The sequence below is a fragment of the Ochlerotatus camptorhynchus genome, unplaced genomic scaffold, assembly GCF_037179485.1.
Source record: "Ochlerotatus camptorhynchus isolate MF236.1 unplaced genomic scaffold, CSIRO-AGI_Acam_v1.1 ptg000689l, whole genome shotgun sequence".
NCBI classification, from domain to species: domain Eukaryota; kingdom Metazoa; phylum Arthropoda; class Insecta; order Diptera; family Culicidae; genus Ochlerotatus; species Ochlerotatus camptorhynchus.
The window spans coordinates 382,399-443,239 of record NW_027041166.1 but is presented as its reverse complement, the minus strand read 5'-3'; the positions used below and the strand labels follow the sequence as shown (position 1 = coordinate 443,239).

General features: G+C 41.2%; 3 protein-coding genes across 5 annotated transcripts; 2 read left to right on the top strand and 1 right to left on the bottom strand.

The window, feature by feature from the left end:
- The first annotated feature begins 16,977 nt into the window (after window positions 1-16,977).
- On the top strand, window positions 16,978-34,811 carry LOC135714675 (carboxypeptidase B1-like). Its single transcript, XM_065238059.1, has 3 exons — window positions 16,978-17,355; window positions 17,421-17,680; window positions 34,483-34,811. Exons 1-3 carry the CDS (start codon window positions 16,987-16,989, stop codon window positions 34,808-34,810), a joined length of 957 nt encoding a protein of 318 aa, XP_065094131.1. The 5' UTR covers window positions 16,978-16,986; the 3' UTR covers window position 34,811.
- A 1-nt stretch (window position 34,812) lies between these two features.
- On the bottom strand, window positions 34,813-40,057 carry smid (nuclear valosin-containing protein-like smid). Of its 2 annotated transcripts, XM_065238054.1 has the most exons (8): window positions 39,515-40,057; window positions 38,885-39,119; window positions 38,663-38,818; window positions 38,071-38,600; window positions 37,507-38,009; window positions 36,169-37,441; window positions 35,528-36,103; window positions 34,813-35,458 (listed from the first exon to the last, which is right to left on the bottom strand). In XM_065238054.1, exons 1-8 carry the CDS (start codon window positions 39,575-39,577, stop codon window positions 35,399-35,401), a joined length of 3,396 nt encoding a protein of 1,131 aa, XP_065094126.1. In that variant the 5' UTR covers window positions 39,578-40,057; the 3' UTR covers window positions 34,813-35,398. The 2 variants fall into 2 exon arrangements, with proteins under 2 accessions (XP_065094126.1, XP_065094124.1); XM_065238052.1 differs by having other exon boundaries at window positions 38,663-39,119.
- A 10,510-nt stretch (window positions 40,058-50,567) lies between these two features.
- LOC135714674 (protein lifeguard 1-like) lies at window positions 50,568-52,650 on the top strand. 2 transcript variants are annotated; one of them, XM_065238057.1, is made up of 4 exons: window positions 50,568-50,662; window positions 51,673-51,889; window positions 51,953-52,201; window positions 52,271-52,650. In XM_065238057.1, the coding sequence occupies exons 2-4, from the start codon at window positions 51,734-51,736 to the stop codon at window positions 52,616-52,618; spliced, it is 753 nt and encodes a 250-aa protein (XP_065094129.1). In that variant the 5' UTR covers window positions 50,568-50,662; window positions 51,673-51,733; the 3' UTR covers window positions 52,619-52,650. The 2 variants fall into 2 exon arrangements, with proteins under 2 accessions (XP_065094129.1, XP_065094130.1); XM_065238058.1 differs by lacking the exon at window positions 50,568-50,662 and adding an exon at window positions 51,275-51,528.
- The last annotated feature ends 8,191 nt before the right edge of the window (window positions 52,651-60,841 follow it).

Genomic DNA, 60,841 nt, shown 5'->3' with positions numbered 1-60,841 from the left:
CTATTCCGATCCCATGTGGAAAAGACATCCACCAAGTGTATCTTGATCAGGTCGCTCTACCCTCTGATAAATAAAAAAAACCACTCTGTCCCTCAAAAACAAGCTTGCTGTCCACAAGCAGATCATTCTGCTGGCTATTGAGTATGGTATGCCAATCTGGGAGAGTTGTGCCACCACCTAAAGCTTCAGAGGATCCAAAACAAGATCCTCAGAATGATCCTTAACAGCCCACCGCGAACTCGTAACTCTGAGATTCACCACCTGGCCGGTCTTCAAACACTCGAGGAGCGAAAGACCTCCACGCTGGAAAGGTTTAGAGTCGCCTGTCTGCGATCAAACCACCAGATAATTCGTGATTTGGCAACCTAGTTTAAGTCGTTAGGTGCTCAAGTAGATAGGTTATCAAATTTTTAAATTCAAACCAAAACAATCCCATAAAGGGTATCCTGTAAATTAGCGCTAAACTTAATCATCACATTAGAATAAGCAATTAACTAGAACAAAGATGAATATCCAAAGGCTAACCAATTGAAATGTTAAAGTAAATGTTGAAACATTTAAAAAAAACCAGAAAATAGACGTAAATTTTACTACTACGATAATACACTCGATATCTTCACACAGCACTGTGCACTATCCATCGTAGCCTTGATCAGTATGATCAGTTTCCCGGGAAAACCGTTCTCGCCCTTAATCTTCCATAGCTCTTCAAGATCAATAGTATCGTTTTTAATTTCCAAACACTTCCCCTCAAACTCAACCCAATCTCACAGGAAACCCGAACCAATTAAAACAATATACTTGCTAAAGAATCAAATCTGTTCTAATGCTAAAAAGGACGGAAAATTAGTGCCAATTGGCAGATTAAAGAAAACTTTGTCTTACGTGTTACAAATTTGCATATTCAAATCAAATTGAATGAAAATTGCTAGAGAATAGCTTAACGTTACAAGATAAAAAAGAATCATAATTATTGAAACTTAATTGTTAGTTTTCTGAAGTTATAAACATGGGACGAAGAAGATCATGAAAAACGTAGTAAAATCGTATGTTTACTTTGTTCTATAAAATTAATGTATTATTTCGTAGGTGTGTATCATCATTAAGAATTTAAAAAAACTATTTAGCTTGACGCAAACTAAAAATTCATCCAGATGTTCCAGCTGCATCGATATGAGTACAAAAAATTTAGTTAATTGCATTATAGAGCAAACTTAATATAAAATTGTGCTACTTCAAATGTGTTGTTCATAAATTTTGCAATGCTAAGTAGACAAACAAAAAAGTTGTGACCTAAGGTGTGTGTCCGTTTTATAAAGTGAACAGTCCTTAGTCTAGCTTGACGACACAGCAGATTCGAGGGATAAATTTTCGCCCTGGAATCGAAATGCGGTGATAACGATTCAGCTCGCTCTGCTTTGTATGTGACTCTACTGTAGAAACCCTAATTTCTTCCATATAATTGCTTTGCAGCATGCCTACCTGAAAAATATTCTGAGCTCGGGCAAAATCGATTAACCATCCACCAGAAACCTAAATAATATCCCAACTGATAACCCAAACAAGGCACAAATTCCACGCCATGCAATATAAAACTTTTCCAAGAAATTATTGCAGCAAAGTTTATCTCTGTCAGCCATCAACTTTTATGGAAACGATTATAACTTTACACGGTGGATAAGCCAAGCGTACGGCCAGCAATGTAGCTGACGTACATTTTTGTTGAATCAATTTTTAAAAAGCTCATAACGGTCTTCCTGGCTCTACCCAGCTTTCTGTGGCTTCTGACAGCTACACCACATAGGCAAAGTCAACCTCATTCTAACCGCGAAGTTCATGCCTCGAAGAACGATTCATCAGCCATGGCAGAGAAGGAAGCGTCGAATAACTAGCCAGCCAGTTAAAATATTAAATTATGATGGAAGAATTACAGTGCTTTACGGCATTAGCATATCCATCGATCTTTCCACCGCAACCCGCTCATTCTTCCGCGTGACGCTCCATGGTTGGCATCGTGCAGCCAGGATTCATAATTTCATTCATTCATCCATTCAACCATGATGCATTTGCGAGGTCCCGCCCGAGTCATCCTTGTTTTCTCCTTCCTATATGCTTATCACTCGACTATCATGTTGAACATTTATTTTCCTCGATTTTTTTTTTTTGGGGCTCTATACCGCAAGTAATATGAAAAACATAGCCAATGAAGCGAAAGGGGCTTTATTCTGTTGCCTCACCTACCCTTGTTGGTGGTGTAATTCCGGCAAATCCTCGTGTGGTGGCCTCATGTCGGGCGGTGATTCGCGTCTGTCCTGAATTGGTAATGATTGCGTCGGGAAGGGGGCAGCGGTTTTGTAGTTAACCCTTTTCCAAATTTGCCTATTTCGCTTCATAAATCTTCTTCGCGTTTTCGACAATTGACGGTGGACTGGAATAGGTGGTTATGGCAAGATATTTGGTAGGATATGCTAGAATAATAATTCCTTCAACATTTCAACATTTATTGTTTCCCACATGCCATACACCCCCACTGATCTGAAGAACTATGATCATCTGAAAAGCGTACATAAGTACCGTGCGCTAACCAATTGCGCCACTGGAGCTGATGAAAAGCGTACATCTAGTAGGGAAAATTTCGGCAAAATTGATGGTGGTGGTTTAACAGCTGCTAGTTGATATGGTGCTGAAAAATTGCCACCGTACGTTGAACTTTAAAAGTTTGTAATGATTTGATCCCTGCTGGTTTAATTTGAAAGGAGGACGGTTGTTGGAATTCCTGGGATCACCTCTTCCTGGTTGATATTCCGTAACTGCATTGGTGGATTTCTCATTTCCGAATACTTTAGCATACAGTGAAAAGTTTGACGCATCAATTACGTGCCCTGCTTCTAGAAGATCTGGAAGACTAAAGATTGGCTTCCAAAGAAGCGTTTTCTTATAGTCCGATCTCATATTCCTTTTGAGGATGTCCAGCTGTTCCACATCGCTCATGGGTACGATCATGGACCTAAACATTCTCTCCATATTGTAATAATACTCCTGGAATGTTTCATTACGTTGCTGACGCCTTTGGTAAACCCTTGTCCGTACCAATGAATCTAATTCCGGATGAGCGAATGTTCTTCGAAGCTCATGGACTAGATGTGTCCAGCTGGCCAGTCGTCCTGAGGAACGCATTGTCATATACCAGTTGAGTGCTGGCCCACAAAACAGATGAAACGCTGAATCAAATAGCTCAGCCTCAGAAGTCCGTTCTGATAAGGCTAGTTGCGAAACTAGACCCAAAAATTCATTCAGTTTGAGTCCCTGATCAGTACCCGCGTATTTCTCCAGTTTCCACTTCGAACCCGGTAACGATTTATGACTATAGTTACCTCGCGGAACGTCAACTGGAAAAGGGTACCAAGATGGTGGAGGTACCTGACTTTGTCCTGCTACAGGATAAGAAGAACCGACCTGAGATTGCTGAACATTCTCTCGGCTTATAACAGGCTGTGTAACAGGAGGCTGTATTGAGTAGGGAAATTGATTCCATATTGGCGCAATATACTGTCCAGTAGTGGTAGCAGGAGCTGTGTATCCCTGTCCGATTGGTACCCCTGGATAATATCCCGGCCACGGTCCAGCTGTTGTCACCAAAGGATACCCTGCTGAAGTAACTGTCACGGACTGCGAAACATCCGGAACTGGTACTGGTCCAAAGTATGGGTTCGAATTGACCGAGGATACGACGCGAGGTATCGAGCTACTTGATGTTGAATTTGTGGAAAAACTGATCCTAGGAACCGAAGAAGACACCGGAGGAATTGTCCTCAAAGGATACCACCCTGTACTGACAACAGTCGGAACCGAATGTTTCGGAATAGTACCCGTATAGGTGGTGGTACAACTCGGTATTGTGTGGTTTGAACTAGTCGTGACCTGTGAAGTCTGATAATGATTCTCCCGGAAAGCAGATTGAACTTCCCTAAAACTCCGGAGTGAATAAAGTTCCTGCTCTAGTGTTATAAGTGCTTTTTTCACATCACCGGCCTGTATTGCTTCCGGATTATCAGGGTCCAACAAGCCTAACCTGAGTAAAGAATCCATAATCTCATTTTCTTCTCCGGTGAGGGGTTTTTTTTTTAAATTCCCTACTGGTGACAAAACAGTAGTCTCCACCGATTCATCAAAAAGGTTGCCCAAATCATTGTCCTCCAACTCGTTTGTTAGAACTGTCCGCTTTCCATAGAAATATCTATTTAACCGAGACAGAACCGCTTCTTGCATTCTACCGATTTCGATTCCATCCTCTGGGCTAATATAATCTTCTAAAAGAATCAACCGACTACCTATATGCAACAATCTAGACTGACATCTAGGTGGCACACCCTTGGATGAAATCCGAATCGTCTCATCGATCTCATTAAACTTTGCCACACAAACACGAAAGTCCATAACCGGATTTTGCTTGAGCGATTTTTTTGGATTTTCCTCTGATTTTTCATTCTTTAACGTCTCTCTTAGCGCTCTTCTTTTCCTTGAGATTGACTCGTTATTATTGAAAACAATATCCCTGACTTCAAGCTCAAAATCTAACTCATCTTCATTTAAATGATCTACCCGAATGTCACAATATAGTTGCTTTAACTTTTCAACGACTAAATCAAGTTCATTTGCCATTTCTACTGTTTATCAATAAGAAGAAAAGCTATATGCAGAAAAAAATCAATTCAATTCAAATCACTTAATTACTAATAACTTCCGCTTAATTAACTAAATAGTTTTAATGCAATTTTCAGTTCAATTTAATTCCACTTAATCCTAAATTTCAATTCACTTATTCCTTGTTTTTCAATTCACTTATTTCTAATTTTAAAATTCACTTATTTCTGAAATAAACCGTTAGCAATCAATGGAAAAATAGTAATATAAATTAGAGATCTTATGCGTCGTATTTACAATGGAAATGTTGACTCAAAGTGGATCAAACAGAGTTTAATGCTTTCTCGTTGAACCAATACGCTAACGTAACACCACGATACAATCACGATGAATAGGAGGGAGAATCGTGAGTCTCCCGGAGCAAGTAGAAAAATGTTCTTGCAGCAAGAATATTTTTTTTTTGTTTGGTTGGATCGCCAATTGTTATTTACGGCTAGCTCAGTATAATGGGTTTCTTTTCAGGGTCGGCTACATTCACTTGCTTCGGGAGGACATCACACATACAACCAATCAACATGAGAATAATAGGCGGAACAATACAGGACACCAAGACAGTCTCTCAAGAAAAAAAAGGCACAAACACAGAAAATAAGCTTATTCATTATATAATTTTCAATTTAAAAGATACATCATAAGGGGTGGGGGGGTCGTTGCGGCCGATCAGGAAACGGTGGGGCCCATGCGTAGAGGGAGAGAGAGAAAGGGATTTTGTAGTTTGGTTACCTCTGATGATAGGGTGGTCAGCTACTCCAATCAGCACCCATGATCCTGGTCTCCATGGGGGGAACTCCGCCGATAAAGGGTGTCCACGATGAAATTGCCACACACAAAATTGATTCGCAAAATTCGAGTTTTCATCCGATTGCCATCAAATTTTCAGGGATTGAGAAATAACTATTAAACTTCATTTTACCATTTTACTCGTATTTTATTTACAGTCCATACGCAAGTGCCCGCACCTTGGCCTTAACCCCGGCCATAAGATTCTGCACAACCTGTGAATCAACCGTTTTTTGCATGTAAACCCATACTTTCTTCAGTTCCTCGACTGTCTTCACTACCTTAGGTCGTTTAAGAAGGTGCTGCTTCATAATCGCCCAGTACTTCTCGATGGGGCGGAGCTCCGGAGTGTTGGGAGGGTTGAACATTTTCGGCACGAAATTGACCTTATTGTCCGCATACCACTTCAGCACGTCCTTGGAGTAGTGGCATGAGGCCAAATCCGGCCAGAAGATTGTTGGGACGTTGTGGGCCTTCAGGAGAGGAAGCAGCCGCTTCTGGAGGCACTCTTTTATGTACACCTGTCCGTTCATCGTGTCCTGGGTCACGAAAGGTGCACTCCGCTTCCCGCACGTGCAGATGGCTTGCCAAACCAGGAATTTCTTCGCAAATTTGGACATCTTCTGAGTGCGGACATGCTCCGGAATGCTGAACTTATCCTTGGCCGTGAAAAACAGGTTGCCGGGGATCTGTTTGAAGTCGGCCTTCACATATGTTTCGTCGTCCATGATGCAGCATTCAACTTTCGTCAGCATGTTGAGGTACAACTTCCTGGCACGGGTTTTGGCGGACTTGTTCTGCTTCTCGTCGCGATTAGGGGCCTTTTGTACCTTGAACGTTCGAAGCCCAGCCTTAGTTTTGGCCTTCTGGACAAAACTTCGGCTTAGGTGCAGCTTCTTAGCCACATCCCTAACGGAGGCGTTCGGATTTCGGTTGAAGGCCCCAACTACGCGGTTGTGATTTTTGGTGTTGTACGGAATACTTTTTCCTTCACTTCTGGGCTTCCGATCGGTGGTCAACCGTTCCTCGAACCGCTTAATCACTCGCGACACCGTGGAATTCGCGATTCCCATCGTTTTAGCGATGGAACGATGCGAGAGATCCTTGTTCTCGTGATGAATGCGCAAGATTTTATCACGCACGAGCTGTTCTTTCGACTCCATTTCCGCGAGTTTTGATCACAGGACTTTAAAACTTGCAGGATGTAAATAATGCACTATGAACTAAATCCACCCAAATTTTCATTAAATTCTACCCAACGGTTAAAAAGTTAGAGCAATTTCATAGTGTGGCAATTTCATCGTGGACACCCTTTATGTTACCGAGGTCGTTGCGTAGATCCGTAGCTCGGCGTACCTTCTCGATGCTCCGACAGAGTAAGGTTTGAATAACCGACGTTCCACGCGCTCGCAGACGGGGCAGTAGCACATTGGATTTTGGGCACTGGCAAGCGGGGGCGGACCCGCCAGACCTTACCAGACCCTCACCGCCACAGCTTTGGCTACTGCTCGCCCGTTGCGTGTGTCGTAGCAATGGCGGATACTCGCTAGACACCAGCGCGGGACTCGCCGATCCCCAACTCACTTTTTCCTGGATCGTGGTTAGAGCGCACGTGGGAACTATTGTCACCGTCTCCGTTTGCGGGTATTTATATGTGGGGGGGTCTCCTTGGTACCACTTTCCACACGGTTTCTCCAAGGCCAACACTCGTCGGAGGTCTCTGCTGGAGGAATTGAACCCAGGCTTCGGTCTTCCAATACTTTCCTTTCGGCCTCAGGTGGACAAGCACTCTCTCCAAACCACTCTTCTACTTCGTTCTTCGTTTTTCTTTCTATACTCTCGATCCAAACTCTTGGACGGTCTACTACTTTTTGCCGGCTTTAGCAAAACTCCTTCATCATCTCCCCTCTATCTCCCTTTTCTTCCTTTCTCTCTCTCTCTTTCTTACTCTCCTCTTCTAATTTTCCGGTGATCCGTGATGCCAACATTGGAGATGCATAAATTACATGTAATCGAACGGATAAGATGTGAGCCGTTTTCGAGGGGTTAGTAGATTTTAAACTAGGTAATATTAATGCGGACTTTGCCGTCTTTTGTTTTTTTATTTACATTTTTTATTGTTTTTATTTATTTATTTATTTATTTATTCACAGTTATCTGCATGCAAAGATTTACAAACATTAATATAGTGGGCTGGGTAACTAATTGAACGGTTTATATTTATGTTAGGTATAATTTATTTACAAATGAAAATGTGCCAAGGGAAAATATTGAATACAAATAATAATTTCTATTTATATACATACTAACAAATCTAAACTAATGAAAAAAAGGACCTAACCCTAACCTTAACTAATCTCCTTGTGTGCCTTGCCTTGAACCAGACTATTGTTCCCAAGTTGTTGGTAACACAACTCATGAACCGGGTACCAAAGGTTTTAATTCCATAATTCCATAATTCCAGATATCAGGCCCCTTGGAGTGATATGCAGTCACGCTTACCACTACACCACCGGCGCCGTTGATTTTAGGGATTCTAATAAAATTGCAAGAAGTTCCAAGAGCTTCAGGAGTGATCAGAGAACTTCAAGGAAGTTCGATTAGCGTAAGGGAAACTATCAAAAAATTAGAGTAGTTTTGAGAACTTTAGGTAAGTTGATATAACTTCAGGAAATTACCTTGAAACAACTTCAAGGCAGTTCCATTAAAGACAAGATTCACGGAATCCCTCCACTTCAGAAGTTATACAGATCTGAACATGAAACGCGATCCCAAGTAACCAACAAGCCCGTGAATCGCCCTTTTTGCTGTATAAGGCTGCTATACTACTGATATAAAGATGAAAACCCTATATTTACCTTACATTGCAAAAGGACGAAGATAGTTAGCTGGCTTGGTGGTTACTTGAGATGCTTGAATTTTTGCAGTAAATGTGTAGATTTATTATCAGATCTGTATGACTAGGTTTATTCATATGATTGACAATAGTTATTTTCAACTCTTACAGTGATAGACGTATTTTTGAATAACTTTATTATTGAGAACGCCCGAACTTACTTCGAGTTTAGATGTTGCGCAGTAAATTTCAATCTATTGTCTTTAACTTAAATCAGCATTTAACAACTTCTGATAACTTCAAAGCACTCCACTCAAATGATTCGATAGACGCGGAGTAGCTTTGGGTTGTGCCTAAAAACTTCTGCGTAATTTCTTCCTATTGACAGATTCGAGAGAATAAACGAAATGTTAAGCATAATAGCCTAAATTTAAAATTTTAAAAATGGTATCTTTACTGACGTGTCAAAAACTAGGTGGCGTCTACATAAGGTGGATGATGTCTAAGATAGCATACAAACTGACAGCATGCTCTGAAAATTCATGAAACTTATCTTTACTTGTAAGGGTAGTACCAACGAACGGGTGAACATTAATAGAAAAATAATAGGGTTCAAAACAACGTTACAAGGTCGTGAGGTCCATCAGGTATGTCCGATCGCGACATGAGTAAAACGTATGATGCCGCCCGTAGTACAGTGCAAAGAATTCGCTACCACGAAGGCTTACAGCACAGACTTACAGGCATATCACGCCACTAGGCAACCAAATCGATCACTCAAGCAGAATACCGTAGCTAGAACCCATGTTCGAAAGTTGTATGGTCAGCAGATTGACCAAGTCCAATGATGAAACGTACCGTTCCGATTCAAATTTCGGACGATTCAAATTTTGGACACTTTCATTTTTAATTAAATATTACATCCAGTTAGAAACAAAGTAATAATGTTAGATGATCGTGGAGGGCACTAGTCAAAAAAATTTAAAATTTACAAGACATGTGGATCATATTCGACCGAGATAATCAACTTTTAAAAGTGTCCGAAATTCGAGTTTAAGTATCCGAAATTTGAATCGGCACGGTATGTAAAGGGCGACTCCCGACAGCTTCCAGGACCAGAGTTTTATAAGACGAAGGCTCCACGAAGTTTCCCTGGCAGATTCAAATTTATTTTTGTGGATAAATTCGCACTCAAATATACGATCTGGTAGGGAATTTGCAGCGGCGGCCAGAAGACAAAGGTTTTCGTCACTGACACAAATGATTAATTCGGAGGTTTACAAAACCGAATGTCTCCAGAAGCAAATTCTGCCCTTCATCCAGTCACATGATGGTCCGGTGCCATTTTGGCCGGATCTTGCGAGTTGTCACTACAGCCGGGAAGTACAACAATGGTACAATGTCAACGGAGTCCAGTTTGTTCTGAAAACTTCAATCCGCCCTATTGTCCCCAGCACAGGCCCATTGAAAAGTACACACTTAGGAATAACTAATTTTACACGTGACGGAATCCGTCTTTGACATAAAAGGTGAGACGTAAACAAGCATGTCAAGTAATATTAAGTGCTCTGAGACTGAAAAGCTCGTTGCTCGACGAAAAGTACGTTTGATTGAGCTATATTTCGCGTCTGTTATGACTCAAATTTATGTCATAATAGACGCTCGTATATGTCACTCTCAGAGCACCTAAATTTACATGATTTTTTCTGGGCAATTATGAAGAGGAAGCTGCAATTTTAGTAAATGGAAGAGTAAATTTAGTTCCTATTACAGAATTTATAAAAAGAGACATTGTTGTGGTCCGGCGTGTTTTTCATACTGCAAGGAACAAAATAAGGCATTTATAATTGGCTGTGATGCAAATGATCATCACACGATATGGACTAGCACGGATATCAGTACCAGAGGTGAGTACCTTTTAGATTATATTTCTAACAATGATATAGACATATGTAACAGAGGAGATGCTCCAACTTTTATAAATGCAATTAGACAAGAAGTTCGTGATTTGACTTTGTGTAATCTCGGACAAAATCAAAAATTGGCATGTATCAGACGAAATATCTTTGTCTGATCACAAGCAAATATTGTTTGAATATGAGGCTGGTCAAGAGCTCACACAAACTTTTTGAGATCCTAGGAAAACAGACTAAGGAGTAATATAATTCAGAGCTAGTGGCAGAAAGATACACGATAGTACTTAGCTCAAGCACTTGTGATGAATTTGAGAATAGTTCTAAACAACTTTCAACATTGATCCAACATGCCTTTTATGAGAGTTGCATCGAAAAGGAAAGCTCTACAAACAGGGATTTACCTTGGTGGAACAACAAGCTACAGAAACTTCGTAAAAAGACCCGGAAGCTTTTCAACAGGGCTAAACTAACACAACAGTGGGAAAAATATAAGCAATCCCTCATCGCTTATAATCAGGAAATCCGGAGATCAAAGAGGATACACTGGAGGCATACATGTGAGAACATTGAAAATACTCCAGTAACTGCTAGGTTGCAGAAAATACTCGCTAGAGATCATTCCAATGGGCTGGGCACTTTGAAAAAAAAGGATAGTGCTTTTACTACTTTTACAAATGAAACGTTAGAGTTGATGATGAGAACGCATTTTCCATGTTCTATTATCAATTCAAACGAAGACCAAAACTCAACGACAACAGCAATTGGTATCGATGAAACCAGGACGAATATTCATGAAATATTAAATGAAACGACTGAGTTAAACAGAACAAGAGCTGATGCTTGCACTTTGGCCAACAAAATCTTTACTGAAAGAAAAGTTGAATGGGCGATTGACTCCTTTGAACCATTCAAGTCACCAGGGATGGAATTTTTGCTGTACTACTACAGAAGGGAAAAGCGGTTTTAACACCTATTCTAACAAAGCTATTTCAAGCAAGCTTAATATTAAGATATATACCGGCAGCGTGACGACAAGTGCGGATTATTTTTACCTCCAAGGCTAATAAAAAGGATAAAACTTCACCAAGATCCTTCAGGCCAATAGGCTTATCGTCTTTTATGCTAAAAATAATGGAAAACAAGCAATAGATGAACACATAAAGTCATCATATTTAGTTAGAAATCCTCTGAGCAAATATCAGTTTGCATACCAGGAAGATTAGTCATCAGTAACAGCACTCCAGTTACAGTTCCATTACAAAACTAGAAAGATCTTTTGAAGCCAAAGAAATTTCACTTACTGCATTCCTTGACATTGAAGGTGCATTCGATAATTCATCTCGCGATTCAATGACTACAGCTATGATGGAACGTGGTTTCGATCAAAGCATTGTAAATTGGATCAATGAGATGTTATCAAAAAGAGAAATATCAGCAAATCTTGGAAGCTCACTCATCATTGTAAGAGCAACCAAAGGATGCCCGCAATCAGGGGTGTTATCACCTCTATTGTGGTCTTTAATAATTGATGATCTCAAAAGTTTAATAGCCCAAGGCTTCGAAATAGTTGGCTTCGCAGATGATATAGTATTATCGCTAACAGAATGCAAATTGCCTTAGATTTTGTCTCATCATGGTGTGATAGGGAAGAATTGAACATAAATCCTTCTAAAACTACTATTGTGCCATTTACGCGAAGGAAGAAATTTTCATTTTCACTTTTAGAAAAATTTTCCCAGATAGAATGGTCACGGACATAAACACAATTGAATGCATCTAGGACTTAAAATCTCGATCATGACAAATTGGAGATTTAGGAATACATTTTAAAATCTTTTAAAAAAATCTAAGACCTGGACTTGGAATTTTTGTTTTTGTATTACCGGAATATTAGTATGGAAAAAATACAATACAATTTAATGGACTTAAAAAAGAACTCAAAGATCTGTGACATGATTTTTTCTCGAAGTTTGGACGGATACTAAAGCTACCGAGGGTCAAAGATTTTTTAAATTTCTGGCCTTTGAACAAATGTTGAGAGCTTGAAAATTTTCCTAGATCATTTTTTGACATTATACATTGAACCTCTTCAAACTAGAACTTCAATGCCATGGTAATGAATTCCACTGGATTCACTGGTCCAGTCCACATGTCATGCTGGTGAAGGTTAAGTGAAATTCTCCTAAGTTTTTCGTGATTTCATGGTATGAAAATTTTCTCGTCGTATTCGTAATTCGAAAATGGCGATGGAAGAAAGTGCGCATTCGTCGTTGTTGGACGAGTTGGAATTCCCAGACATCTTCTGTTTTCAAGTGTAAGTCTTATAATTTTTATAAATTACCACTCATATATAAATTAAAAATTAAAATTGCAGAATATGAGAAAAATTCAATTTTTCTAGAATGCAATCATTTAATGACACAAATAAATCGAAATATATATGTATAGTCCATCACCAATGTTCGCTTTATCATTACTGCAAAATCCAGTAACATCTACTTGCTAATTCCCGTAACTTTTAAGTGATGCCAATTTGAAGATTATCGGAAAGTCCGATGAAGTTTTCGTGAAAATCAATTGATTTCTATGTGAATCACTCAAATGTTAGATTTCTTGAACAGTAAACGTTTCCATATTTTCGCAACTCTTCTTGTCAGACTTTATTCTGAGTTTTCAAAGTCAAATTATTTACTCTCAACATTGGTCGTAAAAAAGTGACTTTAGTGACTAAATTTTAAGGAATAGTGACTTTATACCCCGTTCACATTACAGCGTATATCACGTGATATACGCTGTCTTGCAATGAGCACTCATACATCTAGTTTTCACTGGAAATGCTATGTATGAGTGCTCATTGAAAGACAGCTTATATTACGTGATATAGGCTGTAATATGAACAAGGTATTAGTGACTTTTTGATGAAAAAAGTGACTTTTTAGTGACTGACTTGAAAATAGTGACCAAGTCACTAAAAAGTGACCTACTACCAGCCCTGCACGCAAACCAAAAATCTGTTACAATGAATGTTAGTTCCGTTTCCTATCATCCTCTGTTCATGAACATCGCAGCGAATGTTAGAAGTTGACCTTACAGGCGATGTAATGGTTTTTTGTCTTTTTCATTTCGTGTTCTATCTACGCTTTCGACTATACCAGTAAGCTTGTAGAACGACGCACATTGTAGAACATTGTAGAACGACGCACACACTTGCCTCGAATCTCTCCAGCAGAAAAAGCATACGAAGCCGAGTATGCGAGAAAATGAGCGCTTCATGTGTGCTTTTAGGCTATCCATTTTCAGGAGCATGGAGAGAGCAGTGGAGAAAGCACAGGTCTGATAATCGAAGCGTTCTTGGTTCGAGTCCAGTGGGCAATCGGATTCCTATTTTTTCGACACAACTAATTCACCTCACTAATACACTCTAGATTTTTCGGTCTTCAATTTTCTTGCATTGGACCGCAGCTAGGTATATCGCATCCTCGGTTCATGCGGTCTCCACTAACATCCTCTGATGATGAATCCCACATAATTGTAAGCGAATCTTACATCCCTCGGTTGGGTGTAGTCATAATCAAGTCAACTTATATTGGGTTCCTGCACCCAAACGGGGGATGCAAGATTCGCTTACAATTATGTGGGGTTCATCATCAGAGGATGTTAGTGGAGACCGCATGAACCGAGGATGCGATATACCTAGCTGCAGTCCATGCAAGAAAATTGGAGACCGAAAAATGTAGAGTGTATTAGTGAGGTAAATTAATTATGTCGAAAAAAAAATAGGAAAAAGGTTGCCGACTGGACTCGAACAACGAACGTTGCGATTATCAGACCTGTGCTTTCTCCACTGCTCTCTCCATGCTTCTGAATAAGGATAGCCTAAAAGCAAACAATAAGCGCTCATTTCCTCTCACACTCGACTTCGTATGCTTTTTCTGCTGGAGAGATTCGCGGCAAGGGTGTGCGTCGTTCTACCATGTTATACATAAAAATCAAGGCAAATGCTTGCTTGTGTAGGTGAAAGCACTGACAGAACACGAAATAAAAAAGGCAAAAAACCATTACATCCCCTGTAAGGTCAACTTCTAACATTCGCTGCGATGTTCATGAACAGAGGATGATAGGAAATAGAACTAACATTCATTGTAATAGATTTTTGGTTTGCGTGTGGTCATTACGGGATTGACGGAAATGAAAGAGCTGATGCATTAGCAAGACTCGGATCTTCTTATAAGTTCATAGGGCCAGCGCCCTTTTGTGGCTTATCGGCTGCATCTCTTAGAGTGGAGCTAAAAGCGTGGGTATCTTCAAAAAGTGGAGGAAAACTAGAAGAACACTTCATTGCTAGGCAGTCGAAGCGATTCATTAATCCAAACATTTCTGTGACCCATTAAATCCTGGAAATTTTTCAGAAAGATCTTAGCATATATACAGGTCATTGTCCGAGCCGTTATCACTTGAAGCTGATTGGAAAACTTCAAGATGATGTGTGTCGCTTCTGTGGCATAGAAAAGTATAAAATCGTCAAAACAGTGAACGAGACCGTTGTGCGCCGCTTGATGGGTCGTATTAAGGGAAAAATTCGAGAATTCCTTCGAAATCGCGACGAATAATTCGTTTCGTATTTTTTTCTTAAAATATAAGGAATAGTACACGCAAACCAAAAATCTAATACAACGAATGTTAGTTCCGTTTCCTATCATCTTCTGTTCATGAACATCGCAACGAATGTTAGAAATTGACCATGCAGGCGATGTAATGGTTTTTTGTCTTTTTTTATTTCGTGTTCCATCTACGCTTTCGACTATACCAGTAAGCTTGTAGAACGACGCACATTGTACAACATTGTAGAACGACGCACACACTTGTCTCGAATCTCTCCAGCAGAAAAAGCATACGAAGTCGAGCATGCGAGAAAATGAGCGCTTCATCTTTGCTTTTAGGCTGTCCATATTCTGAAGCAAGGAGAGAGCAGTGGAGAAAGCACAGGTCTGTTAGTCGCAACGTCCGTGGTTCTACGGGTCCAGTCGGCAACCTTTTTTCTATTTTTTTCGACATAATTAATTTCACTCACTAATACACTCCACATTTTTCGGTCTCCAATTTTCTTACATCGGACCGCAGCTAGGTATATCGCATCCTCGGTTCATGCGGTCTCCACTTACATCCTCTGATGATGAATCCCACATAATTGTAAGCGAATCTTACATCCACCGGTTGGGTGTATCTATGCACTTGAAAGAAAACCGTTTCCAAATCCTTTAATTCGAATCCGAAATAGACCCACATCATGTTATTCCTTTACTAGGTGGGCCAGGCTTTATATAAAGACTGGAACGCGCAAAAATTGGTCGACAAAAAAATCGTTTCTTTCAGTCAAAATTCATATCACAAAAATCTTCTTATATTTCTTTTGGTAGTTCAATTCATATATTTAAAGGGAAAAAATGTTAGTTTATTCTTTTGGTTTGCCGAATCCGAACTGCCGTGCCTTCCGCTTAACCCCTTCCATATAATTTTGCACAGTGGTCTCATCGACCTTATTCACCGTCGAACAGATTTAAACTGCAGCTCGTTTTCCATGGATTTATTAGTTTTTTTTTAGATTCCGTTTGACCAAGGCCCAATACCGTTCGATAGGGCGGAGTTCTGGGCCGGTGGGGAGAGTTGTGGTCTTTGAGTACCACAACCACGTTGTTCGCATCGTACCACTCGATTGCCTTTTTCCCATAGTGACAGCTCGCCAAGTCCGACCAGAACAGCACAGGTCTATTATGTTGCTTCAGAAATGGTAACAGCCGCTTTTCCAGGCACTCCTGGACGTAGATCTCTTGATTGATGGTTCCCGTTGTAATGAAAATGCCGCTTTTTAGACAACACGTATTATGGCCTGGGAAATTCAATAGTTTCATGGTTTCGAAAATTTCAGCCACCTTCCCTCTTCCTGATGCGGTATAAACCTCCTGTCCCGGAAGCTGCTTGAAACCCGCCTTCACATAAGTTTCGTGTGAAAACGTCGGATTCTCCTGCTGCGCGAGCAAAATTTGACACGCTGCTCCTCTTGTTTGGATGTCATTTTGAAAACTGGAGAGCAAACGGTGAAAACTCATTATAGCTACCATTGTATATACACTCAACTTCCAAATGCAGCATTTCAGGGTTTTTTATGCATTTTTAAAAGAAATACACCAATTTGAAGTTGACCAATTTTTGCGCGTTCCAGACTTTATGACGCGTTCCAGACTTTATATCCAAAAAACTATCTAAGTAGCAGCCTTCATGTGAATAAATTTTATTCCGTAAAAACAGCTTTTCCAGAATGGCGCGCCACCCGTACTCCCATTATGTGAACTTGTCCCCAAAATAAAACATAAGTTTCTTGTTATGTTGTCTCCACCTGCTATTATGTTGGATTACGGCCCACAGGAAATCGTTCAATTTCATCCCTTACCGCAACGCATCGGCTCGCCTCGCCCTCTCTGGTGGTGGTTAGTATACCAATAGACTGCCACGTGACAACACATTTTTCGAATTCCTCTGCACGGCGCTCTGCTGTGCTCGTCGTTGCTAATGCAAGGACTCACTGCCACAAAATGTAGATTTTAAGTACCGATCATATAAAAATCAAACATTCGGATCGACACTCAATAAGTAGGCAATCGTTTTACAATCAATTTTGATATATTTACAATCGAAGGCAATCGTGTGAAATTTTGCGTGCAACGACGATGGGGTGTAAAATCCTACAGTAAAATGAACTACGACCGGACCGCAATCTTCAAGCAGTATTTAAGCCACGACGAAGTGAACCAATACTTGACGGATTTAGTGCAAAATTATGCAAATAAGGTCGAAATTTTCACCCGTGCCAGCTCGTACGAGGGACGTGAAATACAAACCGTTCGCATCAGTTCGGACGTCCAGCGGAAAAAGACCGGCCGATTCTGTGTACTGATAGATGCCGGAATTCACGCCCGGGAATGGATTACAATATCGGTGGCTCTGTACGTGGTCCATCAGCTGGTCGAGCGGGATGCAATCAACTCACGGGTGTTGCGGAATTTCGACTGGATCGTTCTGCCCCTGTTGAATCCCGATGGCTACGAGTACAGCCGACAACATGTAAAGCTCCACCGTCTATTTCTCCGTTCTGTTTCAGCCAAAGGTAAAATTATTACATTTTCCAGAACAAAATGTGGCGCAAGACGAGACGGCCCCTGGGAGTGAGCCGATGCGTTGGAGTGGATTGCAACAGAAATTTCAACGTTTCGTGGGGAATTGGAACACCACGGTCCTGTTCACTGCTGTATCGGGGCGAACGGCCATTTTCCGAGCAGGAAACCTGCAATTTACGGGACATTCTTCGGAGGCTTCGACCCAACTGTCAATTTTACCTGTCGCTGCATTCGTACGCGCGAGCGATCCTATATCCACGGGCGTACTCAAGGTATTGTACGAAATAAATCATTATTCTGGTAAGGTAGGTTTAACTGTCGGGTTAAGATACTATTTTAAATTATTTTTAATTCAATTTTTCAAAAGTTGAATCACAAAACCAGGAAGAACAGTTAGCTCGAAACTATTCTTTTAAAAAATACCTAAATTGACCAACCTACACCCAACCGGGAAATGTCAGATTCAATTACAGATTTACATAAAAAGCATGTTTTACCGCATGAACAGATCCGGTAATGTAGTAGTAGTAAAATTAAATTTATTTCTGTTGATTATGATAGTACATTGATTGAACATTTTATTTGATTAGCCTACCTGGCTCTTCATTTTTGTTTCGTTTGATAATTTAATATTTGCGTTTTTCAACTAGTTTACAGAATACCCCTATTGAAAACCTATCTAACTACGAGTATAACTTAACCTAACGTGCTAGATCACGCATGATCTGATGATTTGATCTCAGACAGGTGTCTCTGAAACTTTCCAGGATGAATACTCTCCGTTCTTCTAATGTCTGAATTCCAGCCAGGAGGTGGATCACAGACTTTCTATTCCGCGGGGGACTGTTTAGGATCATCCTAAGGATCTTGTTCTGGAACCTTTGGAGTTTAAGGTGATGGCATTTGGCACAACTCTCCCAGATTGGCATCCCGTATTCTATTGCGGGAAGGATGATTTGTTTCGAGTTTTTTTATTTATTCAAACCGGGGATGTTTCTCAGAGTCTTAAACTATGTTAATCATCGATCGAGTTTCCACTTGCTGCAATTACGGCCTCCACACGCTTCCGGAATGCACGGCAGGTTCTAATAATGTAGTCTGGATCCATTTCTCTCCAGGTACGGGTCAATGTTTTTCTGAAGCTTGCTGTACTCGGGTGGCGATTAGAACAGGCCTTGGCCTTCATGACGCACCATATTGAGTAATCCAGCGGATTATGATCGGGGCTGGATGGCGACCACATATCCTTCGCCTGCAACCACTTCTTAGTGCGGTTCGAGGTGTGGCACGGAGCCCCATCTTGTTGAAATACAACATTTGGCTTCGGACCGTACTGTTTTTTGATCCACGGAAGAACATACTTACTTAAAATCCCGATGTAGACCTCAGTGTTGACCTTGTCGCCTTCTGGAATGAACACCGGGTCCATTTTTTTTTTGCCATCGGAAGCCACCAATCCAAACACCATAACGCTAGCAGGATGCTTGATCAGATACACGTTCTTGTGCTCGACGGACACGTCTTTTACCGGAAGAGAACTAATATACCGGTCGGTTCTGGAATTTGATACGGGATCGACGGTAAACATGCTCTCGTCGGTGAACAGGATTCCGGATTTTTTTCGCTTAAGGAAGTTCAAGATTTTCTTTCATCGTTCGACTCGTAGCTCCCGGATGCGGTTGGTAATCTTTCTTTGCGATCTTCGGTGCCGTAAAGTCACTGATCCCGTGTTCCTTTGCCATTTTCCTTATTGAACGCACTGGATTCACCCGAATCTTCCTTTTGATAGCAGCGATAACCCTCGGAACCCGAGCTGACCGCGGACGACCTGTGAATTCGCGGATAGTTGTCCTTTCTTTTCTCGGTCTAAACCCCTTTTGACGGTCCACCGGGACACTCCCACGGCGATTGAAATGTCTTTTTGCGACATTTGCGCGTTGCACAAATCACGAATACTTCGTCATGGTGCAACTGTCAAACTAAGTCAATCATTTTATTTTATACACAGCCTACTACGGTATGAGCTATAGGTTACGTGCATGCAAAGAAAACCAAGGCATTGTATGCACAGGTGAAACGGGAACCTTATTTGTACGATGGTGCAAACATTACCACGCATACGGTAGACCTCCTGTTGATGAGTGGATACAGTGATCTTATCAAGACGTTACACTTGGTTTTGGTTTTGTCAACGTGCTCCTTGAAACTCAGCTTGCTGTCTAGTGTTAAGCCGAGGTAGGCTACCTCTTTCGACCATTCCATCACTGTGCGTTGAGGCAGACCTTATTATTCAAGTCTGGGAGATTTAGAGTGTGGAAAGATGATGACCAGGGTCTTTGCCGCGTTGATACGGATCTTCCAGCTGTTGAAATATTCGCCCAGGCCAGAGCTCCGATGACCCTACCCTACGATGAATATGTCATCTGCAAACAGAGACAACGATCCACCATCAGGGAGAGCCGGAATATCGGAGGTGAATAAGGGGGCCAAGGATGCTCGGAACGTCCTGTTCGATAGATAGTTGTTAATTGTCTTCACTAGGAAGATTGGAAGACCGTAGTGCTGTAATTTGAACACCAGGCCATCAGGCCAGACATTGTCAAACGCTTTTTCAACGTCCAACAACGCCAAGGCAGATGTTTTCGAAACAGACTTGTTCCGTCTGAGAATGTTTGTTACTCGAATCAGCTGGTGGACGGTCGAACCATAGAGGTAACTCTAAGACTAGAAGGTCCCGAAATAACGTGCTGATTTTTTTGGCTCAGCTCTGATACTCTCTTCGGTCCCAAGCTAATCGATTCACCCCTCGAAACATAGGAAAAACCAATAACCCCTCATTTTATCTGTCAAACTTTCAAAGCGAATCAAAACAACAAATGCGTAATACTAGAACTTCGACTAGAATGGGGTACGTTAATCGTTTGCTTGGGACCAATAGGCTTGTAAAGTAGTGAGCCAATTTAAAATCGTTAGTTTAGTATTGATTGTTGGTCGAGCGACCTATCCGAAAACCAAACTATTCCTCGAGTAACAAGTTGTTTTCTTCGGCAGATGTTAGGAGCCGGTGGTAGACTGCTCTTTCGAACAGTTTTGATAACTCTGAGAGAAGGCTGATTGGTCGATAAGTTGAAGGAGAGGACGGATCCGTCCCAGGTGTCCGGATGGGTATGACTTTAGCTGACTTCCAGCACGAGGGGAAGTAGCCAAGTCGGAGGCAAAGATTAAAAATCAATGCCAGATGGTTGTAGCAACTGGAACTCAAGTGTTTGAGTTACAGATTCAGGATGTTGTCGAAACCTGGGGCCTTCATGTTTTTAGATGATTTGATATTGGCCAACAGTTCGTCAGCCGTAATCACGGATTCCTCTGGAAAAATGTTAGGAGTCTGAAGAAGATTGGTTGCATTTTCAGCAACCTCAGCTTCGTGAGGGCTGACGATGTTTTGTCCGAGATTATGGGAGCTGCCGAAGTGTTGACCTATCGCGGCAGCCTTCTCTTCAGGAGTTATCAGATGAACCACTGGGTTGCCGTAGCAATCCAGTGGGGTCAGTGGTGGAATGGGTCTTGGCTTATTTTTTTTAAGAATTTTGGTTAGTTTCCAAAAGGGCGTAGCACAATCTGGGCGAGAGCGGATCCTGTTAGCAAAGTCCTGGTTTCTGAGGCTTAGATGATTTTTTAATGAGCAGTAGAGTAAAAGTAAAACGCGTGTGTTATCTTGAACGGTTAAATTGCTTCGATATATTTCATCACTCCTCCTCAACCCATTGGTGTTTGAATTCCCATCGCTTCACGGAATGCAATCAATTTAGCAGCTGGTAACGGCTTCGTAAGGCCATCAGCAGTCTGCTCCAGCGTACTAACATACGCCACGTTGATATCTCCTCTTTCCAAAGCATCGTGAATGAAATGGTGACGTATGTCAATATGTTTTGTCCTATGGCACTTTGGTTGTCGCAGTGGATCAAGATCTGCTTTTCGTCCTCGAACAAGCCTTGCAATCGTTTCCACCAGAGTGCCTCCTGTACTGCAGCCGATAGCGCCATGTACTCGGCTTCGCAAGTTGAAAGAGCAACGGTTTGTTGCCGCTTGCAGCTCCATGATATAGCTCCTCCTTGAGCGGTGAACACGTACCCAGTGGTTGATTTTTTGTCCTCGTGGTCAGATGCCCAATCAGCATCGGAAAAGTCTTCACTCGTCGAATTTTCATTTTTGCGGTACGCCAAACGGCATTCCGATGTGCCCCTCAAATAACGCAATAAGTGTTTCATCGCGTTCCAGTGCCTTTCACCAGGGTTGGAATTGAAACGGCTCAAAACGTTCACTGCGTAACATATGTCGGGGCGTGTACTTTGGGCCAAGTACATGAGGCATCCGACAGCTTCTCGGTACGGTACATTCTTCATTGCTTCAGTCTCCTCCGCAGTTGACGGACACATGTTCTTCGTCAACTTATCGCTCACGTTCATCGGTGCGCTCACCGATTTGCAGTTCGTCATGTTGAATCTGCTTAATACCGCCTCCACGTACGACTCGTGGTCCCCCCGACTCGGTCTTTGTGATTCGGATTCCCAAAGCGGGTTTGGCCGGACCCATGTCCTTCATCTTGAACTCCTGGCTAGATTTTGTTTTCATCTCTTTCTTCCAGCGCTTGCAGTTTGTGAAGATGAGAACGTCATCCACGTACACCGCCATGAAGAGCACTTTATCTCCGACGATCTTGTAGTATACGCACGGTGCACTCGAGTCCAAATTTTCGAAGTGCGGCATCCAGCTTCATATTCCAGACCCGGCTAGATTGTTTCAGGCCATATAGGGCCTTATTGAGACGGCATACCTTGGCTTGATTCTGCCCATCCACGAAGCAAGGGGGTTGCTCCATGTATATATCCTCCGAAAGCTCACCTTGGGGGAAATCTGTGATAGCATCCATGTGGTCTATCTGCAAACAGATGCCGCAAGGAACTATGACGGACAACCGGGGCGTGGGTGTAGAGCTGGTCCCGTAGTAGGCGCTGACCAATTCGTCTCCTGGAGCAACTTGGTTTTGATGATGTCACCCGTGATTTCGATTCCCGAATTTTCAAGGCAAGCCAGCCAGCAGCAGCATTCCGATCCATTTGTCATCCAACGGGAATCCGATTCCAATTAGCTGAAACGCTTTTGAAACCATCCGATTCACGTACGCTTCCATTGTACCGCAATTGTTCAAATTCGTCGTGATGAGCTTGTGTAGAAGTGCCCACTGACGTGTCAGTCCCGTGTCTTCGAAGGTATTGGTCAGCTTTTTCCACACTTCCGCTGCCGTCTTCACCTCCTCGACGTGAATATAATTCACCGGAACGATCAGCAAAATAATTTTACCTCGTGCAATCCTGTCCTTTCACGCATCCACCGCAGGGAAAATTCCGTCGTCATTCGGGGTAGGCTGCACCACGTACCAAAGGTCTTCCACTTCCAGAAAAGTCTTCACTGCAAACTTCCAACTTCTCCAGTTTTCACGACCAACCAACCGCTCAATCGCCGGATGGTTCTGTGTGGAATAATTCTGTGTGGCTGCACGCGCTTGAGTTTCCGCCGGGTCTCCGGATCCGTTTCGTCCAGGGTTCGCTTGAGGATTCTGCATTTTTCTGGCTTCACAAAACTATCTGGGCCCATAACCTAATGGGCAGCAGAGTAAAAGCAAAACGCGTGTCTTATCTTGAACGGTTGAATCACAAGTGAAAGAATTTATTTTCCCTTCGTAGTAACAGACAGTCATGGGTTGCTTCGATTTATTTCATCATTTTTGTTAGGCGATTACAGGCGGGTCTTAAGGACGGGCAGACCAGAGCGTTGGTACTGCCTTCGGATGGTGTTACGGAGTCTTATAAGGTCTTTGGTAGTTCTGGCAAGGTTCAGAGTATTGCTCACCTGTCTGGATACTGGCACGTGTTGGTCCCTGGCCCGGGATATCGCCTCCTCAATGGAATGCAGACACCGGTCAACGTCTTCGGGCGTCTCCGGAAGGACACCGTGAAGACAGTGGAGTCGACACAGTGTTGGAACTGATCCCAGCTGACACGATGATAGTTGCGTGGGGAAGTTTGCAATCGGTTGACGGATGAGCCCACTTCGGTCACCACCGGATAGTGATCCGAACTCAGCTCCTGGTGGGTCACAGGTTGCGGACGAAGATGTCGATGATGGAGTGCACGCCGGACCGACTCAACCGGGTGGGAGTGTCCGGCGCCAGGATGGTGTAGTCGTGTTGCAGGTTTGATTCCGCCTTTGGTTGCCCCAAGCTTGATGTTTGGCGTTCAGGTCGCGAGCGATGATGAATTTTGTACGGCGTCGTGTTATCTTGACATCTTGCCGCGGATCCATCCCTGGCGTTTGCTTGTTTCGGGCAGCAGGCCGCAATGATGGTGACGGGGCCAACGGGTGTGAAGACTTCCACTCCCAATGCTTCAACCATTTTCAGCTGGAAACTGGGTAGCAGCCGGCAGCAGATGTTGTTCCTGGTAGCGATGGCCACTCCACCACCTCCAGAGCTAGTCCGATCCAGCCTCACGAGCCGGAATCCAGGAATAAATACGTTCATCTCCGGTTTCATGTGAGTTTCGGTGATGATAGCGATGTTGTAGAGGAAGTCAATGAACTCGATAATTTTGCTCTTGAGCGAGCAAGCGTTCTAGTTTACGATTTTGATGAGCTCACGGTCCATAACTGAGCATGAAGGTAGCCACAGCTTGGAGCTGGTCGGTTTTGTTTTTGATGGTGTTGGCAATGTCGTGCATCTTGAGGGAGATGATTATTAGTTCCGCTGCGGTGAACCAAGAACCATTGTTGATTTTGGGCTGCAGTAGAGACGGTCCATCCTGACACCAGTTTAGGATGGACCGTCGGGGGGTGTGGGGAGATCCTGCGGCTGTGGAGCAGCAGTCGTCAGTTTGAGCTTGCGTAGCAGTAGCAGCGGTATGAGCAGCAGCCAATCGTTGATTGAGTGGCAGCGGTGGCAGCACTGGAATCGGTCGTCGTGGAACCGGTGGGAAGTTCTGATCATTCATTTCCGGCACCTTCTTGCGGCCGGGCTGGTTTCTCGACGATGCTTTCTTCCGGATCTCGATGTACTCGGCGCACTTCGGGCAGGCCTTGCTTGTAGCTTTGTGAGCAGCACCGCAGTTGGCGCAAATGGGATCGGCTTCATCGAGTTTGCCACACTTGATGCAGCGGCTGACCATATGGCAATTCTTCGTTCCATGCCCGAACAGCAGGCAGCTCGAGCATTGGGTGACTCGACGGCTGACCGGCTTGTACCGCTCGCACTTCACCACTATGTTGAACAGGACGCGGATGGTCTGGAGGTCCAGCAAAGTTGACTTCTTCTCTAGGTGAACCAGGTATAACTGGTCGCGGTACTTGAACGCCTTGTTGTGGCGGGCCATCTTGTGAATTTGGACCGGCTTCAGTCCATTAGCCACCAGCTCTTTCAACAGGACACCTGTGTCCATGTCGGCTTAACAGCCTCGATATCGTGGGAGAAGTACCAACAATCAATACGAAACTAACGATTTTAAATTGGCTCACTGCTTGACTAGCCTATTGGTCCCAAGCAAACGATTAACGTACCTCATTCTAGTCGAAATTCTACTACTACACAATGTTTGTTTTGATTAGCTATGAATGTTTGACAGATAAAATGATGGTTTATCGGTTTTTCCTATGTTTCGAGGGGTGAATCGATTAGCTTGGTACCGAAGAGAGTACCAAAGCTGAGCCAAAAAGTTGAGCACGTTATTTTGGGACCTTCTAGACTTAGAGTTACCTCTATGGAAGTACTCCACCTGTGATTGGTCCAGTATGGTCTGTACCGCCTTGTAATATTTCAATACCGGATCCATCAGTTTGTATCCTTCCACAGCTGGATGGTGCACCAGACGCCCTGCGTGATGAAGAAGTTTATTTTTTCTTGCAGTCGGGAAGGGAAGCCCTTCGCGTAGAGGGGCAGCATTCTATCCTTCTTTGGCGGTCCTATTGTTTCCGTCACCGGTTCTGCACCATCCTACAGAACGGAGAATCGATTGTTGTCGAGAAGTTTCTTCGGGGCTGTCGCACTGTCACTGTTGTCTTCAGGCCTAGACCGTTTCCCTTGAGAAATGTTCATAGACGCCAGTTTCAGAGAACTGGAGATCTGGACAAAAAATGTTTCCTTTCCAGGCGGACCAGATACAGCTGGTTGCGGTACTTACGTGAAGCGTCATGCTGATTCATCATGAAGATTTGGAGCAGCTTGAGTCCGTGTTGCTTCAGGTTAGTGAAGAGGACAATCGTAGTTGGGGAAAAATACGGGAGGAATTCGGAACTATTATCGGAGAACCATAAAGAACGCACGCGGTCTCGATTACAAGTTTATTAATGTTCAGAAAAAGGTAAACTTTGTCTGTGGGTGTAGTCACGTGACTCGCAGAATAGGGGAGAATGTGTTTTTCTCTAATAGAGGCGCGCATGTTAGAGGGGCGCGCCAGTGCTCCATTCTATCACACAGAACCTCCTTGAGCGGCTTGGTCGCCACAATATCATGGGAGAAGCCTTGCGGGAACACTTTTACGGTGGAACATGTCGTGATAGTAGAGAGTTATGGAAAGACGACTACTTCTGTCGAAGGATAATTAGAAGAATGATTTATTTAACTTGGCTACTACGATCTAACATATCTTAATAGAGCTACTACGATCGGTTTGCTCGTTCTTGACACCCCTCCTCAAACTGATCGTGGAAAAACTCCGATACTCGAACAGTGCTTCCGGGACGGCATCGTCGACAAACCTTTCATCAACAAGTCAGCTTACTGCTCACCCGTTGGAATGTAGCGAACTTCAAATTTCTTCGAAGCTACACACTCCCGCACAAAATGTATCTTGACGTCGGTGTGCTTCAAACGCTTCGAAGGTCCAGCTGATGCCATGATAGCAATGGTTGATTGATTATCTTCATATAAAAGTGGCGGCTGCGGTTCGAGCACCCCCAAATCCTCCTAGACCTTGCCGATCCAAATGGCCTCGCACGCTGCGTCTGCTAGAGCGGAACATTCCGCTTCGGTCGACGACAAGGATACGGTGCTCTGGTACTCCAACAAACTGTGACTCCGTACAGCTTGAACAGGATTCCCGAAACCGCCTGTCGTTGATATCCGTAGCCCAGTTCGCGTCCGCATAGCCAGTCACTTGCCGGATGGGACCGGTCAACCGCTCGTACACCAGTCCGTGGTCAGCTGTCCCCTGCAGATACCGCAAAATCCCGCTTGGCGTGCACCCAGTGATCTTCGGATGGATTGCTCTGGAACAGACTGAAGTAATTCTCCGCTGCGCTGAGAGCTGGTCTGGTATGGCTTCTCCAGCTTCTCGTCCGTGTCGTTCTTCACAAGTTGCAGACCCGCTTCCATGGGAGTTGATACGGGCTTGCACTTCTCCATTTCGAATCGCTTCAGGATCGATTTCGTGTAGTGTTCCTGACTTAGTTGCATTCGTCCCGACAACACGTCCCGGTTAATCTTCAATACCAGGAACATCTTCGCTTCGCCCATGTCCTGCATCGAGAACTCCGACTTCAGCAGCTTCTTGATGGTACCGATGACACCCAAGGAACGAGAGACGACGAGGATATCATCGACATACAGCAGCAGGGACACCCTCGCACCATCACGCTCACATACGTACAGGCAGCTGTCACTCTCGGACCTGCGAAAGCAGATCCGGGTTGCAAACTCGTGAAAATAGTCGTTCCTTCGATGCCTGCTTCAAACCGTAGATGGATTTGTTTAGCTTACAGACTTCGAAACTACCCAAAATTAAGTACTTTTCCCTCAATTCCGGGGTTCAGCCCAATAACCCAAATTTGAGTAAATCGCATATTGTAGTTTCCATTTAATACCAGCAAAAAAAATACCTACTCTTAAGTATATTCTACACAAAATTAAGTTTAATTCACGTAAATTTGAGAATATGCAATTTACTCAAAAGTAACTTATTGGGCTGAACTATATCGTTGGGTCGAATCTCTCGTTCCTTTTTTGACAACAATAACGAGTGCAAGTGAAAGGCTGAAGTCAATATTAAGTAAAAAGAACTCAAATTTTGGGTAGTATTTTTTCTCCGTGTAGGGCTTCTGTTTCGCTTGCATTCTCGCGGTTCTTCGTGAAAAAAATTTTCTTCGACTAACAATCTTCCGTTTCCAAGGGTTTTAGGATGGCTGGGCCCATAACCTGTCGTGATAGTAGAGTTATGGAAAGACGTCTACTTCTGTCGAACGATAATTAGAAGAATGATTTATTTAACTTCAAATTCAAACTCATGGCTACTACGATCTAACATATCTTAATAGAGCTACTACACTGAACCAAATTGTCCATACATCAATGTATGATTATTGCTTCACTTAAGCCCCATACGGATTATTTTTCTATTTGTGAAAGATTATCATTCTCTGATTCAGCTCTCAAAGCACAGAAGAACTGAATAGCATTAATTTTCAAACAGGATGATTTAATGCACGCTGTAAACCATTATTTCTAAATCAGCATGATTATCATCTATTCTTGGAAGACTTGTAATGAACAAACCGTATGATTAACATTGAGAAAGATACGGACTCGTCATACAGTTTCAAAATAAATTGTCATGCAATGTTTAAATGAAATATAAGAGCAATCTGAATGAAAAATATATGGAAGAAGAAAGCTTATTTTACAGTCTAAAAATTGTGATCATAAGAAATATATCTCTAAATCGTTGGAACTGTAAATTAATGTTGTAAATGAAACGCTTCTGTTTTATAAGTTGAACAATTGTTTTATTCATTTATGATAAAACAACCACACTAAATGCTGCACTGGGCCGGCCTCGCCCCTGGCGTCCCCATTGAACAGTGGATTCGCCGGTTCGGACTCGTCATCCACGGAATCGGACCCAATCACGTTATGTAGGAACTTGTGCAATTTAGGATGTTGGCTCGGGTTGTTTGTGGCCTCAAAAAGCAGTTTGAAAATGTTGTCCAAAATCTGCTAAACGAGCTCACCAGCTGGTTGGTCTTGAAGATATCACTGGAAGATACATTTGTTTTGTTAGAATCGTATTGCTTGAAACAAAGGACCTCCCTCCCAGTAACTTACTGAAGTCTAGGAATTTGAATCAACCAGCGGATGTTGTTCTGATTACAAGTTTCTGTCGATGGCCACTTGGCCAGTTTGTAAAACTCCACTCGTTCGGCGACTTGCCGTAGTACGAAAGAGGCAGTTCGGCGTTCTGGTACTTGCTTTCCTCAAAGTCGCTGACCACCTCCTCGAGGGGGGCCCGCATAAACGCGAACCATAAGTTGACCTTATCTAAAATGGTTAAAAATTGTTTATAATCCCTGCTAAACTTTAACTGAAATGGTTATGGAACTTAACATGAACGTTTAATGATAAAGTTTCAACCTTATGTATTATGGTTTTTTGGAACTGGACCTTACAAATAATGGGTTGTTAAGAACCATTACCATTCCAAATTCTTGTTTTCTCCATACATTTTCAGAAAGAGAACTATATAAGAACGTTTTTACTTATGATTTGAGAACATTAATGGTAATGGTTATGGTAGTAAGTAAGGTCCATCAATGGTTTTGTATTATCGCTCAACTTTACGTGGAATGTATCGTGAATTGGTAATCAGTAAATTACAGGCAACCAATTCGCGATATATTCCACATAAAGTTGATCGATGTTACAAAACCATTCGTGGACCTTACTGACTACCATAACCATTACCATTAAAGTTCTCAAACCATAAGTTAAAAGGTTCTAATATAGTTCTCTTTCCGAAAATGTATGGAGAAAACAAGAATTTGGAACGGTAATGGTTCTTAACAACCCATTATTTGTAAGGTCCAGTTCCAAAAAACCATAATACATAAGGTTGAAACTTTATCATTAAACGTTCATGTAAAGTTCCATAACCATTTCAGATAAAGTTTAGCAGGGATTATAAACAATTTTTAACCATTTCAGGTAAGGTCAATTTATGGTTCGCGTTTATGCGGGGGGGCTGGATAGTGAACAATCCACGGGCACTGAAGCATTCGAATCAAACGGGAACGGAACGAGCAGATATTTTTTGCCACATGAATTCGAAAACTTTTTTCTCGTTCGCTTTTTGGTGACACTCCCCGTGGTATGCGAAAAAAAACTGTGTAGGTACTGCTATTCGAGAGAGTCGCAACAAGCTGCGAAAAAATGGTAGGCCAAAACGCAATGGGCGACTGAAACGATATGAAAATGAATCGCATGACAGTTGTTGTATGACTTTCGTTATGGGGTTCACTTGGATGAATTTAGTTCATTTCTGTTCTTGAATTCATTTATTGTTAATACCTTTCAAAATTTGAACGGTAGTTCATTAAGTTGTTGATGTTTTCCTTTTATGATATGTATGCTGAATCATCCCATTTAATGTCAATTCAGGCATAACATTTGACAACGGCACAAAAGCATTTGTAAACAAACTTTCTAAGGCCCTTTACACGTGAACCAAATTACGCCCACACAAACCAATACCACTTTCGGAAAGGTGATAGTTGCCCCTATCCGATTTAAGCTTCGAATGGAATTGGAATCTTTCAAATAGACTTCTTATATTCAAAGTGTTTTATGTTACTTCATACGCGAAGTTAACGATTTTCAGAGTTGGTTGGAAATGCTAACATGAAGCTTTAGTGTGATGATTTATTAGCTAGAGAATGATCTTTAGAAGAATGTAGGTGGATAGTTCCGTTAGAGTACGGCAGTATGAAAATTGAATAGAAGTTGAAAATGAGCGAAGGGCCATTAAAGCGACAGTTTTCAAGATGACGCACATTTTTGCCTAGCCCGTACGATGTACGCGGGGACTTGAAGTATGTCTCCAAGTCCACAGGCAAAAATGTGCGTCCCTCTTGTTGCTCATAAACTGACTGCGGCTGTGGAATAGTTCTAGCGACGTTTTCATCACTACCTAAAGCCCCACGTCGCGAGAGCATTTCCAGTCGATGGTGTGTTATAATGCAGTTCTTCTTTACCCAACTATTGTGTTGCTCCTCTCGTCATGACCAACGTGATCATCTCAGAGAGAAAGCAGTAGGGTGGTTGTTGCGTGCTGTACCATCATCAGCATTGTTGACGGCTACTCCCGCCAACTCTGAAAATCGTTAACTTCGCGTATGAAGTAACATAAAAAACACTTTGAATGTAACAACTCAAGGCGGGAGTAGCCGTCAACAATGCTGATGATGGTACAGCACGCAACAACCACCCTACTGCTTTCTCTCTGAGATGATCACGTTGGTCATGACGAGAGGAGCAACACAATAGTTGGGTAAAGAAGAACTGCATTATAACACACCATCGACTGGAAATGCTCTCGCGACGTGGGGCTTTAGGTAGTGATGAAAACGTCGCTAGAACTATTCCACAGCCGCAGTCAGTTTATGAGCAAAAAGAGGGACGCACATTTTTGCCTGTGGACTTGGAGACATACTTCAAGTCCCCGCGTACATCGTACGGGTTAGGCAAAAATGTGCGTCTATCTTGAAAAACTGTCGCATTAATGGCCCTTCGCTCATTTTCAACTTCTATTCAATTTTCATACTGCCGTACTCTAACGGAACTATCCACCTACATTCTTCTAAAGATCATTCTCTAGCTAATAAATCATCACACTAAAGCTTCATGTTAGCATTTCCAACCAACTCTGAGACTTCTTACGTTTCTTTCTATTTGATTAATTAACATGGTGACAGATACGAAAGTTAATTAAATGTATTTGTTGTCAAATCAGGCAACAAGCCATTTTATAAAACCCACAAAGTGGTTGATAACAGTTTGTGAGCCGAAGAGTCAACTGGATATTTTTATGTTGAAAAACGTAATTACAGAAATAAAAAATATTGCATGCAATTCGACTAAACTTTCTGTAAAAGTTTTGTGTTATGTCCAATGTCCAGTTAAAGGTTTTCGTAGCCTTAGACATAAAAAAAATCAAACACTGGTTTGCGTCGGCGTACTTTAGTTCGCGTGTAAAGGGCCTTAGAAAGTTTGTTTACAAATGCTTTTGTGCCGTTATCGGCCCTTATTACGAGTGTCACTTCACGGTGAAAATGAAGTGAAGTGACCACTTGTCACTCACGGTGAAGTGATTGCCATGTTAATCAAATGGGAATCACTTCACCGTGAGTGATAAGTTGTCACTTCACCGTGAAGTGACATCGGTAATAAGGGCCCAAATGTTATGCCTGAATAATCAGTCAATCGGGTATCTCATATTATTTTCGATGTTAAAGAAATCGGATAGCTCTGAATGATTAATCATGCAATGACGACATGGTAAATTCGCTCAGTGTACGATCGGTTTGCTCGTTTTTGACAGAACATTCTTCTTTTTTTTACACCTTCGGTTCAACGCCGTTTTCTATAGGATGGCGTAACGGTTGTTCGACATCAGGTTCTTCGATGCCAATTGAGCACTGGCGGTGCCCGATAGGGATCATTTCCCTGGTGGAATAGCAGTCGCCTCAACACGCGGTAGTTCGTCCGATGCTTAACCAAACAGCAGACATGTTTTGCAGTGTCAAGTACTGTATTTTGTAGTCTGTGAAAGGTAGTTCTAGGATTGTTGACTGCACTATCCTCTGTTAACAACTAACGGAAAGTCGTTTATGCGTAATTTTTGGACAGATGTCGCCACAAACAACGGTAATGACATCTGATGGCCAATAAACGCAGAAACCATTTCCATCGATTCAATGCTATATAATAGTAAAATCCAACCAATTACGGCCCACCCGTGGCGCTGTTGTCGTAGCGGTGATAAAAATGTAAACATCTGTCAAACGTGACTCATATCAGAATTTTCATTTTTTAAATTGAAAATTTGGCTTGCCTTGGTACGTTTTTGATGGTCAAAAAGATTGTAGAATTGTAGGAAAAGTGTCCTTCTTCAAAGTGACAAATGACTACAATGATATCACTGCTTGCAATCAGGAAAATAGTTGAATTTTTAGACTACGTAAACACAAGCTCCACCGCCTAACATTCTCATTGTTGTTGCAGGATCGTTGCATTATCCCGGGATGCAACGAGAACAAATTTCAACTTTTTCGAGTTCCAAATTCGGGGAGCAACAAATTCGTGCAGTGGAGAAAGGTTGCCACTGTTTACGGATCAGAAGAATATAAGTTCCAAAGTTTGTTGTCCCCCCGACAACATTAAATTTGAGATTAACTTCATGTGGCCGCTCCCCGGGATAGGAACTTTGCAGAACAAATCCATTCCCCTCAATTCTTGCTTTGCTGCTCATCTACTGGTGTAGCCCAGGCACACAATATGCTAGGTCTCTAAATCCGCTAGCACGGAGTCTCCAACATCATCCAGCAGACTGATTCGGACGTCGATTTCAATCATACAAAACATAACCTAAATAATATCGGTTTATCAAAAAACACATTTTCATTATCCTTCAATGACATTGTAATGAAAATTAATATAACATTACCACAGACAAACAGACATAACTCATTGAATATTTCTTACTGTAAAACATCGTCGCTAAAACATTACCGCCATCTGTTGAGTACACTGTGGTGGGTAGTACGCTGAACAGATGGCGGTAGTGTGTAAACGTCAAACGCAAGGGAATTTACTATGCGCGTCACAGGTGGCGGTACTACCAACTATGATACTTTTAAATTGACCGTTAAATGCTTGTTCGATGAACAACTTGTGAGTGTTATGTCTGTTTGTCTGTGACATTACATTATTCGACAAATTTCCTACATGTATAATCCAAAGTAATGCTCGTATCTCACTATTTTGAACTCTTTTTTCAATAATGTATCACTCAAACTCTGGAATTTAAACCGGCTGCCATAAATTTATCACCATCGACTAGTACTATTTCCCGCCACTAGTGACGCATAAGTTTCACTTGGATTCTACTATAAATAGGCACTTTGAAGTTCTCCAGGATTTATTTTCACATCCAATGATAACCGATAGAAATGGTTTATGCCGCGGCGCCGGTAGTTCTCCTGGGTATAGATGTGCTTAGCGTGTTCCCTTGGTACATAGTGGTTTTTACAGAGTTTGTTAACGTTTGTGTTTCGTGGTTGTTCAGCGTGATTGGCGGTTCATAAAAGGGATGGCAGTGGTCGTTGTAAAGGGTAATCATATAATCGTTGTGTGGTATCCAGTCTAGAGTCAATCGGGTCCGTGTTCGGTGCGTTGTTATTTTGTATAGGAGGTCGGTGATTAAATTTTATCGAACAATCCAGCATCTTTAAGAAAGGTTATTAGAGCAGCTTCCGTGGATGGGTCGTTAGACAGGGCATTGCGTATGTTGTCCGGGATTCCGTTGTGGACCCGGATGTTCTGGAAGCAGGGGCAGTTAACGATCAGGTGTTCGACAGTCATTATAGTGTTGCAGGTGTCGCAATACTTCTGAAAAGATGTAGCGCTGCCCATATTATGGGTTACTCGGGTGTGTCCAGATCGGAGCCGACATAGGATCTGATGTTCCCGTCGACTCGTAGTGTCCTTCCATTTGAATATGTCGTCCTTTATTTTTCTTAAGAAAGGTCCCCTTTTTGTAACCCACTCTTGGTACCAGGCGTCTCGAAGGGTCGTTTTCACCCATGTTTTTTATATCTGAACTGGGAACAGATGTGGTAGTCATCCGGCCGGTGCGCCCAGTGGCGGCGAGATGGTCTGCTTCGCAGTTACCGCCTATACCACAATGACCAGGTACCCAGACAAATGAGGTGTTCGGTGGTGCGGTCTTTTGTATGCCTTGGATCCAGGGATGTTTTGATGTTGCTGAATTCAAGGCACATAAAACGCTGGCAGAATCTGTTAGAACGCAAATGGGTTTATCGGAGGGCGTAGTGATGGCTAAATAGATGGTTATGCGCTTATTGGCCATCAGATGTCACTGCTGTTGTTTGCGGTGCAATGCTCTACTCATCTGTTACGGTGGGCTTTATTTTACTCAGCCACAATTTGACCATCATTTTTTTGTTATCCTCTCAACAGAACCCTCCCGTACAACTGGAAAAACCAACACGAAGTAGCCCAGGCCGGTGCGAATGCAATCCTTCGTGCCACCGGCCTCAAGTATCGGTGCGGCAGTGCGTCGTCCTTTCTCAACATCGCCGTCGGAGGGTCGAGCATCGATTATGCCCACGACATCGAGAAAGTCCCGTTTGCGCTGGTCATGGAAATAGCCAGCAAGGGATTCCATGCGCCCGAGACGAACATTGCCCGCATTTGCGACGAAACCTGGATCGGCATCCAGGCCATGGTCATGCAGGTGGCCATCAGCCCGAAGATTTCTTTCACTCGTAGCAAAACGACACTCTGAGATGAGAGATGATCCTTCCTTTTGCATTTTTTTTTATTCATTATACTTTTACATCCTGTAGGTATGTCAGTGTTTGTCAAATCTACTTTTTTTGTATCAATGAGGAATCATAAAAAAAAAGTATGGGAGAGTAGTTTCCATTTGCCTTCACACCAATCAAACATTGTGTTCGATTTTTTTTTTCACTTTTACAGAAATTATAATAGTTCTAATAGCTAAAACAAACAAACATCGATTATTCAAACCGTTCGATGATGGTCAGAGACGTAATGGGGATTGATCAAATGCTTCGACTCTGGCACACTTCCCGATATAGCTTGCGACGTTTACTCATTTTGTGTCTTAAACTAACCGAAGTTGCGTTCATTCATCTTTCAGTAGAAAGATCCACTCTTTCACTAGTGTGTATTAATTGTGGTTTGTTAATATTTACGGAATCAACTTTTCATTCCCCTACTTGATGCTGCTGCACTTTCTGCTACTCGTGCAATAAGATTTGTTGTTGCAGGTAGGTATCAGTATTATTTTGTTTCTTTAAATCTAGAGTGCTGAATCTTGTCCTTAGAAAACCTATAGGAGGTCCACTGTTTACTGTGCCACCGTTTCTGAGCCGTACTTCCGCTTCAATCGTTCGTAGTGCTTTGTGTCCTGTTGATGGATGAGAATAAGTTCCAAAGTTAATAAAGCTATCAATGGGAAAGTCTTCCAACACCTTACCTCTTCATTGACGGATGGTTTGATAGTTCGTATCGCTTCCTGGAAGTGAACCATTGCAACTTTGAGATCCTGTTCCGACTCGGTCGAAGCCTTATCGTCGCTACTGCATTCCGCTATCGAATCCTTCAAAGTCTGCAGCGATGCTTGTCTCACGAGGCCGGCCAAATCGGCTCCGGTATAGCCTTGGGATAGTCGAGCAACGACTGCCAAATCAACATCATCGGCCAGTGGAGGTTGGGTGCGGTTTTTGGTGAGTGCTCGCAAAATGTCTGCCCGATCGTCTTCCGCCGGCAAGCCGACGTACAGGATTTTGTCCAAGCGACCAGGGCGAAGAACGGCGGGATCTACAATGTCCGGTCGGTTGGTGGCTGCCATCAAGAATACGCCCTTTCGCTCCTCGATGCCGTCCATTTCGGTGAGCAGTTGATTCACCACTCGCATTCCGGCGCCACCTTCGGAATTGTCCGATCGCTTGGGGCAGAGCGAGTCGAACTCGTCGAAGAAGATGACACACGGGGCTGAGTTGCGAGCACGTTGGAAACACTGACGCACGGCACGTTCCGATTCACCGACGTACTGTAAATGAAAGGCAAAATTTGGTAGATTCAGCTCCTGTTTTAGAAATGAAAAGTGTAACTTACCATGTTTAACAGCTCGGGTCCTTTTACGGAAATGAAGTTGATACCAGCCTCATTGGCAACGGCCTTTGCCAACAGAGTTTTACCGCATCCCGGTGGACCGCACAGTAATACACCAGACGGGGAGGTAAGACCCAGCATTTTCAAACGTTGAGGGAATTTGACCGGAGCAAGGATGGCCAGTTTCAACTCTTCTCGGATGTCACCCAATGAGCCGATGTCATCCCAAGTGACGTCCGGCACAGTGATAAAACCTTCTCGCTTGGCAGATGGTTGAACTGTTTTTAAAGACTCCAGGAAGTCTGATCGTTGAATGCACAAACTTTCCAACTCTTCATCCGGCAAAGGATTCGAATGGTCCAGCAAAAGATGTATCATTTTGTCTAGGGTGAGAACAGGAGTGGGAGCACGTTTCTCCACTGCTGGAGCTAGACTTTCCACGACCGTTTCCTTCTCTTCCTGTTGTGGTTTCTCAACAGGAGCCTCCGCTTCCTGAACCGTTTCTGTCTCCATGGGTTCATCAGCCTTCTTTTCGGCTTCACTCGATTCTGCTGGCATTGATTCTACAACTGCTGTCGTAGATTTTGGTTCCTCGGGTTCAACCTTATCTCCCGAGGTGCTACTGTCAGCAGCCATTTCAACATCTTCGTTAGCGGTCTTCGCTTCTTCCGGTTTGGGTTCTTCGTCAACCTTCTTTTCGCTTGCGTCTACTTCCTTTGTTTCACCATCATCTTTTTTGCCTTCCTCAGCCGGTTTGGCTTCTGCAGAATCAACTTTACCTTCGTCCACCTTACTCTCTTCATCTTTCTTCTCTTCGTCCTTTTTCTCCTCGCCTGTCTTCTCCTCGGCTATCTTCTCTGCGTCCGTTTTCTCCTCGTCCTTCTTCTCCTCGTCCTTCTTCTCTTCGTCCTTCTTCTCTTCGTCCTTCTTCTCCTCGTCTTTCTTTTCCTCCTCAGCGCGAACCTCGGCAACTTTCTCAGTCACCACAGCTTCTGTTTGCTCGGCTTCCTTTGGCTCGTCCTTGTCATCATCCAGGTTTACCACCTCTTCGACGTCATCCTCCACGGCTACGACATCGTCCGCCGACACATCCCCGTTGAATTTGTTCTTGGTAATCTCAGCCGCCTGCGACGCCTCGTTCACCTCCATCACGTCATCGTCGTCGTCAGCCTTCTTATGTAACTGTTCCTGACCCCGCTTGCGTCGAGCGGCCTCCAGCTCTATATCAAGTCTGCTCTTCTCAATTAACTGCTGACGCTCGTGTTCCGTCAACATTCTGGAAAACAAAACAACCCCCATTCAGTAACGCCTTCACTCAAACAAAACGCTTACGTTTCTTACCTCTTGATAGCCGTAGTGGCCGCCCGAGTAGCCAGTGCCAACAAATCAGCACCAACGTAACCCGGCGTAAGTTTAGCCAACTCATCGAAGTCGATCGATTGCTCAATCTTCAAATTCCTGCAGATAATCTTCAGAATCTGAGCTCTGGCTTGACGATCCGGAATGCCAAGAGAAATCTCCTGATCAAACCGTCCGACACGTCGCAGTGCTGGATCCAGGGCATCGGCCCGATTTGTCGCACCAATAACCAGCACACCATCACCACCCTCCAGTTTGGGCAAATTGTCCAGGCTGCTCAGCAGCTGTGCCACAATACGACGCTCCATATCCTTTTGGGCATTGACTCGATTGGACGAAATGGCATCTATCTCGTCAATGAATAGTACGCAAGGCGAAAGGACCGCTGCTTGCTCGAATACCTCTCTGATACGCTCCTCTGACTCTCCGGAAACACCAGCAACCAGCTCCGTAGCCGGAACTTCCACCAGACCGATTTTCAATTGCTAAAATAGCAAATTATTGCTAATTGAACAATTTTAGTGTAATCAATAACTCAAAACTTACCCCAGCGATTGCATGAGCCAGCAGTGTTTTTCCTGAACCAGGAGGTCCATGTAGCAGAAATCCACGCGGCGGAGGAAGGCCCACGTGACGATAAACTTCCGGATGTTTGACGTGCAACAAGAGTTCGCACAACTCACGCAAAATTTTATCCATGCCGCCAACGTCTTCGAACGAGGAGTCAACGAATCGAGCACAAACTTCCTTCTTGAAGCGCTTTGAGCGCGGAGCAGCCGTCGGCGCACTGGATTCTGACCTTGCCATGCCACCACCTCTATTACTTTGTGGTGCAGTCCGTGCTGGAGCCATAGGCGTTGGATAGGGCAATAACGGATTTGAACTGTTGCTGACTTCCGAATTCTGAGGCTGATCCAACCGACGGCGTTTGGGCTGGCTGGCAGGTAACTGCTCAGCGGGTCTTCTGGGACCATTCGAGCTACCGTTACTGGAATCGACTGCCTCGTCCCCGGAACGTGGCTTGTCAGCACGGGTTACTTTCGTTACCGTGATGTGCTTGTTTGAAGCAATTTGAGCTGGAAAATGAACCAAAATTTTTAGACATTTCATACGGTTTTCGAACCGAAGATCAACTCACTCTCAATCAGCCTCATGCTGTTGCTGGTCGTCGAAACAGCCTTGTCTTTGTCGCGCGAATCGGCACCCCCTTCTTCCTCGTCACTGCTGATGTCGATCGCTTCACCATCGTTGGCTCCAGCGGAACCAGAGGCGGCAGCAGCACCACCACCACTACCTGGAGGTTTATTCTTATTGTTCATATACATGTTGGTAAGCGTATCGTTCATATGGTTAGCATTACCACCGCCACCGGCACCATCTTCCATGACCTCCAGATCCGAATTGCCGTCGTCTTCGTTTTCACTCGACGGATTGCTGTCCAAACCGTAGCTGTGGAGTACGGTTTTGTAGGCCTGCTCCACCAGCAAACGGAACGGGACGGCTTTGCGCCTGTTGTACTCCCGGTAGCGTTCCTGCAGCTCCCGGGCCATCACACCAACGTCCACATACGTTTGGTGAACATTTTCCTCGAGGTACTGGAAACCGAAAGGAAAAGGTTATAGTTTTTACGCTTCTATACATCGCATTGTTTATAAGAAAAATCCCAGTTGCTGTCAACATTTTTCGACATCATTACAGTCTACGAAAGTCTTAAATCAAACTAATTTATCGATATAGAAGCGAAAGAATATTGAATCGGTATTGATTATTGAATCGGTATTGATTATTGATGTTTGTCAAACTCATGATCAGAACACAAGCTGTTACGGACAAAAGTTCCGCTCACCTGGCAGCTCTGCCTATCCCAACAGAAGCCAGATAACATGCAAAAACCCTAACCTCAAAACAAAAACAGACTCCATTTTGGCTCTTGGCGAGCCCGTCCGTCCGTCCACGGCGGAGCCCTCCCTCCAGAACGGCATTCTCTTACCTGCTTGACGCGAGGAATTATCATCGGATCATACAATCCGCCGGCTGGTTTTTTCTGCAGCATCTTTCTCCGTATGAAGCGCTCAAACTAAACCAAACTTGATCCCACACAGAACGTCCCAATTGAATCGAAAATCTTCAGAAATCGACGATAACTTTTTTCCTCGAAAGCGTCTGCCAACCAGAACGACAAAAGGCAAGCAAAAATTTTTGACAGTTCGGTCTCTGGCTGTCCTCTATCGATCTCTTTCGTTCGTACAGCCGGCTTGTCAGTCAGCGCTGTGTCCCTTTTAAATGTGTATTGGTGTCTCACTTGCGCTACGAAGCAAACAAAATCGCACCTCGTCGCGACCAAGCAGCGTTCCAGATTTTCACTTGCCGCACAAAATTAAAATCGATTTTTCCCGAAGCGAAACGTCACCGAAGCAAGTACTTTTAGCACACACGACAACAAAGCTCTTTCCGGAAGGTAACGGTACCGGAAGCAGGTTGGGGGAAAAGCTGCAAGGAACAGAAAACTTTATTCCGCGATGATTCCGATCGAGTTCCGCTCACGCACAACACAGGAGGTAGGGCCGCGAATTCAATATGTCGATGGCTCTCTAATGTGGCTGGTGCTGGTGGTCCATATTTCGATGTATTCGTGTAATAGCCATCGATACATTAAATTCTGGTGTGAAAGCCTCGGTGCAGGCAACCCTGCGAGCATTATATTCGATATTTTTGACAGCTAAACAATTCTTACACGCTCCTTCTATGTTCCTCAAAAGTGAGCAAAACTATACTCTCGGTAAAAGTGAACTACTCTAAAGTGAGTAAACCTATAGTTACTCACTTTTGAGAAATACCAACCGGTGGAAACTAGAAATACTCAGATAGGCGGACAGAATGTTTTGAGCCATATGAACTGTCAAAATCTGAGCCAATGGAACATTCCGATTACAATTTTCCGAGGATTTCTTATTCTTACTAGATTAAATTTAAGAGTGTTGCAATCGAACAGAAATTCAATCACCTTTTTGTTTCGTGTGCTTCTCAAATTCAAATAGTTTTTTTGGAATCAAAAACAATATTCAAACTCTATTGATTAATTGATCTTATAGTTGGTTAACTAATAGCACCAAGAAATCTCGCGTCACTTTTCAAATAGACCAATGTAACATATCCACCATTTTGAGAAAATCGAAGTTGAAGTTCGACAGATTATTATTTTAACTTAGAAACAATACATTTTGCAATACTATTTTCAATGTAGTCAGTGAATAATAACGTTGAAAATTCAGTAGAAACGGAAAAATCGCAATTTTGATTTGAATTTCAATATAGCAAAAACCACATAGGACGTTTTGACTAGTCAAGTTGTACATCGGTCATGTTACATTGGACGATTTTTCTCCATTACATAATCAATTAGTGTTACATTGGACGATTTGTTCTACATGATACTAGATTCCCTTTCACAGATGTCATAGTAGAGTACCTAACTTTAGATTGGCTTCAAGGAAAATTTCGTAGAGCCGACATCACTGACTTCCATCTGTTTTGTTTTTATTCAACATAGCTGACGCGTTGACAGAACGAGGGAAAAGCAACTAGTGAAAAACATGTATGAACGAGGGATGCTCCGGTTGCAAAACAGTGCTTGGGAATATGGATGATAGGTGGTGCTAGTGCGCATGCAAAATACGCTTGACGATGTTTTTTGAAGAATTTTCTTCTAAGATTTATGTCTGTTTGTCTGTGCTTCTGGTGTTGAAATAGAGCGGAATAAAGGCGCATCTATCGATCTCAATGAGCTTTTTTCAGCACCTAACTTAAGATTGGCCCCGCAGTAGAGTACCTAACTTTAGATTGGCCCCGCCTTTAGAAAATGAGCACCAATCATGTTAGGCACTCCGAATGACCGAAGTAACAAACATGTACCCATCATTTCAAACTGTACATTGGACATTTTTTTAACTATGATTATCTTAAATAAATGAAAGTAATGTTTTTGTACCACATACAATGATAGAAGAGCAATAGTTTGTATCACTTAACTCGATTTGTTTACATTTGTTACATTGGTCTATTTGAAAAGTGACGCGAGAAATGTGCAAAATATTGCGATGTACTCAATTTATTATTATTCTGCACGTTAATCGAATCAAAAGAAAAAGTCATGTGAAATCGAGTCACCAATAGTTACCCAGACTGTTGAGGATTGACCCCCTCCCACAGAGAACAGACGTCCAAGTTCGGTCAGAAACTTGTGTAAAGTTAAGTGGAAACGTCGCCGTTACGTAGCGCTAGCATCTCCTGATTTCCTCTATAAATTTATCACTTTCGACCAATTTGGCGCTAGTATTATCTGCTGAAAATTGCCACTTGGCGCTACCAGCACTTAGTGTCTAGTGTAAGTTTTGCAATGCCAGCGCCATCATGTTGTCAAAGAGGGTTTATAAGTGGGGAAGTCGCCGTTAGTGGCGCTTAAGTCAAATAGGACTCTTTACACAAGTTTTTAGAGATATTTTGTTCAAGCCTCAACGTCTGTTCTCTGTGATAAAACCTACATTGGTCAGACGAAAAGAACTTTGGAAACAAGGTTTAAGGAACACATCGCAGAGGTAAAAAAGGCTAACAAAGAGATGGATAAAGGACTTCATTATAAATTTAAATCCAAAGTTGCAGAACATATCGTTACAAAGGGGCACAATTTGCCAAAGGATAACATTAATATCCTGCGGACTGTATCTTCGCCTTGGAAACTAGACGTAGCTGAAAGTTTAGAAATATTTAAATGTAATCCATCAACATTGCTTAATAGAGATCAAGGAAACGGATACTCGAGACTCTTTAGCATGCTACCTTAAAACCACACATCGTAGCATGCATCTACTCACAAAAAACGAAAATTGTATCAGTAAAAATATTAACCTTTCAATTTAAAAGCACCCCAAAATTTGTTACTTGAACTATGAAAATATTTGAAACAACAAGGATATTTTCAATCCAAAAGTAGATGTTTTGATTTTAACTTGTAGTTTTAAAAGTGCAGATTTTCAAATCAAAAATTGTTTTACTGTCAAAACAACTTCTTCGGGGGTAGGTTTCTACTCGTTTCTGGTTAGTTTTTAAATAACGTGAGTAAATAAAAATAAAAACGCGCAAAACGAGAATTGAAAAGCTTGCTTTATTAATTTGTATTCGACCAGTTTTCAAAACAAATCCCTGCTGCATTCACCTGATCATCCGTGAGCTAGACCGGCTGAAAATATAAATAAAATACGGCGATACCACAGGATGAATATGGTAAGTTTATCTACGATTATGCCTTGTTCTGACTAGAGAGTTTTTTATGATAATAGAATCGCTTTCTTTTCGGAAATTTCAGCATCTGTCAAAAGTAAGATCATCGTTCCGGATTGGGTCACACCGGACTCTGAGCCAGATGGCTGAAACGGTAGCACCACGCAGTTTAAGGTTGAAGCAGGGGGAGTGGATTGCATGGACGGCTCAACAGATGCTGACGACATGCTGGTGGACAATTCCACAATTCAGTATTTTTAATTTTGTTTTTGTTAGTTTTACATTTAAAAATATATATATAGGGTTACGGTATGTAATGTGGGTCTAGTCCTTTCATTCGGCCTATCACGCAAATAAATAATTAATTAAGGAATATTACACAAAAAATAAGGAAAATATTGATCACTGATGGTTGATAAATGTGTACCACACACAAATCAATTTATATCACAACATTTCAATACATTTTCAGCTCTCGTAAGTAATAAAACTGGTTGAGAATATCACAATGTTCGGAGTTTTTAGCCGCCATGACTTATAAGGTTAAGATGGGAAGGTTGACTGACGATCATCAAATGGCCTGATTATGGCATTTATTGATTGGAATTACCTGATAATACACACTAGACGTAAAACTTACAGTTGCTGTTTGAATATTTTATGTTTATTTTAATTGTTTAACAACGTTTTCACAAGTAAAACATGGACCCAACTTTAGGGACACATTTCTTTTCTATGTTCCTAACTATGGCCCATGAAATTCATTTGACAGCATATAGCAATAAGAGTAACGTCAACAATGTTGTTTTGCATTTGGATGATAAGGAACGAACAGGAAGGGAGATTTTTTCTGCCAAACCTGTATAATGAACATCACAATGTTCTGATTTAGATATTCTGCGGTCAAAAGACGATAAGCGAAATTTTTAATTTTTAATTTTTAAATTGAGTGATTTAATGTAGTTTTCGTAAAATTTTCTCTAAGAAATGTTTTGAGGAATGAAGAGCATTAAGTTAACAGTGATAGTGATAAAAAAAAATACATCAGAAAACGTTACCAAGAGCGTTTTTTTGAGGATCAAACAAGATAGGACGAAGTTGCATCCATAAATAGACCCAATTTGGGGACAATAGACCCATATTACATACATTTCCCTCGTGAGTTATTGTCTTAAAAAAAGTAAGTTTTTCAACTTTTCGTGGTTTCTGATAGCAAACGACATGATAAGCATATCTAAGCATACCATTTAGCAGTAGAATATCGTTTGCAGGTAAATTCATTGATGAGTTATGATTAAAAACGTAATCGATGGCTGCATATTAGACCGAGGTTAGGGACGTATACCCTATACGTAAAAATCAAAAGAATGAACTTATTGTTTAAAAAGAAATAAAATTTTATTTGATTAACTACGCTTTATTTTGACCTAACCTACTCTTAATTTGACAGTTCTAAAATTTCATTTCAAAAGTAGAAACTTTTAATTTGACATTTATAAAATTTAATCATAAAAGTTGTGACTTTTAAAATCAAAGGATTCAGCATTTTTATTTTAACTGTTCATGTCTTTTGCAATTGAAAGTTTCTGACTTTCTACCAAAAAGAACCAATGCAAACTTTTAATTCTACCAACGGTTTTTTTAATTCTATTAACGTTTATTTTTTGTGTGTACCGGTTGAAGACTGAATTTAGGTACCTGGTTAGGTAAATTGTGATATTTGTTTATTTGTTTATTTGTTATGGTTGCATCAACAGACTAGAAATAGTCCCAATGATGTGTTGTAAAAAAGTACAGATTATACAGACGACATACATATACTACAGTTACTACAGTTACAAACGAAAATAACTTGGAAAGCATTGTCAAGTTACTAAAAATTTATAAGTCTTAAATTTTACACTTAGCTGTTGGGTATCAAGCGCCTTCGGTCAGCAAAAAAGGCAGAGAATCTTCGGCGAAGCATATTCCGTGTCAAGTGGAAATCGAACATCGACGCTACTCGGTTGAACACTAGCTGCAAGCCGTAAATAGCGCTCCCTATGCTATAATTAGTTCGAAGAAGTGGAAGTCTCAGCATAAGACTGTTGCGTAGTGATCGAGGTTGAACATTAATGTTCACTTGTTGCAGAATTGCTTCGCAGTCAATTCTTCCTTGCAGAGTATCGGCGACGGTTAAGGCTCTGAAAACATCTCTTCGGATACGTAAGGGCTCGATATTGATCAATTGGCAGCGATTCTCGTAGCTTGGAAGACGAAGTGGGTATCTCCAAGGCAGCTTACGGAGCGCGAAGCGAAGAAAACGTCGTTGAACAGATTCAATTCGCTCGGCCCCATTATTGTAGTTCGGGCTCCAGACAGCAGAGCAGTATTCCAACGTAGATCGTACGAGAGAGCAATAGAGCGATTTCAAGCAGTAAATGTCCGTGAAGTTCTTAGTAATCTTGAAGACAAAGCCAAGCGTTCTGGACGCTTTGTCGACGACATACGATATATGGTGTGAGTATGTCAGCTTTGAGTCTAGAAAAACGCCTAAGTCTTCACGCAGTGCACCCGTTCGATAGTCGTGCCTAGTAGTTTGTAGTTGAAAATAATCGGTTGTTTCTTACGTGAGAAAGTAATAACTGTACACTTAGCTGGGTTGACCACCAGTCGGCTTAGACTACACCAGTCAGCAAAGATGTCAATCTGATTTTGGAGAGAACGGCAGTCGGCGAGTGAGCGGATGCGCAGAAAAACTTTCAGATCGTCTGCAAACGATAATCGTGGCTCTGTGATAACATGGTGAACATCGTCGAAGTAGAGGAGAAATACCAATGGTCCCAGATGGCTGCCCTGAGGTATACCGGACTTTGCGCAGAAGCTTGCTGAGCGACAAGTACCCAAAGTTACTGTCAATTGGCGCGCCGTGAGGTATGAACGAAACCATCTCAAAAGATTTCCACCGATCCCTAGCCTATCAAGCTTAGCGATCGCAATTTCGTGGTTCAGCTTATCGAAGGCTGCCGTGAGATCTGTGTAGATAACGTCCGTTTGGGTCAGAGCAATCAAACTGTCTGTGATGTAAGACGTTAGGCACAGCAGGTTCGTAGTTGTGGAACGCCCAGTTATGAATCCGTATTATGGCAGTGGATACCTGATGATTTTTAGTACCTATTGATTAGTATATACCTCGTAGATAAAAGATGGATTCTTCAGTGATGTTGAGTATGTACTTGGCACTGATGAAGTCTGCAAGTACACACAAAAAAAATGTAATATCGATCAATGTTATTCAAGCTGATGTATGAAATAATGTTGTAATAGCAAAAAGCAGATACAATATTACATCAATGGATATAATTTTGTTCGCAAAATCGATGTACATCGTACAACGTTATATTACACAACCGATGGATTGACCTGGTTGCAGCAGTTTGGATGTAATATTCAACAACTTTTTTTCCTGTGTAGTAGACAAAATACGCGTATCTGTCAAAAGATAAGAAATTATAACGGAATTTAAAGGAAATAAACCAACCAACTCAAAGTTCTTCTGCTGTTGTTTTTGCTTTCCATTCTTGAATAAAACGTGTAACTTTGCAACCGCGTGTTTTTCTTTTTCGAAAGTATTTCGTGTCCGTTCCGGGTTATTCTTTTCAGCCGACGTAGATCCACGGTTGAACCTGTCCACCTCGGCCTACCTGTCAAATCGTATGGAATATTTATTAGTACATCATCACTTTTGTGGTTTTGGATTTCAAACCTGCCATCCATTTTGTTACAATTTTTTACCCCTAACCTCGAGATAACCGCGAGTAATTGGCCCCTGCTTTACTAACATTAATTTTAAGTAATTTTGTGATCTCCGCAAAGCTACGGCAAATGAGCCGGGATATACGCATTATATAAAAAAAACGCAAACAACTCTTTAATGACTACCCTAATAAACAAATACCATAAACAAACTGTATCCCGGATAGGTAAACTATCCCACAAATGGTTTGGATGATACCCCGAACACGTCGTTAAGCTCTCTTTTATGGTTATTTTATTAGGGTATAAAGTACAGCCAGCGCCGGTCGTGTAGTGGTAAGCATGACTGCTTTCACACCCCAATGGTTCTGGGTTCAATCCCAGCCGAGGTCGGTGGGATTTTTCTGAGGCATAAAAATCTCTGGGCACCTCTTCCTTCGGAAGGGAAGCAAAGTCGTTGGTCCCGGCCCATGTGTGTTGAATGGGTGCAATCTAGGGTGCGATATCCTGCAGGTGTGGAAGCTGCCTTCCTGCCATCCCGTCAATGGATGGCAATCGATGTGCGTTGGTGATTGGAACTAGATTGCGGAACAGAGATCGACGTTAAATAAAGGAATGAAGAAGAAAGAATTTTTTTTTAATAAAAACGGAACCACGCATAAAATTATTAAAATTTTAATCATTTTTGAGAATTACTTGTACAAAACTTAATAAAAGAAACTTTATTAAGAAAAAAATTTCTGTTTTCTTAATAAAGTTACTTTTATTAAGTTTTGTACTACACAGAAAAAAAAATTGGTTGAATATTACATCCAAACAGCTGTACAGAGGTCATTCCGCCGGTTGTGTAATATAACGTTGCACAATGCACATCGATTTTGCAAACAAAATTACATCTATTGATGTAATATTGTATCTGCTTTTTGCTATTACATAATTATTTCATACATCAGCTTGAATTACGTTGATCGATATTACATTTTTTTTTTTGCAGTGTACACAGCAAAAAAAATGTAATATCGATCAACGAAATTCAAGCTGATGTATGAAATAATGAAGAAATAGCAAAAAGCAGGTACAATATTACATCAATGGACGTAATTTATTCGCAAAATCGATGTACATCGTACAACGTAATATTACACAACCGGCGGAATGACCTCCGTGCAGCTGTTTGGATGTTATATTCAACAACTTTTTTTTTCTGTGTAGTAATTCTCATTAATGGGTAAAATTTTAATCATTTTATGCGTAGTTCCATTTTTTTAACCAGGCTTAACTGATTTTTTGTAGTATACCATAGTGAAGTTAATTTCGCCCCTCGGTTTGTTCGCAATCAGCGAGGGCGAAACTGCAGCCACGTTTATATTGTGGCTTATTTTTTGTTTTACGTAGTTTTGTTAGTTTTCATGCGAATATTGCAGTTTTTTGTATAATATATTCACTATGGCTAGCGTTTCCAACGGCAAGGAAAATCTCCCAGAGTACTGCATCTACGGATTTCACTACACACTTTCATTCGGTAACCACCACTCTCGCACTCGACTATAATACAAGGAGGGAACGTTATCGTTTACCGTTCGCATGACCCGGATGACACGTGGAAAATTGAGATGGAATATTGTAATAATTACACAACTGTTGATAATTTAAAACAAGTTTAAGTTTTATATGCTAAAGATAATAAACACATCATATTATGAAATTATCAAGGTTGGAACTAAATTTTGAGTACTTTTTTCTAACTGTGCAGGAACTCAGTAATGACACACTGTGTACAAAGTAAGCATTTTCCAGGGAGACTGGGACTACCCATTAAATGAGTAAAAAGATTACCCATTTATGAGTATTTGTCACTCACAAATGAATGCTAACTACTTATTTTTGTGGTTGTAATTACTCAAAATGGGTAAAATTTTACTCATTTATTGGGTGTCCCAGTTACCCTCGAAAATGCTTATTTTGTAGTCATATTGGGTATTTTGCGGTTACCGTGTAATGCAATGTCCCAGCTTGATTTCTCGCGTCACCTTTCAAATAGACCAATGTAACATCCACCATTTTGAGAAAATCGAAGTTGAAGTTCGACATATTATTAATTTAACTGTTTAAAAACAATACATTTCGCAATGCCATTTTTAATGTAGTCAGTGAATAATAACGTTGAAAATTCAGTAGAAACGATAAAATCATATTTTTTCTTTGAATTTCATGATTTCATGCTACAACATAGAAAAAACCACATAGGACATGGGAAAATTCATTTACTCGCGCGAGTGCCACAGAATCAAAATAGCCATCCTCACGTCCTACAACCCGATTGCTGAACGGGTGTAAATTCTCGCGTCACTTTTCAAATAGACCAATGTAACATATCCACCATTTTGAGAAAATCGAAGTTGAACTTCGACAGATTATTATTTTAACTGTTTAAAAACAATACATTTTGCAATACTATTTTTAATGTAGTCAGTGTATAATAACGTTGAAAATTCAGAAGAAACGGTAAAATCACAATATTACTTTGAATTTCATGCTACAACATAGAAAAAACCACATAGGACGTTTTGACAAGTCAAGTTGTACATCGGACATGTTACATTGGACGATTTTTCTCAATGACATAATCAATGAGTGTTACATCGGACGTTTTGTCTACATGATACTAGATTCCCTTTCACAGATTTCAGAGTAGAGTACCTAACTTTAGATTGGCCCAGCCTTTGGAAAATGAGCACCAATCATGTTAGGCTGTCCGAATGACCGAAGTAACAATCATGTACCCATCATTTCAAACTGAAAATTAGACAATTCTTGATCAATTATTATCTTAAATAAATGAAAGTAAATTAGGATGGATGTTTTTGTATCACATACAATGTATAGAAGAGCAATCACGGAGAACAAATTATAGCAGACGAAATTATTTTTCCGGTCAAAATAACTATTCTTCAACTTCTTCAAAATACAACTATGCTTTAGTTGATTCAAGAAAACTTTTGTTAGGTAAGCAAAATTGTACAATGTTTATTAAACGAACTGCTCTTCATTATCGACATATTAAGGAAGTTTGCTTTGCTTCTTTATCGATTTCAAAAACACAACTGCAAAATCATAAAAAAGGTGAACAAGAACATTCAACTAAGATTTGACCCTTGTTCATTTGCGTGAGAGCCAGCTGTCTTATTGCCTGCTCTACGCATCACAAGTTAAAAGTATGTGGATTTATGATGATCACTTGAAACCAAATTATATAACTAAATTACATTTGACGGTTGTTGTAGATGATCAAAATTATACACAGCAAAAAAAAAATGTAATATCGATCAATGTAATTCAAGCTGATGTATGAAATAATGATGAAATAGCAAAAAGCAGATACAATATTACATCAATGGATGTAATTTTGTTCGCAAAATCGATGTACATCGTACAACGTTATATTACACAACCGATGGATTGACCTGGTTGCAGCAGTTTGGATGTAATATTCAACAACTTTTTTTTGTGTAGTTGAATCGTTGAATTATTGAGTACAAGATGAACAGTTGAATCTACACAGAAAAAAAAGTTGTTGAATATTACATCCAAACTGCTGCAACCAGGTCAATCCATCGGCTGTGTAATATAACGTTGAACGATGTACATCGATTTTGCGAACAAAATTACATCCATTGGTGTAATATTGTATCTGCTTTTTGCTATTACATCATTATTTCATACATCAGCTTGAATTACATTGATCGATATTACATTTTTTTTTGCTGTGTATTAGGTAGATATGATTGAGTTGATGGTCAAATTAATGTTGGAATAACTATAGGTTTCTTTCAAACAACAATATTTTTCCATGTGAAAGTAACTATTAGGATTGTTATCTTAACTTAACGAATTTGTTCTCCGTGATAGTTTGTATCGCTTAACTCGATTTGTTTACATTTGTTATTTATGACCTTTTGAAAAGTGACGCGAGATTTGTCTGACTCACCCAAATGTCACAATAATAGTTAAAAATCTGATCGTCCATTTTACTTGCAGCTGACGCAACAAAAATATTAATTTTTATTTTAGTCGATAACAAATATTGCACGTTCAACAACGATAACGACGCGAAAGTGCTTAATTTGTAAGTATTAAATAATAGTCTTCCTAAAAATGCATAGTTTCGGCAGCTGGCGAAAGTTCGGATGCGTCACATTTTTTTTTGTCGGATAATCTCTTCTGGCTGTTAGCTCCAGTTCGGATTAATTTTTAATACCGTCTCTGTTTAGATGATCAACACCATGTTTGCTTAGAGTCGTTTTTATTAACTCTGATGTCGACATCAAAGCTGCTGGACATTCTTGAGCGGGATTTAATTCGATGATAATATCGATTGGAACTTACCACCATTACTTACTACAGCTTATTTCCTATCTGATGATAATAAATCGGATCGAACATAATATTAAATTCAATAAGTGATCGATCGTATACCTATACCTACAATAAAATAATGCAATACCTACGTAGCAACATTTACATCATTGTTGAAATTTTCATGAAATTGATGATAATTTTTTGTGAGCGAAAAAGAGACACTCTGTTTCCAGTTACAAATCCATGTGTTGCGTTTCTTTGAGCAAGAAAGAGATAAAATGTTATTTTGCTTTTTGAATATATAGGTATGCCTGGATAGATATTGTTTACATTAGAGATATTCTTAATAAACGAAAAGGTGCTGTATGCATACGGATCGAAATAGTAAGACTTTGCAAGTCGAAGATTTTGGTATCATCAGTGCGAACAGTAGAAAATAATGTCAATTTGACCGCGAATGCATTCTAAGTTTTTTATTTTTTGCATTTCACTGTACCGTCGTTAGAAAAAGAAAAAGAAATAAGAGTAGACTGGATTAGCCATAACAGCTAATCTTTGTCATTGATAAATTGTCAATCTACCACTAAGTACTCAGTAGTCAAATCCGGGAAGGAAAGGGTTAACTTAAAAAATGTGAGTAAAAGTTCTGATAAACTCGTTTATTTATGAAAAATGTGATTCACTCCAGTCTTATTAGCTAATGAACTACCCATGAACACGTCACCAGCTTTGTTGCGCAATTCTTCATGGTGTTCTTCTTTCTTATTGATAAACTAGTATATATGTAAAACGGATTTGAAGTGACAAAGTTAAACAGCGGTCGATCGAGTCAGAAGAGATGGCAGAAGTACCCTACCAGACAATGAGTGATGGAAGTCATGTACCGAAAACGGTCCACCTGGACCCGGAAAGCCAGGTGGAGATACGTGGATTGTCATTCTCGGAAGAATCCATACGAAAAGCCTTCATCCGTAAGGTGTACCTAATTCTTACGGTTAGTGTTTAACTATCTTTGATCGTTCTTTGCAATCAAATTAAAACCCTCACCTTCTTTCAGGTACAATTGGCCATAACAATGGCATTTATTTCCTTGTTCATGTACCATGCACCGGCACAAGCGTTCGTCGAGCAAAATCCGTGGATTGGGATCGCGGCATTCGTAACGATGTTCGCTGTGCTCATAATTATGGCCTGTTGCGGCGAGATGAGACGCAAGACGCCACATAATTTCATATTTTTAGCCATGTTCACAGCTGCCCAAGGGCTCATGCTGGGAATCATTTCCACCCAGTACAGTTCCAATCAGGTAAATTGCATTGTGGGGGTTGAGTTGACCAAACACGTGACATGGGATACTAATTGACTGTTGTTGCAGGTGCTCATGGCAGTTGGCATCACGTGCGTAATCTGCATTGGACTGACGCTGTTTTCGTTCCAAACCAAATGGGATTTTACCTTGATGGGTGGCTTCCTGTTCGTAGCATTGTTGGTGGTGTTTGTGTTCGGTATTATCGTGGCATTCTTCCCCGGAAGTGCCGCGAACTCAGTTTATGCCGTCTGTGGGGCACTTTTGTTCTCGCTTTACCTGATCTACGATACGCAGATGATGATCGGAGGAAGCCACAAGTACTCGATTAGCCCAGAAGAGTACATTTTTGCCGCTCTCAATCTCTACCTGGACATCGTTAACATTTTCTTGTTCATTTTGAGAGCTTCTAGATAAGCATTTGGATGCGGAACTTAACACTTTTTTTTCTTTAGATCATACAATTTTTTATCTGACAAAAAAAAAAATGAATTCGGTAAGTTTGAGATTTTCTCCGATCCTAACGCATTGTTGTACGATCGATTGTGAATATAATTTGTGCTCATTCGAAAGTAGGTTGTTGCAAATTAGGTTAGGAGCTGTCCATTAATTACGTAGTACGTAATTTTATAGATGTAGACACTCATCAACAACGCCCCTTTCCTGAGTTGTCTACGTAATTTATGGTCAACTCCTTATAAAATCACACTTTTTGACTCCGAACACGCACTGGTGAAACTCTGCGCGACTTTATTTAAACTAGCAACCATGCGAAATAGTTGTTCACTGTAAAAGTGACTCAAATACCCATTTAGCATATAAAATGAAGAAAAGCCATACAAAACCTTGCGAAACGATTAGGGCAAATAATGGCTTCCGCAATACCTTTACCTATTATCGTCAGGGGGTAAATGACGTCCTTGAACACTCATTTTTTGCATGATGATACATCATGTTTCAGAGCATCGTTTGACACAAATTGAGCGCTCGCTTTACACTTGTGCTACTGAGGTGAACCTGTCGTTCACAAAACAGTTTTTAGCAGGTGATTAATCTTAGCGCATCAATTTCAGGCACAAACAACAAACATGGTCGGGTTCCATCAATTTTGGTTAATCAGTATGATGACTAGTATAAACAGGTTATTACGCTTCTGACAATAAGTACCGGTTGTATAATTGATAATGCGCCCGTGTACCGAATGGAATACTGTGGGTTCAAATCCCACCGACAACCGGATGTTTCTCGTGCCAAACTTTCATATAGTTGTTCATCAAGTTGGGACTACCTACTATCCTCTCTCAAAAACTAATGATAATAGATCAAGGTGTTGCTAAAGCCGTCCTTTACCCTCATCAACTTTTCTTGTTTATTTTATGGTGGATGGGAGATTTTTGCCTCCGGGTGCCGGGAATTAAAATAATGTTTGATTAAATAATCAGTGATCTATGACTTCTCAAACAGCAAACAGCAAGCTTTTCTTTGTGATACTATAAGACATGACGAGCTTTACAAACAACATGTAGCCGTAAAAGAATTATTCTTCATTAGTGTAGTGCTTGTGTTCCAAAAACAAAAAAATCCGAATATAGAAAAATCGATCCATTAGCCGGAGTTCAGCTGTTTCTTTACACTCTCATGGTGCAAGCTTTCGAATGAGCCAACAATACATTAATTTTCAAGATTCATGTTACCCTAAGTGTGTATGGTCGATTCTTTCGTAAGGATAGAATGAAAGTTCATGTTTTCGATTCCAATGCTGAATTCACAAGCGATATAAAGGTGACCGTCTGAGTTTTCCAATGAAATGTAACTCCAAAAGGGTGCTAACTTCTGATTCTCGGCTTTTAATGGAATTAAAATAAACTACAATAAATGCTATTATCAGAAATTTGTCGTTTTGTGGATGAATTACTTTCGGAAAACATGAACCACCCAAAAGGCATTATCCTGTGATATATGCTAGAAATAATGCCAGCAATTCGCTTATGTTAGCTTTGCAATCGTAAAGAACAATCGTTCAAAATAATCGATTATCTCACTTTGTATTTTGTCAATCACCTATTATAATATTCTCGTTTAAGTTCGAATGTAAAGATTTTTTGTATGGAAAGTACGGTTCGAACGTAAACGAGAATATGGGTGAATAATTGTACGTTTGACGTAAATTAGAATCTTAAATCTGAGTAAAAAAACAACGGAAATGTTAATTATGTAATGTGTCTATGTATTTTATACATTTACTAACTGTAGAACTCACAAAATCAATATTCGACCTGATGAATCAGCCTGCGGCTGAAAATCTCGATACTGAATAAAAAAAATATTCGACCTAAAGAGAGTAACGACTGTAACAAAATACCATTATTTCCCAAATTCATAGAGACGAGAGAATCCACTGAAATATTGCTGTTTTTCGTTAGTATTACACATAACAAAATATAAATTTGAAGTACATGAAATTTTTAAATAATAAAGCACCGAAATTGTCAATTCCAACTTGGAATTAAAAAAGCCTGCATACTTTTTTTTCCTTTGATTTGTTTTCCGTCGATCTTGTTTTCCGTGCTGAGCACCAATGCTACCGACGCCAGGGAGGCAGCTCCCACACCTGGACCCTACCTATCAACCCATCAACTCATGAACCGGGGACCAACGGCTTTACTTCCCTTTCGATCCCGGCGGCGCCGACTGGGATTGAATCCAGGCCTGCTGGGGTGAGAGGTAATCACGCTTACCACCAGGCATGGAAAATCATTTGCATTCATTTCATACATTCATTTACATTCATTTGCCTCTAACTTTTTCATCAACAGCATTCCACAAAATGATGTAGGGAAGAGCGCTACTTCGTCGTAATCGCCCATTTCCGTTCTATCGAGCAGAAATCATCAATAATATCAATGATTTCACCATGCACAAAGCAATAATACGTTTGTTCCGATGCATTAGTTCATTAGCTACGACATAAATCCTATTAGAGCGCATTGTATGCATATTTACGCTCATTGTTCTCAAAACAAAAGAAGCGCTCCTAGCGCATCCCCTTTTTCTCCGTTTATCCGTAGGACGAAGAAAATCTAATGGCGTTTCAATGCGTTTGGACGGAATTGAAACGCGTAGGATGAATTTAGAAGCAAGAAGCAGTGTTATATTTTTAATAATATCTCAACATTGTTTGACTCTTTATCAAATCCAACGGTACGTAAGGAAAGGTGGATAAATTTAGAAGTTATCTTTGATGAGAACATTCAATGTTTTGTTCAAACCCTTTCCAAAAAGCGTGGTAAAGTGCGGGATGTCCTTAGTAGGACGGAAATTAGATCAAAAACCCTATAGAGCTTTTGTAGGTTTTGTTATCAGCTACAACTTTTGGTCATAACTCAAATCTGTATCTCTTATGCATCACGAACTAGAGCAAGCAGAACTTGTTACTGTTTTTCAGTGAATGTAAAATACATTCACGGAAAAACAGTAGTGGCTTCTGTTCGCTCTGGATCGTCATGCATCAGAGACACAGATTTGATTTGTTAACAAAAGTTTTAGTTAATAACAAAACCTACAAAAGCTCTATACATCATTTTGCGGAATGCTGTTGATGAAAAAAGTTAGAGGCAAATGAATGTAAATGAATGCACGAAATGAATGCAAATGATTTTCCATGCCTGCTTACGACTACACCACCGGCGCCGCTTCAAAAAAGCCTGTATACTCGGGGGGGAAAATCTAGTAACTCATACCTGACAACTGAGTGATTTTAATCCGCCTGTGGAATGCCGGCTTCGCCAATAACATTATCTAGGAACTACTGTCTGGGGGTCAATGAGAACTCCTTTTTTTCTTGCAAGAAGATAAATTGTGAATCAGCGCATCGTTGGCTCAAAATTCAGTGCTTAAGGACTCCGTTTAACGAGTTACCTCTATGGTTTAACCCTTAATGATAATAGGCTCCATATACGCCCGTTAATTTGAGTTAGTTAGTTAGTTTTCTTTATTAAAGAGGCTTTCAACCTTTGGCAAAATAACTATACAAATTTCATTTGGGAGGTTGTTTATTTTGAAACACCAACTAATCAATTGATTTCATAATCCAGAATCAGCCGGTTTCGTCGGGTTTAATTTGTAGTTCATTTTTACATACCAACTAATCAATCGATTCGTAGGAATCAAAAACGGTTGATCACACCGACGAAACCCGATTTAGTCGGGTGAAAAATCGGTGGGATGTTTAATATGGTACCGTCATGCTGGCCGCCACTATGGTGGACATTGCCGTAGCCGCCGTCAGGACCATCCGGCCATCGTCGCGGCTCAACGCCAGTTATTGTGTGGCCACCGTCTAGCCCATTACCAGTAGAAATACTTCTTCTTCTTCTTTCCTTTATTTAACGTCGGTCTCTGTTCCGCAATCTAGTGCCAATCAAGGTGGCTACATATAGGTGTTCTAATGTGTCAAATTCGTGATTCAGCCATGTTGGATTTTTGTATGGGACAGCGACCGAGTTTGTTTACAATTTGCTCTAAAACCGCATTTCCCCCCCCCCCCCCCGCGACCTCCTCGCCTATATAGTGACAAAGCTGTATCACCATTTATATACCCACCATGGTGCCAATCACTGACGGGCATCGATTGCCATCCAAGGACGGCAATCGAATGTGCAGGAAGGCAGCTTCCACACCTGCGTAGGATATCGCACCCATTCAAACACATGGGCCGGGACCAACGGCTTTACTTCCCTTCCGAAGGAAGACGTGACCAGAGATTTTTGTGCCTCAGAAAAATCCCACCGACCTCGGCTGGGATTGAACCCAGACCCATTGGGGTGAGAAAGTAGTCACGCTTACCACTACACCACCGACAAATTGATTTAACTAAGCCATGAACCCGCATGCAAAAGTAATGAATTGGTTCGTGTCTGATCTATTCTGGACAAATTATTTTTATCTAGATAAAAAAATCCTATAGTTTTGACAGTTCGAATCACTGCACATTTAAATCAGCCATTTACGATTTTCGGACATAAGTCAGAATTAAGTGTCATGTCGGTTTGTCGGTGACTAGTAAAGCTTGGTACATTTCTATCAATATGCTTGTCGAAGCACTCTCCATGACCATCCATCAAGTTGACGAAAGAAGTAAAAAGCAACTGATGAATGTCGTCTTCGGTGGTGAACCATCACCGATCTGGTCATTCCCGACAATCAAAACACTCATATGTGCTCGTTTTGAAGCAGTGCTTGTTTATGTGAGTGTGTTGGTGAGTAGCTTCCGTTTAATTTTGCCAGCTTTGGAATGCATACCCTAATAAAAAATAACCATAAACGAACGATAACCCAAATCATCAAATTATTCAACAAATGGTTTGGATGATACTCAGAACACGTCGTTAAGCAAATTAACCATACAATGTTTATTAGGGTAGGCATTGTTTTAATTTTCTTCTGTCGTTTCGCTTTTTCTCATCACCGGACTGCAGAAGTCTTGACTGTTTTCGTAGTGCTTTACATCATCATCAACGAGTGTTACGTTTTGCCTGTGAGCAGCGACCATTACTGGTGATTGTTGTTTGCCATGGCTCTACCTCTCACTGCGTGACAAAACGTTCTGTCAGCGATAGTCGGTTGATGCGTTGACGAGTGTCGAGTGAGTGTCATGATATTTTGCATCACTGGTCTCTTTAGTCTTATACCTTGTACAGACATACAAAGTTCGCTATTGTACCGTTGTACCATAGAGGTAACTCTAAGACCACTGGGTCCCGAAGAAAATCATTATTATTTTTGGCTCACTCAGTACCAGAACAACGGTCCCAAGCAGTCCCAAGCTATTTCACTAACCCCTGCATGTTCTGCATGAATCCACACACCCCTGATGTTATCTGTCAAACTTTCATAGCGAATCAAAACAAACATAGTGTAGTAATAGAATTTCAACTAGAATAGGGTACGTTAATCGTTTGCTTGGGACCAATAGGCTACTAAAGTGGTGAGCCAATTTAAAATCGTTAGTTTCGTATTGATTGTTGGTTGTACCATAGAGGTAACTCTAAGACCACTGGGTCCCGAAGAAAATCATTATTATTTTTGGCTCACTCAGTACCAGAACAACGGTCCCAAGCAGTCCCAAGCTATTTCACTCACCCCTGCATGTTCTGCATGAATCCACACACCCCTGATGTTATCTGTCAAACTTTCATAGCGAATCAAAACAAACATAGTGTAGTAATAGAATTTCAACTAGAATAGGGTACGTTAATCGTTTGCTTGGGACCAATTGGCAAATCAAAGTTGGCACTCGTGGAGAATAGAAGAACTATGAGAGTGATGATGGTTTCAAAATTTTACACGGTGAGGTATACGAGTTCAATCTTTAAATGCTTTTATTTTGCAAATGGAGCATTTTATTTAAATCTGGTTAATGCTACGCTAGTAGAAAACTTAAGGACTACTTAATAGACACATAATATAGAAAAAATAATTTCTTTTCAGATTTTTATGTGTAGACATAGATTTCAGGTTTTCTACAACTGTAGCAGCAACCAGATTTAAATAAAATGCTCCATTTGCAAAATAAAAGCATTTTAAGATTGCATTTGTATACCTCACCGTGGAAAATTTTGAAACCATCATCACTTTCATAGTTCTTCTATTCTCCACGAGTGCCAACTTTGATTTGCCAATAGGCTACTAAAGTGGTGAGCCAATTTAAAATCGTTAGTTTCGTATTGATTGTTGGTACAACGGTACTAATTTGTATGTCTGTCTGTGCTATTAACCTGGGCAATGTGACTACATCACGGTGTCTCTGGTAGAAAACATTAATAAAAAAAATCAGTATCGCTAAAATACTCACCAAACGAAAGCTTATGCTCTCCCCTTTCAAATGAGACTAACCTCGAAATGTTCTATCGGGGGGTCTAGAACATTTTTTTCAAAACATTACATTTAAAAATGTATCCTTTGTGATTTGAATCTTATGGATATCGCATTAGCCATTTCTACGGTTATCTAGGTAGCCATGACAAATATTTAGATTTTTTTTTTTAATTTGTGATCTTAAAAAAGGAATGTTTTAGTTAATATTAATTTTTATTCATTGAATTCAATTGTGAAAAAGGATTGTTTAAAATATAACTAAAAATAATTAACAGTTTACAAATGCCCACTATTGTACATCACTACAGCACGAAGAAGCTGCCGATCATATACTTCAGAGGTTTCTGGGGCCTTGACACGATTCCAAACAATTTGAAAATCGAAATGTACAGTTTCACTGGATTGCTCCACAAACCACTTCCAGTGATTTTACAAAATTCTGGGACATGGTATCGCAAAATATGAAATTTGGAGCTATTGGGTAAGCTGGCTGCAATCCACGTCCTAGAAAAGTTCTCAACCTTTTCTACGTAATCTTCACATAGATTTTCTTGAAAACAACCCTTGTAGACAAGATCAAATTGATCGAGTACCTGCAATATAATTAGCATTATAAAACGATAATTGAAATAACGATAAGATTACTTGCAGTTCTTAGCAACTTCAAGGTTCCATCAGATTGCAAAACATGTCGATTTTGCAGCAGTTTGTGGCAATTCCGTCCGGTGAATCCGTATTTGCTGTGACGTTGGCAGCTACTGATACTTGCCCAATCCATAGCAGTGTCGGAATCAATGGATTCCACCTTCTTGTAGATTGCATTTATAATTCCAAGCGTAATGTGTAAGGAAGGCGGTGGACAGAGGGTTATGATTTGGTCGTCAGATAATCTGCACAGCAATGGCTCATCAATACAATTGAAAAAGTTTCTCGTCAGTTTTCCATGCCGCTGACATCTCACGAATATGTCCGAGAGTTCGAGGCTGTGCAGCTGTATTGCAAAGATTATTCTTCGGTGCGGTGCAATAAGGACAAGGAAATGTCGAGCTGTGTCCCATTATTCCACTAAGGAGGTTGACAAACAAGAGTGTACTCCATATATTTGCGATATTAGCATATTTCTCGGGGACTGCTAACAGTAATAGCATTTTTACACCAGTATCCTTGCAATGGCCTCGTGTTTCATTCAACTTGGAGTTCGTGGTTTGAGATCTTTCGATAATGGACAGAGTCACTTTAAAAGAACCGCCCCCTCCGTCAACACCGATTTTACAGAACGAGCTTGTCAAATCAACGCCTCTTTTGGATATAACATGCTCTACCAATCATTGCACGTCGTTACAATAGACCACTGGCTTCAAAACCATTTCTTCACTATCGTTCAAATAGAATGGTAATTCAGCTACCTCGAAAAAACGCTGGAGTGATTGGTTTAGGATTGTTATTTTGGAAGAGACGTTGGGGGGCGATTTCGATGTCTAAGCCCCTTAGACAGGTGCTCAGTTGTAATGTTCGTCTGGTACTCAAATCGCAAGTCTTTTTTATCAAAAACAAATCGTCAGCGGACAGATGTGGTTTCCTTTTCACCTGAATACCAGTAGTAGTGGATTTCCAGCTGGATGGTAGTCCGTGTAGATTAGAGAGCTTTACCTGACCATCTCCATCCGTGGGTTTGTCCCTCATATACTTCGCAACGACAGGGTCTCCAGCATCTTGAGCGTTCTGGACAATCCTGAGCAAATTGCGCTTCGCTACAGTCTTCGT

Bases quoted from the DNA above. Each gene is read 5' to 3' on its own strand.
- LOC135714675 (XM_065238059.1), top strand. From the start codon at position 16,987: ATGAACTACGACCGGACCGCAATCTTCAAGCAGTATTTAAGCCACGAC. The intron at 17,356-17,420 runs GTAAAGCTCCAC...TACATTTTCCAG, and splicing joins ACGAGTACAGCCGACAACAT to AACAAAATGTGGCGCAAGAC. The intron at 17,681-34,482 runs GTATTGTACGAA...TCCTCTCAACAG, and splicing joins TATCCACGGGCGTACTCAAG to AACCCTCCCGTACAACTGGA.
- smid (XM_065238052.1), bottom strand. From the start codon at position 39,577: ATGCTGCAGAAAAAACCAGCCGGCGGATTGTATGATCCGATGATAATT. The intron at 38,601-38,662 runs GTGAGTTGATCT...TTCATTTTCCAG, and splicing joins CAGCATGAGGCTGATTGAGA to CTCAAATTGCTTCAAACAAG. The intron at 36,104-36,168 runs GTAAGTTACACT...TTTCATTTACAG, and splicing joins GACCCGAGCTGTTAAACATG to TACGTCGGTGAATCGGAACG.
- LOC135714674 (XM_065238057.1), top strand. From the start codon at position 51,734: ATGGCAGAAGTACCCTACCAGACAATGAGTGATGGAAGTCATGTACCG. The intron at 51,890-51,952 runs GTTAGTGTTTAA...ACCTTCTTTCAG, and splicing joins AGGTGTACCTAATTCTTACG to GTACAATTGGCCATAACAAT. The intron at 52,202-52,270 runs GTAAATTGCATT...CTGTTGTTGCAG, and splicing joins CCCAGTACAGTTCCAATCAG to GTGCTCATGGCAGTTGGCAT.